The sequence below is a fragment of the Crassostrea angulata genome, chromosome 1 (genome assembly GCF_025612915.1).
Source record: "Crassostrea angulata isolate pt1a10 chromosome 1, ASM2561291v2, whole genome shotgun sequence".
Classification (NCBI taxonomy): Eukaryota; Metazoa; Mollusca; class Bivalvia; order Ostreida; family Ostreidae; genus Magallana; species Magallana angulata.
In genome coordinates this window covers 49,090,365-49,162,281 of record NC_069111.1, presented here as the reverse complement: position 1 = coordinate 49,162,281, position 71,917 = coordinate 49,090,365, and the positions used below count along the sequence as shown (strand labels likewise).

General features: G+C 33.9%; 7 protein-coding genes across 9 annotated transcripts; 2 read left to right on the top strand and 5 right to left on the bottom strand.

Moving 5' to 3' along the window:
• Positions 1–4,808: 4,808 nt before the first annotated feature.
• LOC128186120 (alpha-crystallin A chain-like) lies at positions 4,809–5,643 on the bottom strand. The gene has a single exon (XM_052855856.1). It carries the CDS (start codon positions 5,535–5,537, stop codon positions 4,995–4,997), a length of 543 nt encoding a protein of 180 aa, XP_052711816.1. The 5' UTR covers positions 5,538–5,643; the 3' UTR covers positions 4,809–4,994.
• Positions 5,644–11,621: 5,978 nt separating this feature from the next.
• LOC128188444 (heat shock protein 27-like) lies at positions 11,622–12,383 on the bottom strand. The gene has a single exon (XM_052859500.1). The coding sequence runs from the start codon at positions 12,325–12,327 to the stop codon at positions 11,818–11,820; it is 510 nt and encodes a 169-aa protein (XP_052715460.1). The 5' UTR covers positions 12,328–12,383; the 3' UTR covers positions 11,622–11,817.
• Positions 12,384–19,183: 6,800 nt separating this feature from the next.
• LOC128157474 (epidermal retinol dehydrogenase 2-like) lies at positions 19,184–31,404 on the top strand. Its single transcript, XM_052820038.1, has 6 exons — positions 19,184–19,618; positions 22,184–22,349; positions 24,899–24,980; positions 26,347–26,509; positions 26,820–26,945; positions 30,725–31,404. Exons 1-6 carry the CDS (start codon positions 19,287–19,289, stop codon positions 30,843–30,845), a joined length of 990 nt encoding a protein of 329 aa, XP_052675998.1. The 5' UTR covers positions 19,184–19,286; the 3' UTR covers positions 30,846–31,404.
• Positions 31,405–32,374: 970 nt separating this feature from the next.
• LOC128172206 (lipoxygenase homology domain-containing protein 1-like) lies at positions 32,375–65,377 on the top strand. Of its 3 annotated transcripts, XM_052838024.1 has the most exons (49): positions 32,375–32,638; positions 33,604–33,760; positions 34,076–34,213; positions 34,464–34,606; positions 34,882–35,013; positions 35,173–35,346; positions 35,695–35,860; positions 36,116–36,360; positions 36,894–37,029; positions 37,380–37,524; positions 37,819–37,921; positions 42,285–42,417; positions 42,769–43,155; positions 43,443–43,690; positions 44,005–44,019; positions 45,291–45,426; positions 45,672–45,826; positions 45,987–46,144; positions 46,456–46,529; positions 46,844–47,037; positions 47,247–47,439; positions 49,474–49,634; positions 49,926–50,012; positions 50,130–50,303; positions 50,614–50,791; positions 50,967–51,133; positions 51,357–51,493; positions 51,651–51,796; positions 52,015–52,119; positions 52,256–52,364; positions 52,499–52,683; positions 52,908–53,086; positions 53,370–53,486; positions 53,712–53,738; positions 54,388–54,550; positions 54,787–54,941; positions 55,125–55,337; positions 55,555–55,723; positions 56,839–57,047; positions 57,349–57,538; positions 57,919–58,079; positions 58,177–58,263; positions 58,373–58,505; positions 59,096–59,326; positions 61,988–62,161; positions 62,407–62,542; positions 62,661–62,944; positions 63,256–63,447; positions 63,576–65,377. In XM_052838024.1, the coding sequence occupies exons 2-49, from the start codon at positions 33,625–33,627 to the stop codon at positions 63,755–63,757; spliced, it is 7,662 nt and encodes a 2,553-aa protein (XP_052693984.1). In that variant the 5' UTR covers positions 32,375–32,638; positions 33,604–33,624; the 3' UTR covers positions 63,758–65,377. The 3 variants fall into 3 exon arrangements, with proteins under 3 accessions (XP_052693984.1, XP_052694045.1, XP_052694112.1); XM_052838085.1 differs by lacking the exon at positions 44,005–44,019; XM_052838152.1 differs by lacking the exon at positions 53,712–53,738.
• On the bottom strand, positions 37,979–42,161 carry LOC128172414 (uncharacterized). Its single transcript, XM_052838245.1, has 2 exons — positions 38,872–42,161; positions 37,979–38,668 (listed from the first exon to the last, which is right to left on the bottom strand). The coding sequence occupies exons 1-2, from the start codon at positions 40,880–40,882 to the stop codon at positions 38,568–38,570; spliced, it is 2,112 nt and encodes a 703-aa protein (XP_052694205.1). The 5' UTR covers positions 40,883–42,161; the 3' UTR covers positions 37,979–38,567.
• Positions 65,378–66,192: 815 nt separating the features above from the next.
• Positions 66,193–69,364, bottom strand: LOC128172607 (tetraspanin-9-like). The gene is made up of 8 exons (XM_052838415.1): positions 69,220–69,364; positions 68,937–68,986; positions 68,458–68,649; positions 68,219–68,293; positions 68,024–68,107; positions 67,358–67,492; positions 66,991–67,074; positions 66,193–66,874 (listed from the first exon to the last, which is right to left on the bottom strand). The coding sequence occupies exons 1-8, from the start codon at positions 69,239–69,241 to the stop codon at positions 66,818–66,820; spliced, it is 699 nt and encodes a 232-aa protein (XP_052694375.1). The 5' UTR covers positions 69,242–69,364; the 3' UTR covers positions 66,193–66,817.
• A 110-nt stretch (positions 69,365–69,474) lies between these two features.
• LOC128172524 (uncharacterized) lies at positions 69,475–70,654 on the bottom strand. Its single transcript, XM_052838316.1, has 2 exons — positions 69,849–70,654; positions 69,475–69,561 (listed from the first exon to the last, which is right to left on the bottom strand). The coding sequence occupies exons 1-2, from the start codon at positions 70,652–70,654 to the stop codon at positions 69,552–69,554; spliced, it is 816 nt and encodes a 271-aa protein (XP_052694276.1). The 3' UTR covers positions 69,475–69,551.
• Positions 70,655–71,917: the final 1,263 nt, after the last annotated feature.

Sequence of the window (71,917 nt, the reverse complement as noted above, 5' to 3'; positions counted from 1 at the left end):
ATGGCATATATCTGCCCCTTGTGTGCAAGTTATTTTTCCATCAAATATGTCGACATGCAAGATAAATATGTTGACATGCAAGATAATTATGTCAACATGCAACATAAATATGTTGACATGCAAGAAAATTGCAATCAGATAAGAATTATACAAAATCTCAAAAATTCTCAAATAATGCCCACTTGTGACATTCAAGATGCTAGATGCTACCTTTTTATGTCGACATTCAACTTATTTATGTCGACATGCAAGATAAATATGCTGACATGCAACTTATTTATGTCAACATGCAACTTACTTATGTTGACATGCGAGATGAATATGTTGACATGCAACTTAGTTATTTTAACATGCGAGATAAATACGTTGACATGCAACTTATAAGTTGTATGTCAATATAACTTATAAGTTGTCGACATAAATATGTTGCATGTCAACATATTTATCTTGCATGTTAACATAACTAAGTTGCATGTCGACATAAATAAGTTTCATGTCAACATATTTATCTTGCATGTTAACATAACTAAGTTGCATGTCGACAGATATAAGTTGCATGAGAACATAACTAATTTGCATGTCGACATAAATAAGTTGGCTGTTGACATCAATAGGTAGCTTATCTAGCATCTTGAATGTCACCTGTTGGCGATATTTGAGATTTTTTATAACTCTTATTTGATTGCAGTTTTCTTGAATGTCAACATAGTTATGTTGTATGTTGACATTACTATCTTGCATGTCAACATATTTATCTTGCATGTCCACATACTTAATAGAAAAATAACTTGCACACAAGGGGCAGAAATATGCCACCATACTAACGAACTGATGTACATTAACAATAATTTGGTTAACTCACTTAGCTTTTTACAATCATTTTATTAATTTGATAAAAGAAAGATGTAAACATTAACAATAAAATGTTTTCTTTGATAATTCACGCGGGTTATATATTAACCATAAGGAACTACCCAAAAGTAGTTCGAGTATTGAATTTTTTCTATTCTCATATTGTTTCACAGTTTGCTGAGGCTGGTCGATCCTTCGGAGCTTCGGACGTCATACGACTTTGAAACAAGTTGTCTTTTGTTGTCTTGGGGCGACTTGTCTCGGGGACGAGTTAATCTTGTCCCGGTCGATGGTCCCTAGGTTTTGATTTGATATGAATTTTACCAATTTTTAGCAATTGTGTTTTGTTTTTGTTTTTTGGTACGTTATCCTAGAGAGAGCATGCCTTTTTTTTTTTTTAGAATTATATCATTATTAAGATGATACATATTCTAATAATATAATATGCAAAATTACTATGGCTTCCCACTTTCTTTTTATTAACTAAATATATAACATTTATCAAAAGCAGTCCAATGATTTAATATGGGTTAATAATTGCCTTCTGATATCATGGTAAATACATACTAAAGATGACTTTGGTTTATCTGTCTTTTGAAAGTTTGAGGAACTGTGATAAGGAAATAAAAACTTCATCTTTGGCATTATAGACATTTTCATTAAAATACACAGCATATTTTTATAGACATTATTAAGAACATTATATATTTTTCAAAAATACCAAAATACAATTAAGCTGGATTAGATCATGTTTAAATTCTTGCTATATGGTCGTCCATCCGAATGTTTTCAAAAAGTTGCAGGTCTGTCTGTAGTCTACAGATCTATTTGATTTTTGGATTTACATAGAATATTATTAAGTCTACACTGTTATCGGGACATTAAATAATGCAAGCTAGTGTGATGCTATTTTTTCTTCTAACAATAAATGAATTTTATACTGTAATGCTCCACTTAAGGTTGTTGTTTTGATTTGTTTGGTGGGTTTTTTTTTTTGGGGGGGGGGGTGCTCTGGGAGTTGTTTTGTTTTTGTAACAGTATGCCTATATTGCATAAAGTGTTGGACACCCTTTAAATTAATGGGGTATCAGCAATACAGGCACACCTGACACAAAACAGGCTACTCTAACGCATTTTATGTGTTACACCGTTTAAATCATGTAGGGTCTAAACATGGCCAATATTTTGTTATTGCATTTTTTTTTTCATTTTATTGCGTATAATTTATATCATACATGAATGATCAGATTTAAAAGTCAAGAATGTCCTTTATACAAATACAAAAACATCAAATAGTGCACGAGTAAATAAAACTGAACATTTCCGGAGTCTCATAGTGAGAGAAACAGGCCTAGTCACGCGGGCACATATTTTTTCCCCTGAAGTTTTATATTTTACTTGTTTTGTTGCTTCTTTTTTTAAGTGTAATTTATCCAAACTTCCGTGAGGGTAAACCTTTATTACAGAAACAAGTGCAAGACCAATGACATTGGTTTTTAATTTTGTCATTATAATGCATCTTATATACCAATCAACTTGATTCAACATGTACATTGCTCCTTAATTTGAAGCTTTATATTTTTGTAATTATGTGAAGTCAGCTATAGTCTTCCAGGACAACGACATCCGAGCTTACATGTACATAGCAGCAGTGTATACTGTAGGGATTACAAGTCAGCTTCTGTTGCTTGTATTTCCTGTGTCTTGTCACTTTTTATCCGAGGTTGCAATCTCACGACGAATGTCTACCATCTTTTGAAGTGAAAGTAAGGGGATATAAACAATCCGTGTAATTATAGAACTACAAGCAGGTACTTGTAAGTCAAGGCTACAGCTAACCAAACAACGAGGGTTCTAAATGAGCTCTTTATTTTGTTATTTAGATGAAGTTGATAATAAACTATGGGTATAATTACAAATTAATATACCACTAATGGGTGCCTATATCTCGCATGCAAGATATACATGCAATTAAGATCATGATATTTTTAATTCATCAACGTAAACTTTACTAGAAAGGTAAAAAAAAAAACACCAAAAAAAACACTGTACTCGAAAGGTAAAATAAAACGTTCGCTTCCTGTAGTGTTTGAAATATCAAGGTCAATAGGTAAAAAAGAATATCATTTTCCTTATATTTTCAGTTGTATAAATGTCCTCTGTTCTCTAGATCTAATCAAACAGGAAGTATGTATCGGTAAAGGGACATGACTATATCAAAGCTGAATCATATACGATTACCAATAAATATATATAAAAGTATTTGCAGCTATGCATAAGCTGCATACTTCAATGAATTGTCTATACACTTATAAAAACTACCTGTTAGTGTTAAACTAAAGGGTCCTGGTTTGAAATATTATAGATGATAGATCTGAATTTTTAATACAGCTAATAGCGAGCGCAGCTCGCCGGCGCGAAGCGCCGGCGCGAAGCGAGCTCTACCGGCAAGGCGTGTGTGAATAGAAAATTCGGACTAGTTGCACATTCATTCAACGGATTTTTTTGGCGTCAGTAAATCGGACCAGTAATGCATCGTTTTAATCGTCCCAGTAGTTCCCTGTAATCATGGCAATTTTTATCACTTCACACTCTCACGAGAATCAGCAAGACAAATTTAGACAGTAAAAACAATAACGATGTAAGCGACATACAGTCAATGTTACCTCTAAAGTTCACCTCAGTACACTTTCAATCAAAAATAATCGTGTGACGTCACAAACGTTTACACATTGATCCGATATATTTTTTCGGAGTCAGTAAATTTTGACCCACAATTCATAGTACCAATGGTTTCCAACCTCACGTTCCAACATCACGTTCTCCCGAAAATCAAAGTAAAACCTTTGAAAAGCTTATAAGATGTGTAATTTTAAGAACATCATGCTTTTTAAGTAAATAAAACAGTATACTTCGCATACTTTTATTTCTCAGGGGAGTTTTTTAAAGAGTAAGACGACACTTAACCAACGTCAGCTTTGACGTCACAATAAGCACTGATAAGGGGAAAGTACTCTAATTGAAGTTATTGTAAATCTGCTGAAATGACCAAATCCTCTCAAAATCTTGCAAAGGCTAAGATAAAGAACAGCTGACGAATAAGGACATTTCTTCAGATACAGGAAACAGTTGTAAATCGCACTAATTTGGATGAATGCTCACAAATATTTTATTCACTATAATTACGGTAATTTCCTGAAACGTAACGTTATACGTAGCAGCGCCTTTTTTTAAAGGAGGTGGATGGCAGCCTCATCCAAAAAATCTTTGCAAGCAAAAAGAAAATAAATCATGAAAATTCTAATCCTTCAGCTCTTTAGCAGTTCAATGGTTTCTTTATTTTCACTTCCATTTATTACATGCGTTCTTTTAACATGATAAGCAAATATTTTTAAGCGTAAATTAAAAATAAAATTAAACATTAATTATTTTTTTAAGTGGAGGGGCAAATCCATGGTAAGTCGATTTTCTATGTATAAATTGACAAAAATGAAAAAAAAAAATAGCATGGGGGGGGGGGGGGCTCTATGATGAGTCAAGTTTTATATGTAAGTTTAAGAAAAAATGTCTACTGCAAAAAAAAGGGGGAAATCAATCAATCAATCATAATCACAATCACTTTAAAAGAGGAGATGCAGTGCAATGAATATTTATATATTAAAATCTTTATTATTTAACAACATTGTATCTGAGATTAAACTATTGTTCTACATATAAATAAATAAATTATAACAAATCTTATAAACTATGAATAATGAAAATTTACTGAAAAATAGGTATGTTTTATTTTTTGGCATTCAAATTTCACGTTGTTAATTTTATTTTCTTAATTTATTATAATTCATTGTTTGATCACATGCTGTGCTCGCCCCAACGGTCGCACCGTAAAACATATTACGTTTCGTGTGAATCACAATAATATCTGTACACAAATGTTAAATCAACCACACACAATGAATATACGAAACAAATTTTATTGATTATGAATAAACTTTGTGCGGATATTACAAAAAAAAATGTTCTCATATTTCTGTATCTTACCAATACTTTTTTGTTATTCTACAAAATGTAATTGCCCAAAATATAAGTAAAAAGAAATATGCACAAATCACAGGTAGTCATTATTTTAAAAGGTAAAGTCACTATTGGATGGCCAAGTGCTCCGTTGGGATAAGCCTTTCTCTTCTGGTCGGGACATCCTTCGGGGCCGGCGCCTCGATACAAAGAACTCCATCGGACGAAAGGGAGGAAGTGAGTTTGGAGGGGTCCACGTTTTCCGGGAGAACGTAGGACCGGGTGAATTCCCGGTACACCCTCTTGTCCGGACCCGACTCCTCGTGCTTGGCGTGCACAGTTAGGTTTCTATCTATTGCTTTCACGGTAATTTCCTCAGGTTTAAATCGGCTGCAGTCAAATTTCAAATTTAGCTTTTTGTTTCCAGAAACGTCTTCGACATAGGGACTATCCACTTGTAGCACGTCTTGTAATCCCCAGTGCGCCATGTCAAAGGGGTCCCGCCCGGCATCCCAGGGGCTTAGTTTGAACATTTCTCTGCGAAGTTTATGCATTTCTTTCTCGAATTCATCGAAACTTTTCTGAAATTCACTCTGGAACTTGGGAAAAAGCGATAATTGCCTCTCAAAATATCCCGATCCAAAATAATTAACAGGAACAAGGCGAGACATGATGCTGGTCCTTTGATTATATAACCTTTTTCACAAGAAAGAATGCACAAGGTGCTATATTCCGCGGAGTCCCCAGTTTTCGGCTGTGTACCCCTATCTGCAACTGCTCTTTAAATTGGAGGACGCATGCGCTACGAGAATTATGGCGAAAATTCCAGACGATTCGCTAATGGCGTTATGTAAAATCTGGAATCAATGACTCGCACACATCGCCTGCTTTTGGGGTTGTCGCTCGTTGGCTGAACAACATCCATTCAGGCATACATAGAAGTACGACTTGATGTCAGAAATACGCCATTAACGTGCTACAGGGCCGATTAAATAAAATGAAATCATTTTATTGGCTTTATGACCTCAAAAACTAAGACAAATACCTTTTTTTGAATTAATTGTTTTTACGTTTTAGAAAATTAAATTCAATAATTCTTCAAGGATAAAAGCAAAGTGTAAAAAATTTAGATAAGTAATTTGTTAGAGTGAATTGGGTACAATTGTTTGTATGAAATTGGACCCCAAAATTGTGGCACACCCTACCCCCAATGATGATGATTTTGACAAACTTGAATCTAAACTACTAGTACCTGAGGATGCTTTCATAAGTTACAGCTTTTCCAAGAAAATGGTTTATAGAAGGATATTTTCAGAGATTTTTCTCAATATTTCTGTGTAACAATTCGACCCCACCCCGAATCTTTTTGCCACGCCATACCTCCTGGAATCATGATTTGAACAAAATTGAATAACCACTACTGACGGATGCTTCCACACGAATTACAGTTTTTCTGTCCAATTGGTTATTGAGAAGACGATTTTTTAATACTCTCTATACATAAACAAGGAATAAAATATCAAGGAAAATTATATAAAATTGGGGAACGTCTAGTGTATCCTTAAACGACCAACGGGTGATGGAGAGAAGAACAGCGGCGCGTAACCACCAGTGAATTTCTGACGATGAATTTACAATAAAAAATTCTTAATTCACATTTATTTAAAGGCAGAAGAGATTGGAGTTGAGGGGAAGTGGGGCATATGTAGAAAGGATGGTATAGAAATTTGATATTGTACTTCTATCGATCTTGAAAAGGCATCACAATGGCGCAAAGAATTTAGGATGGTCCGAGTGCCCTTTACAAAAATGTAGATTATTGGGAATCATTTGTACAAATTTGCTAGGTGATTTACTTAGGGATATACTAAGGTGTCATGGTTTTGATTTTTGTTTTTTTTGTTTTTTGTTTTTTTTTGTTTTTTTTTGTTTTTTTGTTTTTTTTGTTTTTTGGTTTTTTTTGTTTTTTTTTTTTTGTTTTTTTTTTGGGGGGGGGGGGGGTCCTTTTATTTGTTAAAACAAAGTAATGGAACTGCACATTTTCAATACATATCTATATAATCAGAGATAAATGTCATTGAATTTCTTATGTGTATTTAACAAATTAAAATTACATTACTGATATCTGCCATATCATTCCATGTGGTATTATATAATGATAAACTTTTCATATCGCTCTGAAAATCGACCGAAAGCAATGTCAACATTTCTTTGTTTTAGAGATATTCAAATCACACCTCAATCAATCTATACTTAATAATTAACCTGAAGACAATTTACGAATAAACTACAAAGAGCCTGCACAAGAGTATAACTGCTTACACCTTTGGCATTTCAACACTTGTGAGATGACGTTCGTAAGCTATAACACCGACTTTCATTTTCGATCAACCAACAAGAAATAGCAAATATGAGAGTAAGGAAGTGGACACGGTTTAATTGGCGGATCCAAGTCAGTGGGAGTTTGCAACAAAATATATAGTTACCTACAGTCAATGATATTGGATAATTCAATGATTGTTAACGGGCATCATATGTCTCAAGTTAAAATACCAAAAGGTGTAAGCAGTTACTCTGGAGCAGGCGTTTTTTTAAGTTTAGTTTGTAAAGTCACAGGAGTGTCCAGTCAGCTGCAACAAAAGAATTAAGGCCACCAGTAAATTAAGGCCACCAGTAAATAATAAATTTCAGTTTCCATTTTCAGCCCTGCCCGCTCTCTAAGCCCGTGATGCTGCTTTACTTTAAGTTTTAAAGCTTAGGTTAAGAAGGAAACTAAGAAAAATATCGATTACAGTATGAACAAAAAAATGAAAAAAAAATCTTGTTCTACATATCAAGCAGTGTAATATATTAAAGTGTAAAGTGAAGATTCCCGCCCTTGCGTGGGATATCGTCTAGTAGTATATCAGGTACATGTGTAATTGCCCACCACAGAATATTGAATCAATTCTGTATACAATGTACCTTAATTAAAGTAGTGATGTAGCGACCAAGGTCCAACTTGTCTATGTACATGTAGTTCCGAGACTCCATAGAATTTCTCTGGCCCACAAATCCTTCCTCTTTATGTCTGTTTGGTTGTTTTTTGGTGTTTTTTTTTGGTTGTTTTTTTTGTTTTTGTTTTTTGTTTTGGTTTTGTTCTTTCCTGTTTTGCAGACCAATGTTTTACATGTACATGTAGTTTGTTGTCTTGTTCATAGTCTACGTGTATGTTGCTTAAGGTGAAGGACATACACAGACCAAATGCGTAGTTCAAGAATTAGATAACATTCGACATGCACAAACATATTGCACAATATTTCTTTGTATTTGTTAGCCTTGTCTATTTTCTAGAGTGACTACCTGAATTTAAATTCCTCTACAAACAATTGACCAATCAACTGCTACAGTCAACTCTCTCTCTCTCTCTCTTTCTCTCTCTGGATTTTTGAAGTTAAATATCTTATCATAAGAGTCTCGCAGACAATACATGTATTCTTTACATAATTTTTGTAGCTGCAAATCTGTACCTCTATGAAAAAATTTGGATCTATATTCGGCATGTCAATTCTTTCTTTCTTTTTTGTTTAAAATAAAATTATAAATAAAATACTTTTTAACTTTCTCCAGAATTCCAAGGTTGAAAAAAAAAGAAAAATTTACACAAGACTATCAAACGGGGGGGGGGGGGCTGAAAATGGTTGATACAGATAATTTTATTAAGGGCTGAAATCCTCATGCATCAAACGAATTTTCAATGGTAGCAAGGCAAACTGGATTTAATTAATGGAATGCCAGAATAATCTTGATCAAACCCTATATTTACTATATAGGATCAGAATACATTAATGAATTAAAGGACATAAAAATCCTTTCCGTTAAGATACATTTATTGCCCATAAAATATAAATTTGTAAAAGAAAAAAATGAAATAACAACATGGAATGAATTTATCAACCAGCCATTACCGGGAATGGTATAATAAAAATATAAAAATTGTAAATAAGTATCTCTTTCAAATGAACAATAGTTAACGGGGAAAAAATATTTACTTCTATCTGATATTAAGGATAAAAATGGTAAATATACAGTCAAGTGCCAAACTTAAAGCAAAATTTGACTTAAAACTTATTTCCTTAATCATGCAAGTTTACATAGAGCCATCAAATGTGCAATGCAAAATTTGAATATCTATCCTGCCAGTGGTAATCATAAACCCAAAAAACCACCTAATATTGTACCATTTTTTCTTCAAAGAAAGGAATCAAACGTATGTAAAGGACAATTAAGTTATTCAGTTCAGGCAAAGTAAATGGAAAAACTTTTTGTAATTAATGATTACCGATGGGGAAAAAACTATCAAATGCCTTTTCAGTGTAAAAAAAGCTCTAAACTCCTATGGGTACAATGCAGAATTAATCAGTTCATACTGACAACCAATTCCGCTCTTTATAACCATGGCAAAAAGAACACAAAAGTATGCTCATTTTGCAATCTAGAGGGTGAAACTATTTAAAAAAAAATTAATATATGAGAATGTGCCAAATCACAAGAGCTTCCATTCATATTAGAAATTCATTGTTTTGATGACAGTTTACATTTCTTTTATATACCTTGACACAAAAAGATAAATCCGAAAACTTTAACAGAAAATGGTGAAAATGGTCATTTTTATTCAAGTGATAAGTTTGTCAAACATTTAGATTTTTTTTTTCATTTTTTTTTCTCTCTCTCTCTCCTCTCCTTGTGAAAATCTCGATAGTTTTAACCAAGTTTAATAGAAAGCCCAGACCGGAACACATGTACCGCGTTTATTCTTTTGTTCTTAAATATAATTCACCTATAATATCCGGCCTTTCCATCTCTGGCTGAGTCTGAGTGTCTTCAGTCTCATATTCCATATTAAGTAAATACAACTTCTTTTACATGTTACTACAAATTTGGTTTATTTTTGTATAAAGTACAACACTGTTCTTTCACTTCATGTGTACCCTTCCCTCTCTTCTCAACTTTTACCGATCCGATTTCTCTTTCCAATACATTTTGTATAAAATGTCAATAATAAAGATTTATATTTTATTTTTTCTCAATTATAAAAATTATTATGATCATAAAAATGTTTGTTTAAACATTTATTGGTTGTATTATTTTTGTTAAAAAAAGGAAGAAAAAATATGAAATTCCGAAAAAAAAGAATAAAATTTCTGCTGGTTGGAATGAGTTTTATTGCAATTTGTAGCGGTTGAAAATCGTACAATTTCGAGTGTAATTTTTTTTAATTGATATTATCCCTTGGTTAAAAAAATATTTCGAATTACGATTTTAATTCAAATAATATTAAATAAATAAATTATATGACTTTATTAGGCCTAATATTATGCATTTATTGCACAATTTTTAATCTCTAAAATTTCCGTTTCCCTGAAAAAAAAATTAACAGAAATATTCCTACAAAATAAATAATAATAATAATAATTTTTAAAAAATTCCTAGAAAAAAATCAAACAGAAAACATATTTTTTAAACAAAGATATTAATGAAAATTTGATATTATTTATCATGTATGTTTCAATTCTGTGGATAAAATCTTTAATTAAATGTATATAAAAAAAAACCCAAACAATTTTTAAGAGATTAAGAATTAAAATTTCGAAATGTACGAGATATTACATTTTTAAAATGGAAATCCCGATATAAAAAATATATACGCGTATTAAAGTAACTGGTTTAATTTTTCGTAATAGTGTAAATTTTGTGTCCAAATTTCAGAGGAAAGAGCGTTTAAAGTTAACAGAGCTTGTGCCCCGATCCTATTGTACATACCATCTAAACAAAACAATATGTTCAAATCAATTAAGGATAAAGATTGTATTGCCCACGACTGGCATCAAAATATTTATACAAACTATACTTAGGTGTTCGGATAAGTATGATTGGTAATGTTTTGATAAATTCATTATTCGATTTCATTTTTAATCATATCAAATTATAAACACAGTGCTATACTGGACTGATAAATCGCGCCTTGCATACTACACAATTTGTAATATACATGTATTTTGCCTGCAAAGTGTGCCTTGTAGGACTAATGGGCCGGGTGTACATTATTCAATCATATTCGCTACGATAAAACTTGAGATTAAAATATTACATGTTCAGAATGTCGCTTAATTTTTAATTCCTTTTCAATCAAGATTGATTATTGTAATATTTTTCATATATATATGTGTCAATTTTCTATTGATTTCATCCATAGTTTAAAAAAAAAATCAACATATACAAGCTTTTCAATAATGTAAACTCTGCCAGTCCTCAAGAATTGAGCTATGCTATTCGTTTCTCTGAAAAGATAAAATTCTTATCTTTTCAGAGAAACGATCTTTTACAATATGAGTCCCACATCGGCCTAGGGGATCTGATCCAAGATAATACTTGTATATTGCAGTCCATACTACATTTTATACCATACCATTCTGGCCCAGGTTAAGGACGTTCATTGACGCTTCGATTTTTGTTTTGTTTTTACATTATGCTCAAATATTTTTGCCGCCAATACAATTTTTTCTCTTCGAAACTAGTGCTTTCGCTGATCTGTTTAGTGGAAAATATGAATGTCTAGAGAAAAATGAAGCAATTCATAATTTTCGTTTATGCATTAATATTAATTCAATGTTTACAACACGTGTATGCGTCACGTTAATGACACACATTTGCGTAACAGGTCAAAACAGCGGTCAATGTCTCAAGTATATGAATAGTAAAATAACAGAAAGACAAAGAATTTCAGTTAATTTAATTATTCACAATATCAAAAAATTGACATCGACATAGATGCAGTCATGTATATTGACAAAGCATGGTCAGTTACGGGATTTCTTACCGCGAGAGAGACAGAAAACAAAGGAGTCACAGACACTTTAAAAACGTCCATATGAAATGAAATGATAATGAATTTTGCAAGTTTCTCGGAGTTCACTTTTTCTTCATGTATTCGATGGGGATCACTCTCTCCTTGGGGGCCTCCACAGCTTTAGGCGCGGGGGCTTCCACACACAAGACGCCGTCATTGGTCAGCGTGGACTGGACTTTCTGGGGATCCACCCCCTCAGGAAGTAGATAGGTCTGTGTGAACTCCTTGTACACTTTTTGTCCCTTGGAGTCCTCCTCGTGTTTGGCATGGACGACCAAATTCCTGTCGTCCGTTTTCACGTTAATTTCCTCCGGTTTAAAGTCGCTGCAATCAAATTTCAGATGCAGCTTTTTGTTTCCTGATGCATCTTCAACATAAGGATTAGAAATGTTCAAAAAATTGTCTTTCTTCAATTCTTTCGGAACTAGTTTATGCATCTCATCTTTCATTCTACCCAATTCACGGTCGAATTCTTCAAAGGAGCGTGCAAACTCTCTCTCGAAGCTAGGGAAGAGGGACCTTTGTTTGTCCCAGTATCCCCAGTCAAAGAAATCCACGGGAACAAGACTCATGGTTACTTTTTAAGGTTCTCGATCAGAAAGCGCGCGTGTATCGCGAATGATTGACTCTCAGAGCGCGCTTACTTTATAAAATACTTCGGAGTTTTCTCGATTTCTCTAGACGCATCCTTAGGCATGGTCTCAAAAGTGGATTCACCGAATTTATGGGGTGGTTTTGCCTCTACTCTTTTTGCCTTAAATAGATAAAAAAAATATATACTCAGTTTTAATATACGAATCACTTTGACTTTCATACGAATTATGTAAATTATGTATAGAACATGCATTGTGAAAAACGTTGAAGTAAATGTACGAAATGTAATACTGGCAGATTTGCGAACTGCCCATCTTCGCTAGCCAAGGGTTTTCGGTCCACTTTGCTCCCCATTTATGGGGAGCAAAGTGGACCGAAAACCCTTGGCTGGCGAAGATGCGAACTGCCATGTTTTACAATACACCTACATGTATCCTATTATTTTCTAATATTCTGGAAGTAACGTGAACAATCTTCAAAATGCGCCTTAGATTTAATGGAATTAATTTTAAAGAATTCATTTCAACTTCATGCACTAAGTGTGGACTGATAGCGTTTCATAAAACAACCACAATATCTTTATGTACTGTCTTTGTTGTTTAAACAAATGCTTTCTTTGATGATTCATGCGGATATTAAACTAGCGATAATTGCAGAAAAAATACCTACTATATTTTCTTCTGTATAACATATTGCTAAACCTAAACAATATAGTTTAATTAAATACCATTAAAAAGACGACGACCTCAAGTGTATTGATTGTTTGCATTGTTTGTTTGGACACGGGCATGCTCACTGTCAATGTTCTCTTGATTATCAATGAAAAAAAAATAAAGTATGAGTTTTCGTGAATGTAGCAGAATAACACCAAAGCTCTTCGAAATAAATATTTGAGGAAATACACATCGTTTTGACTGGAACTAAGTCGTTGACATGGTTAAAAAAATATTTTCATGTGCACGGTTTGAAGTTAAACTTTCATGATCAGTGCGACCAAAAAAAAAAAAGGCATTTCTAATCTGATAATTTACTGGTGACGTTCGTGGTATATTCATCGTTTTTTAAAGTGTGTGTGTGTGGAGGGGGGGGGGGCGTACTCTTCCAAAAAATCAAGCTAAAAAACAACAAAAAACAGAGAGAGAGAGAGAGAGAGAGAGAGAGAGAGAGAGAGAGAGAGAGAGAGAGAGAGAGAGAGAGAGAGAGAGAGCATATGTTAATATTAAAAAACTATTCCATACTGCAGGTATTAATGGTGTTAAGAATTGGCGAAAATCTATAAGATTACGTTAATAATCCATCCCCAAATCTAAAATACATATGTCCTCGCTACGAGAGAAATGCTTAAAGCCTCTACCTAAGGAAGGCGAAGGACACTTTCTAGAAAGAACCAAAGTGGAGCAACAGACTGGGTGATATAATTTCGGCTTTCTGATTCAAGGATACTGTTTAATATTCCACCCTTTGGTGTACTTTTAATTTTTTGACTTTTATGTAACGAGCACCTGGCTGTGTTCAAGATCGTAGCGGCTAGGTAGGGCTACGTAGCGGCTACGTTGTTGAACGGTATGCTAGCCTAGCCGCTAGGTAGATATTCGTAGCCTAAATATTTTATGGTAAGCATCGAATTCAAGATGACCACCTGAGTAACCACTTTGTAACAAACACGAAATCTATTTATATAGTGATATTTTATTCATCCTTTAAGTTATAACGAATCATAACATACATATTTCCGCTTGAAATTAACAAATTATGTAAATGTAATAAGTCTTCAGTTGAATATTTCCAACTTCAAATCTGAGACCTAGCGGCTAACCTAGCGGTCTGTTCAATAGACCTAGATATCTACGACCTAGCGGCTAGGCTAGCAGCTACGATCTTGAACGCAGCCCTGAACAGAGAGAGAGAGAGAGCTCTATCATTTTTTTTTATACAAATGAAGAAAGATAACTCTGATGACTCCTTTATCAAGAAATTAAATTACGGTTAAAATAGTTGCTCCCCTTGATACCGTACTTGGATGGAATGCTGGGCTGCGTTCAAGATCGTAGCAGCTAGCTTAGCCGCTAGGTTAGATATCTACATGTAGGTCTATTGAACGGACCGCTAAGTTAGCCGCTAGGTCTCAGATTTGAAGTTGGAAATATTCAACTAAAGACTAATTCCATCGACATAATTTGTTAATTTCAAGCGGAAATATACATATTAAAATTCGTTTTCATTTAAAGGAAGAATTCAATATAACTAAGTAAATAGATTTCATGTTTGTTACAAAGTGGTAACTAGGGTGGTCATCTTGAATTCGATACTTAGCATAAAATATTTAGGCTACGAATATCTACGTAGAGGCTAGGCTAGCTTAACCGTTCAACTACGTAGCCCTACGATCTTGAAAGCAGCCCTAGGCTACGAATACATGTATATACCTAGCAGGCTAGCTTGCCGTTCAACTACGTGGCCCTACGTAGGAGCTACGATCTTGAACGCAACCCTGCACCCAAACCATCCTAGTCTAGAGTTTTCGGTCCACTCTGCTTCTTATAAACAGAGTGGACCGAAAACTATTGGCTTAGCGATGGTTCACCCAAATGTTATTTAATCTTTTTTTGTTAAGGAAATCAACAAAATTTACCCCTATGTCATGCCATGACTCAACGAAAACCAACGTAATCGTGCTGTTGGGATGCTGCAAGCTGGAATGGCACAAAATACTGTAGCAAGACACTTTGGAGTTCATCGGAACACCATCCAGTCATTATGGAGACGTTTTCAACAATCTGGCAACACTCAGGATCGACCGCGCTCTGGGCGACCTCGTGTGACGTCACGTCAACAGGACAACCACATTAGACTTGTGCATCTGAGAAATCGTTTCCAGACAGCCAGTTTGACCGCCCGTGGCATTCCAGGGCTTCGACCAATTAGTCCAAAAACTGTGCGTAATCGTCTGTGCGAGCAAAACATCAGACCAAGACGTCCAGCGGTGCGCCCAGTACTGCTTCAACGTCATCGTATCGCCAGACTAGCGTGGTGCACACGACATCTGCGATTCAGAATACAGGACTAGGCCAATATTCTGTTCACTGATGAATCCAGATTTCATTTGGATAGCAGTGACGGCCGTTGTAGGGTGTATCGTCGCGTTGGGGAGCGTTACCAGGACGCTTGTGTTGTGCAACGTCGACAATTTGGTGGAGGTAGCGTTATGGTGTGGGGTGGAATATCAGCACGTAGAAGGACCCCTCTACAAATTGTCAATGGAAATCTCACCGGCGTACGCTATCGAGATGAAATTATTCAGCGTCATGTGATACCTTTCATACCTGGCCCGTCTCAACATGTGATATGAGATAATTATATCAAATCAACTACGAAGACCATTTTTTAAAAACTTTAAAAGGACATGGTGACGCACAGACCAACGAATTAGCAAATATCGAATTTTTACACGAATTCCACCTATTTTATATAACATATGAAAAGAAGAACTTTTGAAAAATTACGGTATTCAAAAGTAAATAAATCAAATTAAAAAGAGAAAAATAGAATTAAGCGTTGGGCCAACACATAGATATTGAGTTTTCCTTCCGCTTCATAGCCACGCAAGCGCAAGGCCGGGAAGTGTAAATACTGCAGCGTGGCATACATCACGCCAGAAACCTCTCATTGAAACATGATGTCTACAAGAACTATATTTGTTAAGATGCATTCTCTATTAATGCATATTCCTTGCCAATGACATCGAATAGCTTCAAATTCAAATTCTTCAGTTTGTCAAACCAAATGTAACTATTTTTAGACAGAAATCGCAATCACGTGACACTAAACCAAAGTTTGTTTACATGTGCAATTTTCGGATGAGTTTTAGTGACTTGTAAATTAATAGGTGATGGCTTTTGATGCGTGAAACCTTCCGTATGATGAAATTTCAAGCTCGTCTCATTTCCGTGGTCATAATCAAAAAGTAAAACATCTATTTTGAGTCACCGTGCCACTTTAAAATATCGGGTTTACAGCCAAGCGATTTTTCCAGTGTCTGCACAAAAAATTTAAATTAACACACAAAAAATAAAATCAAGAGTTGATATAAAGTTTCTTATTTTCGAAATCATTTTACAGAGAAGATACTTGTTAGATCCACCTTGTAAATAGTATATACATGTATATGTATGTCGAGCCAAATGGTAATAAAATAGTTCACCAGGTCAGATAGCAAAACATATTTTCTTGTGTCCTGGTTTTTAATTTAGTAAAAAATTTATTTAAGTATACTCGTACAAGAATACATTGAATCGGAATATCAAAATTATTTATTTTAATTATATTTTCAATTTTACTTATCAAACAACAGGCACAATACCTATAGATATATCTTCACTCCTAGTTAGTTTTGCACTTCCAAAAAAGTAGAAGCTTAATTGTGATTGGTATGATATCGTCATTCATATACTTAAATAGAGGCTGCCTTTGTGGGGCATAGAATGGACAATGTAAAATTTAAATTTAAACAATATTTTATTATGCAATTTATCACATAAACGAATGGAATAGCAGGCATTGCCTATATATATCCTCTCCAACATACAAGATCAAGATCATATATACAAGATTTAGTGCCATACAATATTGACATATAATACTACAATAGATATTTTATTGATAGATTTATGCATATATGTAGCCTATATTTGAAACATATGACCAGAAATTACAATAGGTATAAGAATACCTATTATTATGATATTATGACTTGTAGTAATTAGTAATGAAAAAAAATACAAACAAAAGGTTTTACACACAGGTCCAGGTTCTGTGGTATAGGGCAATATAAAGGACTAAATGGATTATTTAAATCTCTATGTAGATTTAATAAATTCATGTGAAGTGGTGTTTATCAGTTTTCCCGATCTAACAAACACCTCTGACATGAAGGTGAATCAATAAAGTGATGTCAGAAGAGTTCAGCATTCACATACATGTAAGTTACTACAGTTATTTCTTTATTGACAGTGCCAAATATAAAAGCATTAAAACAAATTCTAGAACTGAAAAAATACCTTGAAATGAACATTTCAAAATCTCAAAGATCTATTATGGCACTATTCAGATGTGGGATACTCCCAATTAGAAGTAATATAAGGGGAAACCTCTCGGTGAAAGTTGTTTATAAAATAAAATAGAAGACAAGAGTCATTTTCTGTTGAATTTGCAATGTATTCTGATTTTGGAGGGAATTATTTAAATTAATGATGTCGGATATAATCCAACACTAGTAATGTCAAATTTAGACTGTATTATTTTTCTACTGTCAAATTTTCCGAGACAAAACTCTAAATATTTACTTGAATATTACCTTAAAAGACAATCATTATTGTATAAAAAACGCAATGCGTAATACGTGTATATATGTTATAGAACCGTTTTAACAAGACCTTGGACTTTATGTTGGACGTAGCTATCTATTTCTTGTGTCAAAACAATTAAAAATGACGTGGTTTCAAGCGAAATAAACACCGATTGCGTAGTCTCAACCCAAAGCCAGACAAATCTTGTTGATTTCAAAGAGCCATGGCTTAGTGGCCAGCAATGAATTAGACAGGCCTACGTCACATTGCTGTTTGACACAACTACCAAAAGTCCAAGCTTTTGTTAAAATAGTTCTGATTGTATTTGCAGTGACATATAGGCCCAACGGGCTGGGTGTTTCATTATTTATTTTGTATTACATATTTGTAATATATCACTATAATAAATTATTTACTCACTTACTTATTCTCTAATCCTTTACTGTGATTATATAATTTTGCATATTCAGTGGTAGTTGTGGTCATTTTTAGCTGCATGTCAAATTGTTCCACTTGAATTAATTGAATAAAAATATGCATCCCTTTTTAAGCAACGCCTTAGTGTGTCCGTACCAAGTGCATTTTCAGGCAATTTCCGCAGATAAACATTTATAAAGTCCTAGTGTTACAAAATTGTTCTTAGGTGATAATTTGAGCTTTTTGTTCGTAAGGAATGCCTCTGGTCATATGTATTATAATTGCTAACAAAGCATACATCCATGAAAACTGTGAGACAATGTTAATAGTAATGAATAAACATACCCGTAACTGCGTAACTTCCAGTTAATAAAACAAAAAAAGTCTGTCCCAAGTTATTGCTTCCATTAGTTTTTGATGATTTTAAATAAAATTACACATATCTGTGAAAGAAATACAGTTGAAATCGTTAAAAGGGAATATATCCAAGATATCTTCATTGAACAATTATCTCTTTCCACTCAGAAAAATTCACAGGAACGAAAACAGATTCCTTACGGAGAATTATAGGAATGTTTACATTTTTTCTCCATTCGGAATACACTCGGAATACATCGCGCAATTTTTTAACGTTATCATCCGGGCTTATTAATGGCTGTTGCAATGCAAAATCTCCGTAGACTTTCAATTTCGGGATGTGTATTGAAACCTGAAGCGGTAGAGGGGGCGTTTCAAAACAGATAATCTAGACATTTTTTTATATTAGTGGATGAACGTAGTTTGAGCACAAAAGTATTTACTATTATTGAAATATCAAGCAAAAAGTGGTGGAAGCAAAAACTCAGGACAGAGTATAGGTGAAAGTGTGTGAACTATCTTTTATTAAAAAAAAAAGAAGTATTGCTGTCATAATTTCACCTTTATACACGTAATTACTTGCTTTGGCACACTTAAATAATGTTGTTAATTTCTCGATCAATATTTATAGATTTTTCTTGTGTAACTTTTACTGTGATAAGCTTCCATACATCACTCCTCGGGATTTATCGCTATTATAAATAAGGCCTGCCCGAGAGTTCTCGATCATTAGTTTGTGTATATTTGACATGTGAGGATGGGCCAGCTGGTCAGTGAATGAAGAGTAGCCGCTCGGCAGTGTCTAGACGGAGTGACAGATGGAAGCACGATCTCAGCCCCCGACGCCTGACCAACCCAAAGATAAAGGGCTAGTTGTGGAACTACTGCAAACTCTAAAACTCTTCTTCGGTGCAATTTTCGTTGGCATTTGGCGCTTTTTTGTGCCTCCCCCGAGGAAATCAGTTTTCGGGGAAATCGTTTTGATCACTGGCGCAGGGTCCGGCATAGGACGTCAGTTGGCCAGGGAATTTGCCAAACTCGGGGCAGAGTTAGTTTTGTGGGATATAAACGAAACGTCAAACGCGGAAACAGCGAGACAACTGCGGGAAGAATTCCATGCCAAGTGCTCTCCTTACACTGTGGATGTTGGGTTAGTATCCACGCGTTTTATCAATTAAATTTTCCTCAATATTAAAAATCTAATACAAGGGATATATGGACAAATTGAGGCATGCTATCAAATTCAAGACGCAGTAAATGCAATGATAGATTTTTTTCATTCCCATCACATTACCTATAACAATTTTCTGTATTTTAAAGGACTATGTGCGGTATGGTCAAATATCTGCCCCCGATTTCAACCAATTTTTAAATAGTATCGTATAAAAATGCAATCTTCACAAATCATTGTAAAGAGTATGCCTATAACTTTAATAATGATTTTAGTCATCATTGCTCATTCCCTGTTTATCTATACGTATTATACTAAAAAATGGTACTTGAGCAAGCCTGCGCTCGATGTTTCCAAGTCGAATAACCATAGGAAAACACCCATATTTTGCTACAAAACATCAATTTATCAAAATAATGCAATATTCATGACGTCATTTCTACATTATGACGTCACTCTGGTGATAACCTTTTACACCTTTATTTCCAATATGATTTTAACTATCTTTCACCTTATTTTAAAGCTCTTTCTAAAACTTTGATTTTGGGGGGCAAAAATTGCATAAAACTGCACTTAGTCCTTTTATGGAAAATTGATTGGAAACCTTTAAAAAATATCCCCCACACACTGAAAATGTGTACCTTGGAGTTGGCAAAATCAGCTAAAGATGAGGAATTAATCAAGAATGTTTAACACAGGCAAACATTTGTTTCATTAATTAGAATAATTTCATTAGGTTAATTTATTATCATTTTTCTATTATGCACATTAACTAAGGCAGCATGTTCAGATATGCAGCAAATAATTGCACTGTGGTAAATAAAGTCTCATTTAAGACATTTATAAATATTGTCTTGTTCAGCCTAAGATTTTCATGAACTTGAAGTGAGTGAATACCATTTTAGGCCTACAGGTACATGCACTTGTACCTAAACAGGTAGAACCACAGGCAAGGGAGGGGTTGGGGGGGGGGATGGGTGCAGGGGGCTTACACGGTAGGGATTCCTAAATTAAGTTGTTTAAAACTGTCAGAAAAATTAATGTGAGATTTTTATAATCATAAGGGATGCTTCTTGGCTTCTCGCAATTTTATACAAATATTAATTGTCACAGTAATCGACAACCTCTGATGTCAATTATTTGGAATAGATTTGTCAATGGTTAAGTGAATGCAATGAATGTGATGTCGCACAATGTCATGCAACAGAAATTCATGGACAAATTTTGTGAATCTTAAAACTGATGCAATTAAATTATACGATTTTATGTAAGAAAAAAAAATAAATAAAAAAAACACAGTGCGCAGAAAGACCCTGATAAATAACTACAGGCACATGAAACATAGCATGACTTAGATCAATAATACCGGTATATACATTGCTTGTCAATCAAAATACTGCAGAGACAAAAAATACATGTATAATTACCAGATTAACCACAGGTGAGATCATGCCACTCAAGGCAAGAGAGTACTGAATAAAATATACACCCAAAGATAACTATAAAAATTGTAGTTTTGATTAAATTTGATCGTAAATCAAATTGTAAATAATTGACTTTGATTTGATTGTGAAATATAATATTGATTGAATTGACAAAAAATGATGTAAATTATATTTTTTAAAATTTGTGCATAAATGTGTATGAGTGTGTGATGTTTTTCTCTGAACAATTTAAGGTATAATAGAACTATTGAAAGTATAAGGTAGTCTAATGTTCATTATTCATCTGACAGATGAAAACTGGATGCATTTCTAATTGTGCATTCATTCAGAATCAATTATAGTAGCTGCGTAGATTTTCTGATCAAGAATTTCAGGTTTTGGGGGCTTTTTCAAAATATTTATTCTTCTGAACACAAAGCTTAAGGTCAGGTAAAGTTGAGATGCACTAAATGTAGTCTACTCGCAAAAGGTATCAAATTAGCCTATCCATGGCTTGGTCCTAGATAACCCTCATCAGGTTGGGGCAGATGATCCAGCTTTTTTTCCCCTCACCTCACCTGGACTTTAAATCTACAGGACTGGTGTTGTTAGTTTGTCAGCAGGGTTTGACCATTGACACTCAATAGGGTCCTTGAATTTGATTAATTCATGTAAATTTTTGTTCTGATTAATTGTACATCCCAACACTAAAGGTGCATCTGTAATATTAGTACATGTACTGTAATGTTTATTGATAAACATAGTGTACTATATAGACTATACATTTTCCTAAAAGCATGCCTTTACCCTTTTTTAAAAACAACCCCATTGTTTTTGGGACCTAAAGGTAAAAGGTCAAGGTTTCAAGGTTACAAGTATAGGGTGAAGGCAGTGGTCGGAAATCCCTATATTGCCTAGTTCATTAGTTATTTTTATAGCTTATTGATATTTAGAAATATCCCTTTTGTCCTTCAAGCCAAATACTGAAAAGTAATTAAGGTCTATCTTGTTTTCTTATTCATCTTAGTAATACAATTTATATTTTCCTGATCTTTCACAAATTCCCAAAATTAGCTTGTTATTAATTCGTGTAATTAAGGCAGGACTTTTTTTCTTCCAGAGACAAGTCACAAATTGAGAGGACAGCCCAGAGGGTGAAAACTGAAGTGGGAGAAGTGAATATATTGATTAACAATGCTGGGGTTGTCTCCGGGAAGAAGTTCATAAACACCCCTGATGTTCTGGTGGAGAGAACCTTTGATGTCAATCTACTGGCCCACTTCTGGGTAAGTTTTCGGAGCAATGGTAGTCAATTCAAAATTAAGAGTTTTAATTAGTCAGCAATCCTCTGTAAAATTGTTAAGTCAGTTACCAAGGGAATACCTGAAGAAGAAAGCTGGAGGAAGGAGATGTCTAATCAAGCCTCCTAAGTCTTTTGATGTTGTTGAAAGAAAATATATTTGTTTTTAGCTCACTCATCAACCCTTTGTGTTCATTAATTCAAGAAATGTGTTAAAAACAAGGTGTTTTATGTTGTTAGTGCTGTTATGTAATGACATATTGATACACAGTGTTCCCATGAGTCTGTATTTTGTCATCATATGACATAATTTGAATTGTCATAAGGAATAAGAAATCATTCTGTGTGTATTACCATAAATGTGATAATTTTGTTCGGGGCATGATCAAATCCAATAAAGCCCAAAGGGCTTTATGATATATTTGATCACACCCCGACCGAAATTATCACCTCATGATATTCAAAGAATGATTCCTAATTACTTATATTTATATAATTTTGAGTCACTGTACGATTAAATATTCAAATATAAATAAGCAAACCCCGCTGGCGCCTCAATTATACGTCATTTGAAGTTATGGGATGGGTTATATAGTACAAAATCGATACGTAGTGTTATCACAGGCAAAGACACTGGAAAATGTAAATATATGATTGTAAATCCTGTCTATTTTCTCGCACACTCCCATATTCACAGCATATTTTTTGTCCATGTAAATATAAAATATTGGGTTGTTCCATATGGTTTTAATCAGAGGAAAGCAAAAAGATTTATGAACGAGAATTTAGATATCAGTACATGTCATTGATTATATATTCAACATCTTCAAGACCAGTAGATCTTTTCCAAAATCTAATAGTTGTACAGTTGAACTTAGGTATCTCGAACACTGATATCTTGAATACAATGGATATGTCGAAGTTATATTTGTAAATCTCAATTCTTATTTTCTAAGTATTTTACCCTTGATATCTCGAATACTCAAATATCTGGAAGTTTTTAACCAGTCCCATTGAGTTTGAGATAACGAGGATTTACTGTATATTTACAATATGGCATTATTATCTTTTATCAATAAGGGTGCATTAATTTATTTTGAGACACGTCAGTATGATATTACCACAAGCAGTACATAGCCAAAAACGTGAGTTACTCTAGACATTTGGGATCTCCATTAATTAAACAATGCGTCAAGTGTTCCACATTGCAGTAACATCTGTGATGTTTGGATTCCGATTCCATATCTCATTTTATTGACTCTCCCTGGCAAAGTCATCTGCTAGAGTTATACGTGTACTGACTTTTGTTTTAAGTCATGCAAAGTGACATCTATAGTTTTGTTTACATTATGGATTGGCTTCAAATCTCAACATGAGACATATAGTCCAATCCAACTGCTAAGAAAAGTATGGAAGGTTAAGGAACTGCTAAGAAACTGCTTAGATAACAAAACTGCTACTGCGAGGGAATTGCCAATAAACTGCCTTACTTTAAAATTCCACATTGACATGGGAAAATAAACTTGATCATCAGTACTTGGGTGGAAAATATTTGATCTATAATCCCCAAGGAAAATTTCTCACCCATCTTTTGTGAATGAAGCATGGTTTGACACATTACTGTAATCAGCTTATTCCTGCCACCTGTATACCAGGTAATATGCCCTGTTTTGATGAGCATGCTTTGTGTTAAGACAGGAAGATAGCTGAAAGTTGCTTAGAAGTGAGAAGTAAATAGAGTATTTACAGGTGACTTTATAGCTTAATTAATCTGACCTAAGGTGTCTGACCACTGATGAATATCAGTACATAAATGATCAGAACCCATTTTGTAAAAGAAACGTGTAAACGTGAAGGAAATCTTCTTACTTATTAGATTACGTTGATGGGTAATCAATATAAATCAGAGCGGACTGATGGGAATATTGGAATTGTATTTAGTTATGATATAAAAGCTACATATAGTATACTAGTATAACATGAAAACAGCAAACATACTCTCTAAATAATTCACTTTTTCAGTAAAGTTATTTGTTCCTTAGGCCAATATAATTTCTTGTTCAGCGGACCCTGCACTCTTGTATTTAGATAAAACTATACAAATAATATTATTATTGATTTCCTGCATCCAGGAAATTCTGCGCTGTTTTCTGTTCTATTTTCACTATATTTTTTTGCATTTTAGATATTTTTGATTTTCAAATCAGACACAATTATAAAAAATATAACTGTCCGCACAAAATTTAATTTGTACTACCAACAAATTTTGGCTTCAAAAAATTAATAACTTTATTATTTAATCGCTCGCACCTTTTTTCACTGGATGTCCAACAAACAAGAAATTATATTGGTGTGGACTTAAATTGACAAATCATAAAATTGTATTGTAAACCTGGAGTTAACAAAAAATTATGAAAGTTTATATCAAATCCTGCTCATCCCTAAATTTTCAATATCATGTTTTACTGTGGTACAGGAGCTCTTGATGAAATAAATATACAAAGAAATAACAGTATCAGTGAATGCTTTTTTCAGACAGTGAAATGTTTTCTTCCATCAATGCTGAAAAACAACCATGGTCATATTGTCAACATCGCCAGTTCCACAGGTTTAGTGGGTAGGTATTAGTCATGATTTGTTGTGTATGATGTAGGGATGCAAAACAGTTGTAACTTATGAATTTGATATTCAATTATAAGAATTCTTGAAGCTGTAAATTTTGTATGAATGATAAATTTTTTTTATCATATATCGTAAATTCCAGGCCTATTTTTTTATGGAAGTTCTGCGATTTCACCTTTTGTGTGCAAAAATCACTTTGGTATGGCCAAGTCTAATCATATTCATCGCATTGTGTGTACAATTATCATTAAAAGTAAGAGTGAGATTTCCTCTTTTTTCAACTTTAGAATAACAATTGTTCAATAAACAATTTATTACAGAGGTTTTACTTTTAAGCTGGTATATGGAATTATTTTGATATCAATGTAAATCTATTTGAAGTTGCAAACTGCTGAATTTAACATGATCGAATCAGACATGTAATTCTGAAGAGCTCTTAAAATATCAAATTTTACTGCAGGGAACATAAGCAAGTTGATGTGCAGATATGCTTGCTAACAGCAATATCGTATCACATGCAGTTTAATGTTGTGGGCAGTAACTTTCATGAAAATTAAATGATGACTTTAAAATTCTTGTCATATTGATCATGAGTACTAGTAAATGTATTTGAGTACTGCATTATTAATTAATCTCTCAAAAATTACCATTAATACCCTTGTAAAAGATATTGTTTCAATTGATATTCCATTCTAAAAAAAAAATTCCAAACATTGGTAATTGTAATAACTACTTATGCACATATGTTTTATTGATTTGATCTTTAATTTAATTCACATGGTACTTTGGTTTCATTGAATTATAACCAACTTTTATGGATTTTGTTGTTGCAGAGTCTATCCACAAAATTTAGCATGTGTTTGACTTGAAAATGACCAAAGCAATTCATTTTTTAGGGGAAAAAATCAACTTTTTAAATTTTACTGTTCTTAATGAAAAAAAAAGTCCCTACAGTATTCCAATCAGGACCTGCGGGTTGGTAGATCAAAGCCACACCCATTGCGCCACAGAGATACATGTACTAGATAACAAATGTGGGCAATGCAAACTGTTTCTCAGCGCGATAAAATCGCCATATTGTGACATACTGTCATAAAAAGTGGAAGTCAGGGGATGTCAAGCATCCTTAACATTCATTGAAGTGCAATATAAATTAATTACGTATTGATAGAAACATTGGACATTAATCCCCTATTTGCTAAACCTTTGTTTTTACTGAATCCACAAAAAAATTATAAAATTTATTAATAATTAAGACTGTGTATTTTTGAAAAACCTTATACACTGCAGTATACATGTGCATGCTCTTTAAAAGTAGCCCAGCCCATAATGTGTAACTGTTGAATGTGTTGTCCATGCAGGATTGAACAGACTTACAGACTATAGTGCCTCTAAGTTTGGAGTGGTAGGCTTCACTGAGGTGCTGAATTATGAAATCATATTCTCTGGATACAGAGGCGTCCATACCACGCTAGTGTGTTCATCTTACGTTAAAACAGGCATGTTTGCTGGGTGTAAAATGAGGTAGGAGTGAATCAATAAAGATAATTTATTCTTATACAATAGTTTTGTATTCAGATTGAAGTTCTTTTTTACCGCTGAGTATTTTTATCAAAGGTTAGGAAAATTATAGGTTCTGAGTGAATTAAGTCAATATAGCAACCATAGTCTTAATTCCCAAATGATTTACATCTTTTTTAAAAGCATAATGCACTTTTTTCCATTCAGTTGATTACTTTGCTTAAAAAATTTATAATAAATCTGAATTCATGTGATGAATAAAAATTACTTTGGCTTGATTAACCTACATGAACATGAACAGTAATCTTTACAGATTTCCATGGTTACTGCCAGCCCTGGAGGTGGAGAACACGACCAATCGAATAATGCAGGGGATACTGACCAATCAATACATTATTTGTATACCAAGGCTTGTCTATTTTTTGTCCTACCTTAAGGTGTAAGTTGACAGCTAGCTAGCACACATTTTTGACAAAGATTTGGAATGAAAGCTATTTTAATGGTCTAGAAATTTTGAATCCAACGTCTTTTCTTTTTCATCTTTTTCTCTCTGATCATCAGGTGTCTTGCCGTAAGCAGAATTATTTTCGCCCCATGTTATTTTTCCCTTTCTTAACTTACAAACGGTTTTGCCACATGTTGAATTTGCATAGACAAAGTTGTGTTTTTTAACTGGAGAAATAATTTTGAACATTTGAATTCGCCCAGTCTTATTAAATGCCCACTCAGACAACAAGGGTAATATTTCTCTGTATACAGTATAATATTGTTTCCCTCTATGTGAACATTCACCTGTAAATTGGGATACCTGGCATTAGTTCTTGTTTGAACTTTTCCAAGTCACTCTAGTATTCTTAAGTATTCTACTTGGATGTCTTGATTTCCATGTAACAGTATGTGCTTATATTTCTTATAAATGACATATATACACCTGTGTGTTTGGATTATAGCGGTAAGTGGAAAGTTCAGTGTGTAACTGTGTTTTTCATGGATAGAGTTGTCAGATAAAACCCATGACATAGAGGGTTGGTAACACTATATCTGATATCTAACATTTTTACACCAAGCTCAAAAAAGGAGTGAACCTTATATTGTTGTAAAAGAGCAATACAGCTTACGTTTGTAATCCTCAGGGATATCAGATGAAGCTGTCGTAGTTTGTAATCCTCAGGGATATTAGATGAAGCTGTCGTAGAGGTGTATTGCTTACTGTGGGTGCTCAAAGGTCTCCTCAACATCATCAATTAGGAATAGAAACGAGTTCATGTATCTACTCAAATATCTATCTATGTTTAAATTTGTGACAATTTTTTTTGCTGAAACTTAAAACTTTTAATACGGTTAGTATAAAGGTCTGCTATCAATGCTCCCTAGTAAATACATTTCTCTATCCTATACGAAAAGCTTATATTTTACCACATACAACATCAGTGGAGACTATCCAAAATATCAGGCTAAGAGAGCACCCAACTTAGCATTAAGAAGGAAGTAAGAGGGTTAATGTCCAGTTTGAGATAATGGTCCTTTTTATGGTAGCTATGGTTGTGTTAACAATTTGCTACAGTATGTTAAATCTACAGTTTAGGATTATATAGTAAATGTTCTGTTTCTGTTAAATGCAGCTATTTTCGTAATGAAGAGAGTTGTTAGTGTGTATAGTAAAAAAATATTTTTTTATCTTAGTATAATTAAAAAGGAAACACGGATACAATGTACCATGAAGATTGATGTTTAATCATCTTCGCTAGCCAAGGGTCTACGATCCACTCTGCACGTCTACAATGTTGTAGAGAAGCAGAGTGGATTATAAACCCTTGGCTAGCAAAGATGATGTTTAGTTTGGAAATTCATACATATTTGACAATTTTTCTACCTGCCATGGAAGTGTCAGTCATTCAATTTCATACCTGCACGAAGTTTATCAAGAAAATAATTAAAATCAGTCAGTGTGAAGATCGTCCAAAAAAAATAATGAAAGTCAGTCAGTGTGAAATTTTTTCATGCAGCTACAAATCTTTTTATTTCATGAAACTGGAGATTCAGTTTGAACACTCCTTGTGGTGAATATGTTATTACAGTTTATAAGTAATGGGGGCAAATTCCTTGGTCGGAGATTTCGATATCTTTTTGTAAAATTAGTAGAGGAAAAAGATTTTCCATTGTGGACCGTGAACAGTTTTTGCTCTGAGATACTTTCCAGGTAAATGTGTGTGCTAGCGGTCTATTTATCAAATGACAATTACACAGGAATCAATTCAGAGTTGATTAGCTTAAAAGCATTTTCTACCTCTCAGTGTGTTTGTCATCTCATTTGGATCAACCTTTCCAATATTATCTCTTTCAGTAATGTAGCATGCATATAAGAAATTAACTTGTTGCTGGATAATGCTTCATTGATGATCATGTACTCATTTTACTTTGAAATACATGTTTGAGCAAAGCAAAATTTTTGTTGAATTATATGACTACAGTGAGGCCTCAGATATCCGGACACCAGATAACCGGACGCTTCAGTTTACGGACGATTTTATTTGGGAACAGATTTTTCATATGTTATTTTGTCTCATTTATCCAGAATTTCGTGTTCCGGATCCGGACGGTCTGTTATTACCACAAAACACTGATTTACGACTAATCTTGCTTCATTTAACCGGACGGTAAAATTTGATGATACCCTACTCAGTACAAAAGATTACCCCTGTTAATTAAGTTTCACACCTCTTTTATGTGCTAGACCCTCATGAGTAGCTTGTATACACACACTGACTTCCCAAATCACTTTCAAAAATTGGAAAATTGCGAACAACAGTGTTTCACACACATATCACACTTGGACACAAAGAATTTAGCTAGATTCGGTTATCATTATTGTCCGGTTAATATTTCATGACAAAATAATAAAATAAAGCAGAGTTCTTAATCTCTTAAAAACGTTCATATCAACAGACAACTCTAGCATGTGTTGCTATATGGTATGAAAGGCAAAAAAACCTAGTATCAACCCTGGGAGCCATTGTATACAAATACATTATCATTCATGACAACAATAGACACATTTCAGATATCCGGACGCTTCACCTATCCGGACGATTGAACTTGGGAACGGAAGCGTCCGGATAAGTGAGGCTCCACTGTATATGATATATCAGAAAATAGGATTTTTTAAATGAAAAGGATCAATTTGTATGAATTCTTATATCATAATTTTTTACCTGTTAATTAAAAAATAGTTTTGAGAAATTTAACAAAAACCTGACAAAAAATTATTACTCCCCATCCCCCCCTTTACCCTTGGAAATGATCAATAAATTTGCAGAACAGTTTATTTAAGGTAGCCATTGCACTGACATCTTCGCTAGCGAAGGGTTTGCAATCTACTCCCTCCTGTTGTAGAGGAGCGGAGTAAATCGTAAACCCTTGTTTAGCGAAGATGTTGTTTTGATAGTGCCAGTAATGAAGCCAGGCAGGACCATCATGTTTGGAATTGCTGCCTGGAGGTTTCTAGACCCAGGAGGGAGGAAGGGAATTTTTTTTTTTTTTCAAACTTAAAGTTTAATTAATTAAAGATTGGTAAAAAATCTACATATAAAAAAATCTTTTTGCTAATAAAATTTGATCAGTAGGGGTGTTTCAATGAGGCAGGAGGCAGTTCCAAATAACCAATAATTGGATTTTGGCCCATGAGTCGCATGCACTGAATGAGGTAGTATACGGTAATGTAAGGGGAGGGGGATAAAACACATAAGACAAACAAATAATGAAGAAAAGGTCAATGAGAAATAACCCTGAGAGACATCGTAAAAGTACTTGTGAAGGGGACACAAACCTAGCATCTAAAAGTATCGGAGTGGAGAAAGGGGTCTTTTAGGTGTCGCAATAATTTTTTGGATATCAAGCATTGGATAAAATTAAATTTTCAGCAGATGTTTCTCCTCTTGTGCTCAATTTTTTCTTCCATATCCATCAGAATTGTTTATTTAGAGTACAGTGTTCAGTTAGATAAAAAAATATGTTCCATGCGGTTATCTTTATTGTATTGTTTAAAGTTCAGCATTAGGTTCAAAAGCATCTGAATGACACTTAAGCCAAGGGTTTTGATCCACTACAGTCTCCATAAGGGGGAGCGAAGTGGACTGAAAACCCTTGGCTAGCTAAGATTGTTCAGAAAATACAATAACAAAATCACTGTTTAAAATTTATTTTTCTTCATATTTGTAGGATCCTTCCAGTGGATGCTTTTTTAGAGGTTGTCAAATTTTTTGGTGCTGCCACATTTATGGACACTTATGTTGGAAAAGAGGCAAATGCCTTAATTCATCAGAATGGATCATCAAATTGAAACTTCAGTATTTTGAGTAATGAACCTAGCATTCTTCAAAAATTTAAATGGGTTTTATGTAACACAGTTACCTGTTTCAGGTTCCAGTCTAGAAGAACCATATATTCTAATACATGTACATGATGTATTTATGATGTATTATCAAATAACAGTGTCTGGGTTTTATACCAGCTTAAGGGTATTTATTGTATTTTACAACTGAAGAATTTTTACTTCATTAAAGAACACATAATCTTTATTTAAAATGCAAAACTCTATAGCATTAATGGTGTTTGTTCAGTTTTTTTGTAAATGTTTATTTTTTGAACAGGTGTATTTATTTATTCCATTTATCAACTTTGATTTAGCTCTGATTTACACAAAGTTGTTGAGAAAGGTCAGTGATATTCATTACTATAAGCTTTAAAATTGTTTTTTTTTTTTATTTAGTTAATAATTGTTTGTTGTTGTCACGTTACTTGTTACCTTAAATTGTTCCATGAAATACTTTTTTTGTATTTGAATAATATGTAAATGTATATTTGCAAACTTAAAATAAAAAATGAGAAATAAAAATAAATGTTTAAAAAATCAAGAGTTTTTTTTTATATGTCAATGATCAGAAATGAATTCTTGCAGTGATCAATATGTATAGCCTTTATCATTAAATGAATATTAGAGTATATTTTTTTCCTGATGAGGCTATGCAACTTTGTTAAAACCTTTACTTAAGATTTAACATTGTTTTTTATTGTTTATTTGATTCATCAAATTAAATAATAGGACAAATATTTTCAAAAAATTAAAAGTGATTTATTTCAAAAAGTTTTTGTATCAAAGTCTTGTTAAAAATGCCTTCAGTTTTATATTGGTTCAAAACAATGCATTACTGATAAAATAAATTCTGGATGAAATACAGATTTAAGTTAATATGCCCAAACTATTTATAATGTTAAAATGCCTCTCCATCATTAATATGAAATTTACAATAAAAAACCATTATTGGTATCCATGTATTATATTTGATAAAAAGTAGTCCGATATATCTGACTTTTATTTTACTTGCCAGGAAAACTGGTTAGTAAAATATTAAAATCATAAAAAAAAACCCTAGGAAAACATCGGATATTTTGGACCAATAAAAAGTAATATCGATCGTAGCATAAAATTGCACTTTGCAAGTTTTCTTAACATGTACAGGAACATTTTGAAATAATCATAATAATAATAGGGGTTGATGAGGGTGGGGTGGGGCCATTTCTTGCAGGAGACATTTTTCTTAAATTGACATATACATGTAAAAAGTGAATTTTGTATACCCCCCCCCCCCCTTAGGGAGCTAAAAAACCACATTTGTGTTCGATTCCGAACAGAGTTTGCATGCTATTCTTTCGATTTGTCTTTAAAAGACTTATTTTAAGTGTATTTAAAAAAAAAGGACTTTATTTTTACAAACTTGTCCCATCAATTTTGTGATGTTCTCGAAGAGTAAACGTACGAGTTGGTCAACAGGTGCGCTGGTGTTATCGCGCATGCGCTAATATGTTTGGCAACGATGAAAACAAGTGTAAACTCATTCTGTGAAGTAGTGTTTTAATTATTGATTACACGTGCCGATAAAGATGAAACTTGACACACATAAAACTCAGGAAAATAAGAATGTGTAGCAAGATTGCAGTTTGTATTTCTCCTGCATTTTTTTTACCCTGAAGTGAGCAGTTAACAGGATATTAATGCTTAAAACACTGTGTATGTAAACAAATTCGGCACGGTAACGCATTCTCAAACAGAACTACATGTTTCATATTTGTGAGGTTGGTGCTAATTTTTTTGTCTGTTATTTTTTGGATGTTGTACTTTTTTCAATAAGATTTTCTTCAAGTCATGTTATTTTGTGCGTTGGCCAACGTGTATACTCGAGCTCGGTCATAAAATATATAACGTTACCGGGTAAAAACACAGTTTTTCAAAAAGATTCAAATTCATAACGGATACAAATATATACAATTTATGTTTTGGGATATAAAAGATATATCAAAACACTCATTTTATGTTTGATTTGGATAACAGTACGTACAGTATAAAAATTGAAGATCAATTAAAAGTTGTAAAGTGTTAGATACATGCAGAATGCTGTAGTACATCTACAGCTATGTATTCACTTAATCTTCAATAAAAATAAAATGTTCATGGACTCTAAAACATTGTAGCAAGTGTTCACATATGAGTTGATTAAAGCAGCAATAAACAAAAATTAATGCACACTTGCAAGTTAATTGTGTTTGTATAAAATTTAAATGTGGATCAGACTTTATGTCATTTGATAATTCAAGTTGCTTAATATCTTATTCTTGTAAAATGTATCAAAATTGTAACTAATGCAGAAAAAAATATTTATCACATTACCATAATAACCAAGAAAATATTACCTATTTTAAGAAATTACGTACTGAGTGTAATCAATAATGACATGATTTGCATCAGTGATCTTGGAGTTAAATGGTAATGCAACACTCCTTTTATAGTGAATCTCACCTCAATGCAAGGATAGGAAACATGTAATCAAATGTTTTGCTTTTTATGAATGATTGAATAGTAGACTTGTCTGTTTGTCCAGAACTCTGTCCATGAAATGATTAGTTGTTCATAATTATCATGCAATTCTTAAGCCCTGCAGTAAGCTGAATTATTAATTAATAGGTTAATGAGGCTTAATGTGCTCACTGGCAAACAGCATTGATTTTAATAAACATCCTTATAGTAATTATATACATTTCAGGAAAGATCAGACTGAACAAAAATGCAGCAGCCGTTTAGTAACTCAGAAGCTGTGAAGATGTGCATGGTGGGGCCTGATGCCCCTCTTAGCAGCCACATAAAATATGGCCCTAAACCCCCCTATGCTGTAGGAAAGCCCAGAGAAAGGCCATACTCAGGTACTTCACTCATTTACTGCAAAATTTTGTCAATGTGTTAAGTTATAAATGACTGTTAATTAAAAAAACTTATTATAATTGGACATAGGTCACATTTCTATTTCATTATATTTTTTTAGTCACAAATAGCCTACATATACATACATCTGATAAACTTTATAATGATGGGTTAATCAGAGTTATTGATGAAAATCTCTTTACATCTTGAAAGTTATGAGTATCATAAATTTGATCAAGTCTCATTTTTGTTTTAAATCACTAAGAGATTTAACAATAAGAGTAAAAATTTGTAATTTGTATCAATATATCCTTCAGCTCCAGCAAGGCGAATTACAAATGGTAATTTTTCTGATCCCTGGAGAGGTCCAAGTTATCAAGAACCGAGAGTGGCCATGCCAAGGAGTTACCAGAAAGTTATAAACCGACCAACAGAGGAGAGACCATCTTATATGTGTAAGTCTTAACACATGAATTTACCTTCATCTGAGAATTATCACAATCTCGAACATCAAGATTTTATGTACAATGAATGAGTTTAAACTTTGAAGTCTCTATCCCTGTTTCTTTATATGTTTTACTTATGTATCGTGAATCTAACTTATTTTTCATTGGTTCCTTGGTAAATAAAAATATATGTAACACAACAATGTATCTTTTAATGCCAATTGCATTTAATGTCACTTCTGAATTATTTTTCTTGCAGCCAGGAGAATAGAGTCGGTGTACAGTCGGAATGGTGACGTCAGGTCCAGCATTCCCCTCCCCCCGTACCATGCCATGAACGACCCACATCTTTATGAATACTTTGAAAGAAGATTTGGGCAAATTCAAACAGCAGCAAGAAGGGTCAGTTTTGACTACAGAAACATGAATTGTTTGTTGTATTTAAAGATTAAACTTGATAAAAATATTGTAAATGAAAACTTAAAAGATTTATGGTACTAGATGTATTGTTAAGACTAAATAGAAAGTTCTTTGTTTGCATAAAATTTTTGAGATAGAAATAATCAAATCTGATAGCATACTAGATTTATCGATAGGAAATGGATATGGTGTGATTTGTACAGAATTTTTAAGATGAAAATAAACAAATCTGATTCTGGACTTGTTGTGTTTTACAGAAGCGCCCCATCTCCGCTCCTTCCGTTGCCTCCTCCACAACTAGAGGTAAAAAGAAACGCACCGAAGATGATGTACTGTATAAGATTGCCATTATCACAGCTGACAAAAAGGATGCCGGCACAGATGCTAAGGTATGTGTTATACACCAATGTAGTATGAAACTTTATTTATTAGTCTGCCCCATTTTGCCAATGAGGATTCGGTTAAAGCAGGCCAAAATAAACTGCATACAATAATGTTAAGGTTAACAATGATTTGCAAACCTAGCAATTTACATGTTTTTTTCTTAGGTTTTCCTCACAGTGAAAGGACTGAGGGGTAAAATTCCAAAAACAAGACTTACAAAAAAAGCAGGATCAGTGAGAAAGAACAGTAAAGTGGCTTTCCGGTTCTCTAAAGGCAGCACACATTTGTTCAAGATTCGTGGACCGGAAATTGGAGACATAAAATCTATCATCATTGAGGTTAAAATTGTGGATACTAACAAGCTTTTAACGATCTTTGATTAATCAGTGTATTTTATTCATCAAATTATTAAAATGTAACATAATAGAAAGTTGTTACCTGCATGGGATGCTTAAATATAGAAAAATGTATAGGAAATTATTTTTACCATCTTAGACATTAATTGTGTTGTTGTTTGTTTATATGAATTGTACATTGTATATACACATGTTATTGAAAATTCAAGTCTTAAAATGAAACTGAACTCATAAAGAAAGTAAGATTCACATGAAGAATTCAATGTTTTTATTTTACATGAGAAATGATTTTCTTTCAAGCATTGTACATGTGTATATTATGTTTTGCAGACTGATGGTATACAAAAGGAGCAAGCCTGGTTCTTACAGGAAGTAGAAATCACCAATGTAAAGAGGAAGAAAAGCTGGTCATTTGTCTGCAACAATTGGCTGTCTTTACATCATGGGGATCAACAAACAACCAGAGAATTGTTCCCAAATATCTCGTCAAAAACAGGTCAGTTCATTGTGTTTTAAAGGGAGGCAACTCTGTAGACACAGCTTGATTTGTATGTCAATGTGGAGTTGTATTTCTTGAAAGATAGATCAAGATTTTAATGATTCTTTTTTTATAATTTGTTTGTGATACAATAAATGTTTACTGTCATAAGATATAATTCAGTTTTCAAGAACAGAGAGTAAGATTTTAAAAAGTTTTCATCATGGATATGGGCAATTCTGGACAAACTGAAGATTTTTTTTTATTTTCCAGATTATGAAATTGTAACAGTGACAGGAGACAAAAATGGAGCATCAACAAGTGCCAATGTGTATGTTACTATTGAAGGTCGAACAGGTGTCACCCCCAAACTCCATCTCAAAGATTTCACTCGCACAAACTTCAGACAAAACTCTAGTGATACCTTTAAGATCAGAACCAACTGTGTGGGGCCCATGAAGAAAATTAAAGTGGAACATGACAATACTGGACTTGGTGCTGGATGGTATCTAGAAAGGGTCGGTATTCTGAGGATAGTACCTGAAATAAAATACATTCATAGGAAACTGATTGATTTAAGCCTAAAGTGCATTTTAATTTTTCACTCAAAATTCTATGAGATATTCCAAATACATGTACATGTTTACCGGTAAACAAGAAATATGCTGAACAGCAAATGTAGTAAATAATGATACTGACTGCTAGATGGTACTCCATGTACTGTGAATCTTTATGGTTATAACTTTATAATTTAATTGTGGTTGTAACGCCTGATTTAATTGGCTAAACAAATTCATATATATTGTATAACATAACTTGTCTACGTCACAATACGACGTGCGTGCAAAAAGTATTAATCGGCTTAACGTTACATTTAAATTTTGTACCAATTAGCATCATTTTACTAAATGATTGTCTTTATTTTTTATTTTAGTTGTAGAAAATTAAATTATAAGGAATGAATTTAATTTCTACCTATGTTATACGAGTATAACATAACTTTGGACAGGTAACATAGGTAGAAATTAAATTCATTCCTAAAATAAAATAGGTTGTCATTACTGATCTGAACCACCCCAAATGGAAGTACTATTTTCCCTGTGGAATGTGGCTGGCCAGAGATGAAGGTGATGGGGCTATTTCCAGGTACCTAATTGGCAGCAAAGATCCATTTGCTATCAGAAAAGGTGAGAAATTCCTCTTATTGATGCCATTTAAACATGCTGTCTTTTTGCATTTTGAGTTTTTGATGGCAGTCTCTTTTTACAAACATGTAAATTGTACAATTATTTCAAATTTTCCATAAAACATTTTTTTCTGTTTATATATGTTGAAAATATCCACTTATAATTATTATGAAAAATATTAGCACTGCTGTAAATGAATGAAATTCTTTCAGAAAATTGGGTTGAGACCCATACTCTCATTTGATATACATGTAATACAGAAATTTCATGTTTGTATTCTCTGAAGATTTGTTGGCTTAGTTAAAATTCTCTACAATCACATGACATGAAATTGTTTACCATATCTACAGATAGCAAATACAAAGTGACAGTATACACAGGCGACAAGAAAGGGGCAGGAACTGACGCCAATGTCATTCTCAGCATCTTTGGAGAAAATGGGGAATCTGGAGAACAAAAGCTGGACAATTCCAAAAACAATTTTGAGAGAAACTGGTGGGTCTTTGGATGATATCACATATTGTCTTCATTCTAGTTTTGTAATTTATTTATGCTTCCTGTGCATGCACTCTATCTCTCTCTCTCTCTGTTTCTCTCTCTCTCTGTCTCTGAGACTTTCTTCTCATTCAATTCAAATAAAGATTAAAATAAATATAAACATTAATAAAACCAAACAACTCTCTCTCTCTCTCTCTCTCTCTCTCTCTCTCTCTCTCTCTCTCTCTCTCTCTCTCTTTCTCTGCTCTATTGATAATATGTTTATAATAATGTACACTTTCTCCTCAACAGCAAAGATGAATTTTTGGTCAAGTGCCCATGCCTTGGTCGAATTAACAGGATACGCATTGGACACGACAACACTGGCTTTGGACCAGGCTGGTACCTTGACAAGGTAAGTACATCAGGGGTTTGTGTGCCTTCCATCATGTGCATGCAGTGAAATTGGGATGTACCGGTAGTTTTTTCATTGTGTCAACAGCAAAATTTAGCTTCTTTTTATTTTCATTATGATTAATACTTTTTTTATAAGTTTGATTTACTGTTGAAGGAATCAAAGTAACATTTATGATTCACTGTAGCAGCAAGCTAAAAAAAAATTGGCACCGTAAGATTTATATCAAATTTAATTGTTGAAAAAATGCAACTTCTCTAATTATTTAAGAAATTTTTATTAGAAAAAACATGAAAAAATATCTATATACTTGTAAAATCATACCAAGGTAAATACCCACTAAAGTTAGATCGATAAATGTATCTGAAAAAAAAAATAAATATACACTGTATATATAGATAAACATCAGATATAAAACCACTTGAGTAAATACAAAAATCTACAAACTAAAACAATCTTCTAAGGTTATTTCTTGTAATTAATTCTCTTGAACCACAACCTACTGATAATGAAACACCCTGTAAAATGGATACACCCTCTTATTCATACAAGATCTCTTTTGCGGTTTGAAAGTTTTCAGTTTTGGCTGCTGGTTTTCAAGGAGTATGTTAACTGCTGATTGCTATCAGAAGCTTGAGCCCTGACTCTATGGTATAGAAATCCCACACTCATAGTAGGCGGGGGTGGGCTGCAGGAAGGATATCTTTCCAACATGTAGATCCTCATCCCAGTTTGCTCGTATATATCCTGTTAATTGATGACAGACAGCTATTAATGCTACACCGATTGATTTGATAAATGTTGAGTTCATTTTGAAAAATGACTTGAGATTTAATGAATTTTTTTTTAAAACTTTCAAATATTATGATAGAAAACTTGAAGAAAAAAAATTAGGTGCAAATATCACTTATTGTAAATATTTAATGGTAGATTGAGTAGTATTTGTTTACCTTCAGTGGACGAAAACACAAATGTTTTGTCCACTGTGTAAGCTTTGGTAGTATTGTCTGGAACGGTGGCTCCCACAAACTGGCAGTGGTCCTCCCCCCGCCCGTTCTTGTCACCAATGTCATAGAACATCCCCTCTTTACTGGCCGCAAGGAAGATCTTGTATCTGATGTTGGAGCAAAGTTGAACCCCAACAAATTTAATGACAGAAGACTCAAGGAAACTTTTACGAATGTATTTTTTACCTCCTTCACAATTATTTCTGAAGATTGAGTTTGAGAAGTTGTAAGGCACCCACTGGATTTTACTCATTACTTCAACAGTGAAGTCAGTGAAAGTTTTCTGTATGTCACTGAGTTTGATCTCAAATGTATTGACTTTATCTACAGTGTTATTTAAGACAATATCTTGATTTCCCATGGCGACTTTCAATTGATCTATTCCAAGTACTTCATACTGTAAGGCCTCTAATTCTTCTTTTAGAATTTTTATTTCATTTTGGGCATTTTTGTGATTTTCTTTCAAGCCAGATTTGAATTGTTCATTGCTTAGTTCCATCATTAATTGTGTATCAGCCACTGCCTGAGTCTCTGTCTCAAGATATCTCAGTCTCTCGTTTATCGCATCGCTGTCATCATTGGCACTTGCCTTCAGAAGTAAACCCAGTTCTCCTACCTTTTGTTGCAGTTGAATGATGTCTGTTTTACTCTGATTGTGATATTTTGCCAGCGAACCTTGGAAAATATTCACGAGACTTGTTGACATGTTAACTCTTCTGCCCTGAGAGTAAATCTCTTCATCCATTCTTGATACTGCTGTGTGAAGTTTCTGAGAAATTGCTGTTTCCAAGGTTGACATCTTCAATTTGGTGTAATTTTCTACTGTCTTTGGTAAATCTCCAACAGTTTCATTGAACTTAACTTCTAGCAAACTTAAAGCTTTGCTGATATTTGAGAGATTATTTTCTATGATATTTCTTTGCACTATTTCATTGCCATGGAAATTTGAAATGTTATTTTCTAAATTCTCATATCTTGTAAACAGAATATCACTAATGTTTTGGAGTTTGAAATCAAATTCATTTATTTTTTCATTCATCTCCTTTGATATCTGGCTTTTAACAAATGTTAACAATTTCAACACATTCTCTCTGTTGAAAACAGATGAAGAATTAGATGCTGTTTTATCTTCTGTGTTGGCATTTCCTTTAGTTTTGTTATCAGAACCGATGCTGATAGATTTTAACGTCCGTGCCAACATGTCCAATGAATTGTGATCCCATGGTGTCTCGGATGTGGTCTCTGGAATTTCTGTATGTTTTGTCACAACCATAAACTCTGTGCCAAGTTCTTCCAGATCTGTGGAGTTGTTGATGTCCTCCTCAATGTCACTGGAAGATTCAACAATTTCTAATGGTTTAAAAAGGTCTGCTTTTATGTGTGCTCTTAGATTTTGAATAAGTTTTTCTTTAAATGCAACACCTAGTTTGTTTTCTGAATTAAGAATTGAAGGTACAATATTCTCAGTCAGATCTCTCATCCAGATGTCTTTGAATCTGTCCAGTTCATTCATGACCAGGGGCCTAACTGGATCCAATAGAGAATCCAAGGAATTGCTTCGCTGTGAGACAATGTTATCCTCTCCGTTTAATTTTGGCAGCTTAGATTCCAATTCAAGAATTTTGTTATCCAATTCTTTGACATATGTTGCTGATTTCGCTAGGTTAGACTCCAATCTTCTCATAGTTTCTTGATTTCCGCCTATTTGTGATGTGACTTGTGGCATTCTAACCGCCAACCCCTCTACCTTCTTGTTCATCCGTTCAAGCTTGGCCTCCAAAGCCTGCATTTTCCTCAGTATTCTCTCGTCTGTGTTGCAGCTGCTTTTGATGCTGTCCATGGGTATGGTCAAGCTTACCACACAATCCTGACCAATGCTGTTTGCCATTGGCCAAACCTGATTTATTAGAGCAGCAAAAGTGATGAAACAAATGATGAATGAAACTCCATACATCTCTCTCTTTTTGTCTGTTTTAAAAGTTCACACAATAATGTACAAGTCCAAAATTATTATATATTATGATATCTGAACTAAATGAACATTTTTTCTTTAAGTTGTTCCTTTGATCCAATCCACAAATGATCCCATTATAATCTGAATTTTTTTTCACCACAATTAAGAACACCTTTCCTACTCAAAGAGAACAAGAATTCATTTCTCAATCCAACATATTTTCATGAAGTGGAAGTGATATTGCAAAATGCCTCTAGATATATCGTAGGGAGCTAAGGATGAGTGTAATGGGAATGACAGCCCTGATTGATGACCAGTAAGCAAGGTTTTTCCGCCTCTACATCGGGGAGGAGGTTTTTTGCCAACAAAAGAAAGCTTGCATTGCCCAATGTAAACACACTTGTTATCAGTAATGGAAAAAATATTTTTACTTCTAATTCATCACCAAGTCACGGTGTGAAATGGTCGATTTTGCAGCATGGGGTAGCATTATATATTATAAACTTAAGAAAGTGTAGGAAATTTAATATTTCTTCATATTTTGCAATATATTAGATTAAATGTTCTCATTTCATTGAAAACATAATACTCATGAATAGTTTAAATAACAAAAATATTAATCAGTCATGAATTTTAATATGATTTACTTTCATTCATTCATCGATAAAAAAGAAAAATAACTTTCGATAAGATTTCACATGGGAAGAAATTATAGTTAAAATTTTTGCTGGGAGAGAAATCAGAATTTACTTTTGCCACTGTTTCATGATGCCACCCTCTCCTTGCTTCTTTATGACAACAGCCAGACATTCAGTGAATCAATGGGTTTTCCTTTCATTCTTCAGGAATCTAGGTAATGGTTGTAAATCTGTAATTCTGAAGTAGATTTATATAAACAATTTTACCATGTGTTGACTGTCAGTCTCTGCTTTGAATGAGCTTCTCCCACTGCTTGTTATCACTGACTGATGGATTCTTGAGATACAGCAAAATAAACCAATTGTTTAAGTTGAGTTTTGTGGTTATTTGCCAGTGTCAGACTGCATTTAAATGCACTTTTTTTTTGTGAAATACAATTCAAAGTTCAGTACTGAAACTTGAAGTTTTACTGTATATTATTCTTAATTTTTTTTGCTGCTCATCTATGAAAGCACGTACTGTATGCCACATTAAATAATAAGCTGTGAATTTTTATGAAGAATTATCACAATAGTTGGAAACCATGGGTTGGTACATATATAATATCAACACAATATTAATATGAAAAGTCAATAAGATATAAGATGCTGTAGTTATTGGCTTAAGGACGTGAGTACACTTTTCAATAATATTTTTTATAATTTGATTTATACATGTATTTTATCTGAATAATTGTAACAAGTAGAACAACATTTTGTTGTAGGTAATCATTGATGACTGTGACAACAACATAGTGTACGAGTTTCCATGTGGTCGATGGTTCGCGGATGATGAAGATGACGGTGCTCTTTTCCGGGACCTCTTGCCGGGAGTGGGTGTTGCCAGCTCCTATGGAGGTTAGTATCCAAATGTGTGGCGCCCTACATCAATGAGTCACGCTGTTAACATTTACAGAATTTTAGATTTAATGAGTAAATTTGAAAAAAAGAGGTTGTTTTAATATTTGTTGTTTGTTTTATCAATTTTTTACATCATTAGTATGAAAAATTTAACAAAGGAGAGAATTATTGATAATAAAAAATGCTTTAATTATAACAAGAATTTGGGCTTATTTTTGTTAAAATGTAAAAAGGATTAAATGATTTACTAGATATATATCTAGCTATTTTCTTCAAACTCTTTCAGTTGTAAATTTCAAAAGTCAGTATATTTTAAAATGTATCTACATATTTTTTGGTTTTGAGCAGGTGTGCCATACGTGATCACTGTAATGACTGGGGACAAGAAAAATGCAGGGACAAATGCCCGAGTCTTTATCATGATGAAGGGCGGACCTAACAAGGAGTCGAGCGGCAAGATCTGGCTGGAGAATGGCAGTTTTGAGAGAGACCGATCCGAGATCTTCAACATCAACCTCCAGGCGCTGCTGAGTCCTGTACAGAGTCTGGAGGTTGGGCATGATAACAGTGGGGTGGGGGCGGGGTGGTTCCTGGAACAGATCATTGTGTTCTGCCCCACGACCGGCATTGAGCAGGTGTTCCCCTGTAAACAGTGGCTGGCCTTGGACAGCGAGGATGGACAGATCCAGAGGACACTCTACGAACAAAAGGCCATGCGACAAAAGAAGGAGAAAAGTGAGAGCATTTGAAATTTTATTGTCTTTGCTATAAATAAATACCACTTTTTCTCGCAATGATGGAGAGCAAATAATGTCAAAATTTCAAATTTTTGTAATGGAATCAAGAATTAACCTTCCTGTAAAATGATAGAGTAATGGGGAAAATAAAAAATTAATGTATGTATATGATAATTTATTCCTGTAGTATGATCACAATTTCAAGTTATAATTTATTATGAAAATATGAAAATGTATTTTGGAATTTATTTTTAAGGATCATGAGTATGATTTTGTTTACTCTAGGAACTCACTGGCATTTATGGGTCAAGACGAGTAACGAAAGTCTGTCCGGCACGGATGCTAAAGTGTTTGTCTGTCTGTACGGAACGAAGGGAAAAACCGACGAAGTGGAACTTGATAACAAGAGTGATGTGTTTGAGCAAGGTAACACTGATGAATTTGATATTCATGTGTCGGACGTCGGAAAGCCTTACAAGCTGCGGGTCTTCCACGATGACACTAGTTTAATGTCAGGATGGAAGCTGGACAAGGTAGGCAGTCTGATATCAATAAAGGACCTTTCTTACTGCACTCATATTTTGCACACTAGAAATCAAAATTTCCGTGAAATAATTGGGCTCTTATTGGGTGTATTTACTCAAAAAGGGGTTTTGAATAGAACTAAACTGTATTGATTACCAGTCCTAGCTGGTTTAAGTAATTTTTTCTACAATTTGTGTTTCCAGCACAGAGTGTTTTTTAGTTTAAGAGAATTTTATAAGATTTTGCACCTTGCTATTAATATATCAATTATTCTTGCAAAGAATACATATTTATCAACTCATTTCCAAATCTGTCAACTTAGAAATTACCAAGAGAAGTAAGTATGGGAGGTATGCATGGTACATGTTAGAAGAATGCCATGTGAATGTATTTTAAGGTTACTTTTCTCACAGCTTTTTGTTAAGTTTGTTTTTGGCTTTTAGATAGAATCTTGTGTGTTTTGCAGTTTCAAGTTTATAAATCTGTGAATTAATTGAATTCTCTCATTTCAACAGGGATGGGTTGGGTGGATTTAAAAAATGTGCTAGTAGAAGGTTCATTGTCCTACCATTGTTTTATTACTGTACTTATAGCCTGTAAAATCTTCTAATAATCAAGTTTTATACATACGATCACATTCCCTTCGTATTCTAATTCTACAAAGAAAATTAAAAGAAAATTTTGAATTCTGTGTACCATATTAGACGAAAGAAAATGTACAGTACTTATAAAAGTGTTGGTAATTGTCAGTGAACTTGTGATATAAAAAGAAACTATGATATACCCTGCCAACAGCATACAGTGAACAGAGTAGGGGATAGTATGTTTTAGAATCATTATAGCCACATTTAAAGAGCGTTAAAAATACTCGACATGGTATAAGCAGATGATGTTGTTTCATCACCACATTTACAATCAAATTGTGTATCCTCAACATTTACCAGGACTGGTAGTTGTGGACCCAAAAATTGTCTTACCCTTTAGTGCTTCAGTGAAGTGTAGTGGTAGCTGCATCCCACCTATATACACCTGCATATTTAAATATATATATTACTTGTACAAATTGTGTCTTACAATATATATGTATGTATATTTACAATGTATATTTTTCTTAAGGAAGGGGGTAGGGAGTGAGAGAGGGGGTAATTATGATATCATAACTAGATTGTTTTGTTGTTGTTGTTTTTCATTACAATTTTGATTGAATCTTTACTCTGATAACAATTTCTGGTTAGCTAGAGATTTTGATTTTATTTTTGCATCATACATGATAATCACTTGTACGCATGTCAGGGAACAAGGGTTGTTGAATATGTGAAGGATGGATGCATGCCCAGTGTTTAATTTTCATCACTTATCAATACATATCAAATTCTTTAGTAGAAAAGGAGAAAGGAGTAGGCTGAGAGTTTAAAGTCAAAATTTATGTTTCATTCACTGATAAAATGTCATATCATTTCAGTCAAAGCACCTTTATATGTCAGAACTTTTCATGTTTTACTAGATTTTTCAAGGGTTTATGTGTGCAATGTACATCAATTGAACAAAGTGAATTTCACTAAAGTCGAGTTCTGCTAGATTTTCATATACCATATTTTTCATTCATAGATTGAAATGGAAAATGTGACAACCAAAGAAAAGTACACATTTAAGTGTGGCCGGTGGCTGGCCGTGGATGAAGATGACCATTCCACGGTCAGGGAGATGCCGGCTGAGGGACCCCTCGTCAAGAAACCACTAGCCTGTAGGTTCTACATACATACAGCAATATAGATAAATATCACATGCCTTATTTCAAATTTGTAAAATCTAATATGACGATTTATTTGAAATGGTGAATGAGACACTGGTTTGTGACAATAAATTAGCTGCATGCAAAGGTTGCTTGCAATTCTTATGGATCATAATTGTGGATGTGTATTTTACTATGATAACAAAATGATACCATGATCTTTAAGTGAGAAACTTGATGATTTGTTCTTTTTTCAGTGGTGAAATACACAGTTGAGGTTTACACAGGGAAGAAATCGAGTGCTGGAACAGATGCAAATGTGTTTCTGTGTATATTTGGAGAGTTGGGAGACACAGGCAGACGTCACCTGACTAATTCATCCACCAACATCAACAAGTTCGAAAAAGGACAGGTGAGGAGAATGGGAAACCACAGCAATCAATCTGTTCTGAATTCATGAATTCATTAGCCTGTTTATTCATTCAAGTTTTATTTTTGTCCCTAAATCTATTCCCAGATAATATTTCTTTGCAATATAGCTATTGTAAGATTTTTGTGGGTTTTTTTTTCAGTGTGATGTGTTTGAAATTGAGGCTGTGACCTTGGAGAAGATAAAAAAGATAGAGATAGGTCATGACGGCAAAGGGATCGGAGCGGGGTGGTATCTAGAAAAAGTTGTCATCAAACATCCGGACAAACCTAAATACAATGTCAACATAGATTGCAATTCGTAAGTTCTAAGGGAGACAACTTATGTCACTCCTATGTAGTGTTGTAGTACTTTTGAATTTTATAAAAAAAATAGAAAGACTTTATTATAGTGAACAAAATGGTGTGTAACTTTGGTTCAATTCCTAAAGAATGCAAGCCACAAACCTTACCTTAATGATTCTAATTCAGTCAGTGAAGACTGTAAATTTTGAGTTAACACAAAGTTTGATAACATGACATCATTGTGATAATCTTCAATGCTGATTAGAAACAGATCTGTGCTGGTTTAACCCTTTAGGCGTAACGTTTCTAACAATTTTGTGCTTTCAGGTGGCTGGCATCGGATGAAGAATCAGGACATATTGTAAAAGAGTTCTCTGTGTCAGGGTCTCAGTTACTTGCTAGTAAGTATGTCCTGTCATCCTCTGGACAGGGGCTGCAAGAGAGTCACAGTATTCTATCTTTATAATCTTTGGCGAATATATTGAAATCACCATCTTAGTTTATCTGTCTCTCTGCTTGATTTTTTCATTTTATTCACTCAACAAGTAAAAATATTGCAGAATGCCATGACAAAGGAGTACTCATTTGAAACATAACAAATAGAAAACTCAAATTATATCAGCACTATTCAACTTGGCATCAGAAAAAAATGCTTGAATTTCTTAGATTTGATTCAGCATTCATGAAGTTATTGAATTATTTGAATGATTTTCAGAAACCACATACAATGTGTACGTGAAGACGGGAGATGTGTCCAAAGCTGGCACTGATGCCAACGTTCACCTCAAGATATTTGGGGAGAAGGGCGACACAGGTTTATTGAAGCTAGAAAATGCGGAGTCCACTTCCAACAAGTTTGAGAGAAACAGAACAGATCACTTTATTCTTCATGCTGAAGATATCGGCAAGGTGTGTTACATATACACAGAACACTATGTTGTTTTGTTGTACGTGTATAAAATTACTGTCACAGATTTGTTAGGATCTTCATTTACATTATTCCGTAATTACAATGCCATTTATGAATAGGGATAAAAAATGTGATATCAAAGAAACAAAACAACAGTAACTATTGTCACCTTTATTCTGCTTTAGTCTTTATTTGTCACTTGTTACAGATCAAGAGAATCCGAATAGGACACGATGGAGCCAATTTTGGCTCGGGTTGGTTTTTGGATGAGGTACGGATTGATATTCCATCCATCGGTGAGCAGTACGTGTTTGCCTGTCATCGCTGGTTAGACAAAAGCGAAGAAGATGGTGAAATAGAAATAGAACTGGAACCCTCTTTTAAAGAGGAAAGAGAAAAAAGTAGGTCACTTTTATTTTTACTTTTTTGCATGAAGTAAAAATTGCAGTTTAAATTGTAATACTCTTGATTTCAGCTTAATATTTGGGGTTTCTAATTTACTTTTTTTGTGTTTCTTACATGATATAGAACATAAGTTCCAATCTAGGGGATCCAAAGTTAAGTTTTCTGGATAAGTCTTCATTTTCCCCTCTCCTTCATGTGCTATTGGAGTAAATTTGTTATTCTCTGTTGTTTGAAGACTCAGTTGATACATGCAGTCTAGCAATATCACAAGTCTTGACATAATCTGGAACACTTTCTATTACAATATGTTCGTACACAATGCACTTAAATGATTTTGTGGGAAATTACATTCTTAGTTTGTGTGTAACTGAATCAAACAATTTTCTTTTGATTCATGTTTTCTATCCCCCTCCCCCTTCCAAAATAGATAATGCATGTGTTGACTGCAGAGGGTTATGTGGGAAAATTTCTTTGAATCAAACACTAACTAATGATATTACATGTATATATACTAGGATATAGAGGAAGGGGCCTTCGATGGCTCGTACGCCAGAGTAAGAGTTGGCATTGATTTTGTGTGACAATAACACAGAGATACTGTGTGAACAAGATGACAAGCATTCAGCTCCCATTCTGCACTATTTACAGGAATTCTAGCTCTCTCCTTGCGTGACATAGATTGATGTTTTAACATTGATTGATGCATTTGATGTTTTATGCAAATGAACTCAGTTAACATCGAAGGATAACAATAACTGTGCAATTCACTGTTTTCTATTTTTTAAAAATGTTTTAGCTGTTGTAAAAGGTATGGACAAGTTGGTGTGAATTAAAGAGATAAATTAAAAGCACCATGTTGTTGATTTATGAATCATCATGCTAACCAATGAAGTTTTAAATATTTTAAAGAATCAATATATATATATATATATATATATATATATATATATATATATATATATATATATATATATATATATATATATATATATATATATATATATATAATATTTGATATAAGCAAATGATTTGAAGAATGATCTAGAAGGAAAATTATTATGGCAAATGCAATTCAAAATACATCATGTACATTGTTGGGTTAAACTTTTGTTTGTTATTTCTCATTGGACTGTGTTGTACAAGATAACATGGTAATCATATTGTGTTCCCTCTGCATGGTAAGACAAACTAACGATATGTTTTGCTCTCAAAACACTGCTTACTATCATTTTAAAAAGAACTCAAATACAGTCAATTCTGTGAAAAGAATAGGAAAAAATTATCATAGAATTTCTGAATTATTAGAAATGTTTTTACATAATATTATATTTATTTACAAATGTACCAGATGCTGTTGACCCCACAGTGACCCCAGATTGTGATGAAGAGGGTAAAATGGGAAACGTGCATGAAGATCGTCATGTTTTATTTTCCAAATTTTTCTAGCCTGTCTAATGAATACTCTCATTTTATGCATTTTGACATATTTGGCTTTTTCAGAGGGTAGTTAGTCAGTAATTGTGACTATATGTAGGATTATCTTTGTATAACAGACTTATGAACATGAATGGTAGAAAATTTAAACCTGCATGAAGATTTTGTGGAATATTGCAATGAATTATATGCTTCACAACATGATAGTTTTCAGAATTTTGATTTTACTTCCCATAGCTGACCCCCTTGTTGTTACTGTAGTTAGGAAATCGGATGTGAATGTTTAAGATTAATGAGATCATAAGTAACACATATACATGTGCCTGGATATGATTTTAAAGCTTAATTAGATTTAGGTGCTTTGTTTTATTTTTAATAAAAGTTTTTATATGTATCATGTCTGAATGAAACTTAACAGTACATGCATTCAGATAATATTCACTGTAAATGCAATTATTGTTTCATAAACTATAAAAATAAGAATTCCAAGATGGCTATTTTTTTTTTTAATTGTTAAATGCTAATTTTCTTGTCTATGATATTCAAAGAGTAAGGCTATTAATTTGAAATTAATTTTGGATTCTTGTTTGTTTAAGAAATTCCTTATGAGGTGACAGTTTGGACAAGTGACATATCAAAAGCCGGAACTGATGCCAATGTCTTCATCCAGATGTATGGTACGGAGGGAAAAACAGACGAGATAGTGCTCAACAACAGGTCCGATAACTTTGAACGAGGCATGAAAGAAAAGTTCAAGGCGAGTATCCATGAAATTTTTGATTGGTTAATAATTGCAAATATGTTTTGGAACCTATTCTCACTGCTGCAGGGAAGATACTGGTACTCTAAAGAAGATTCTTTTAGAGTTATAGAAACTCATTTTTCAATGATTTACTATATTTGGAGTACCTAGTCACATCTTTTGATCTTTATCTCAAAAGGGCAATGTAAAAAACTTTCCTACATTTATGGATTCAAGACATTAAACTATAAATCATCAATATTTAAAACAGGACATCAGAATTTAATTTTTTATTGTCTTAAATAGCTTGAGCAAAAAGATATTGGTGATTTACTAAAGATCAGAATAGGACATGACGGAAAAGGCTTTGGAGCTGGATGGCACTTGGAAAAGGTAGATAACATTTTATAGTGCCTTGATATATTGACTTGGAGAAATATCTCATGGTAGAATCACCTATGAATATAGGTACTCCGTATTTCATACTTCTTATTTCATATTCATTCACAGTTGTTAATCCAAAGAAGGCCTAAAGCAGGAACTAAAAAGAAGTCAAAGACAGGTAAGACGCCCAAGGTGGACGCTGCCCAGGAGAGGAGACAGTCGCTGATTCAGCAGAATGACGACCAGGATTCAGACAGCAGTTCTTCCTCCCAAACCCCACGACGCAAGAGGAGCCTCAGGGTTAGTACATTATTGTAATGTTTTGAAAGATATGCTGAAAATATGTGAAACGCTGTATATCTGGGAGGATTTTAGACCCATAAAGTTCCAAAATTTGGACATAAATTACAGAAAATAATTTTCTTTGAAATGAATTTTAAAGAATCGGAAATGTTTGCATTGGATCCTCATAACCTTAAAATTTAAAAAAACATTGACAGAAACTGCTTGAAAATGAACATTTATTGAAAATGATTTGAAAAAGTGATAATTGATATCTGGTCTTGATATGTGAGGTTATCATTGGCAAAATTTTTATTTTATTCATCAGAGGAAGTCGGATCTGAAAACGGTGCAGGAGGAGGATGAAGTCTACGATGGAGAGGAGACCATTGACTACTGGTTCTATGTCAACAGATGGTTTGCCAGCGACGAAGATGACAAACAAATCATCCGCGAGCTTATTCCTACTGACAAAGACGGAAAACCTCTCAGAAAAGCACTTGATGGTAGGAAATTTAAGTTACTTTGGGTCTGAAAAATTATTGTTGATAACAAGAGTTTCTTTTAATCTGCAAGTTCAAACATTTTCAATTGAAGAATTAACAGACTTGATATATTTAAGCATCATGATTATCTGTAGATTGGTTTGATATTCTGACTGGTTCTGTTTCTGATTTGTAGATGTTGAGTACATTGTCCGTGTGTACACTGGTAAAGTAAGCGGGGCAGGCACGGACGCCAATGTATTCCTGACCCTGTTTGGCACCTACAAGAACAACCCTGTGGATTCAGGGGAGAGGCAGCTCAAAACCAGCAGCACCAACATTAATAAGTTTGAATCTGGAAAGGTAATTCCATTATGATAGCTTTTATCCAAATTTGTGTCAAGACAAAGCCGATGAATGATAAATGGCCTTTTAAAGAGGGTATTTGAAAACAATATTTGCAGCTTATTACTTACTTACCAGGTATTCTGTATTACATTTGCAACTTAAAGAAGGTTTTAGATAATGTGATACACATGATGTTACATTTTGGACTAATATCTGATTCTTAATTGGAATGTTTAAGGAGGACATTTTCACAATAAAGGCCGTGGAACTCGGTAGTTTAACAAAGTGTCGTATTCGGCATGACAACTCAGGATTAGTGGGCGCGGCCTGGTTTTTGGACAGGGTGGAAGTTGAAGATACCAAGAACAAGAAAACGTAAGTCACCAGTGTGGAGTACATCTACCTTAACTCAGTACCAGATTGAGATGTAACATTTACAGGAAAAATATCTCTGACAAGAATCATTTACCTAAATGTATCTCTATCCTGCCTAAATATTAAAGGCGTTCAAAAACTATTGAACTGTTTGTAGATACTACTTCCTTTGTCAGCGCTGGTTGGCCAAAAACAAGGACGATGGACAAATCTGTAGAGAACTGGTACCCGTGGATAAATCTGTGCTCAAGAAACTCGAGCGAGAGGACTCGGCCAGAATGGAGGTCGCCCTGGAAACCAAAGGTCAGTTCTGATGTAATCAAAAAGGTTAAATTATACAAATACAATACAATAAAAACATATTAATGATCAGTTGAGTCACTGAACAATTTCATCATTTTATCTGGGAAATAGTTTTTAGAAATTAAATACTATATGTGCTTTACTTTTGTTCCTTCTGTTAAAATGATAAACTGTGTTGAATTTATTATCTATTTATTATTTTAACCTTGACCTCTCAGCTGCTATGACGACCTACCATGTCCATGTGATCACCGGCACAGAGTTTGGATCTGGCACGAATGCCAATGTGTTTGTCAAGCTTTACGGAGATAAGGACCATACAGGTATGTTCCCAGGAAATTTATTCCCAATACATTATTGAAGGCTTTAAAAAATAATGACAAACCATACCACACCAGTGTGTTTTTCATTGGAAAAGAAGAATATGAATCAAACAAAGATGCAATCTACATTTTACAGACAAGATTCCGCTAAAGTCATCCCTGACGTATTCTGACAAGTTTGAGGCAGGACATGATGATGAGTTTGTGTTAGAAGTTGTGAACATTGGAGAACTGGAAAAGATTGTGTAAGTATACAGAATGCATGGAGTAAAGGACAGTCAAATTTGGAATACATATATATGAACATCTTTATGAGATAAATTTCTTTTTTTTTTTTAAATGTACAAATTATTTGAGAACTTGATCTTGTTTGACTTAGCATAAGCCATGATGACTCTGGGTTCCGCTCCGACTGGTTCTTGGATAAGGTCATCATTGATTGTCCTTCCCTCGGGAAATCCTGGACATTTCCCTGCAACCGGTGGCTGGCCAAGGGAAAAGACGACGGGAAAATTGAAAGGGAACTGTTTCCTCAGAATCTGGAAACTGAGGAGTACACTCCATGTAAGAATTGGACTTATTTGTTGTTGGATGATTTATATAACGCTCTCCTTTTTTTACTTAGTACATTCATTGAAATCTACATGTACTGTCATTTCAGTGCCCGTAGTTTATATTTATTTTTGGTAACATTAAGATATGACAATATAACATGTCAATGTATCTTTTTTCAATGGTCATGGAATCAGTAATTGCTGAAATATTTTACTTTTTATTCTGAATTTCAGGCATTCCATATGAAATTAGAACTTACACCAGTGACAAATCTGGAGCTGATACAAGCGCTGATGTGTACGTCCAGTTGTTTGGTAAAGACATGCAGTGTACACAGCAAAAGTCCCTGTGTACAAAACAGGAGAGGTCAGGAAAGTTCAAGAAAGGTCAAGTGGATGTGTTTGTTGTGGAGGTATGTAGATCCAGAACAAGCAAGGGAAAGATAACTCTTTTATTTGTAACTACATATTACAAAGAAAAATTAAACATTGTGGGTACTTGTATATATATTTTTTGCAAACAATCACACTGTGGTTCAGATTTTGCAGCATTAATTCATTTAGAGAATATCAAAGGAATGCAATTTAGATAAATTAATGTTTTTGAAATATTTACCTATACATGTATAAACATTTATGTACATGAAATGTTACAATCAGATGTGTAACATATGCGTCATACATGTTTCCTTTTAGCTGGAAGATGTCGGAGATCTGACCAAGTTAAGAATTGGTCATGACAATGCTGGACTGTTTGCCGGCTGGCATCTGGAGAAGGTTGAGGTTCGAACCCTCAACAGTGCCTCAGGAAAGGTAAGAGCTCTAAAAGCGGTATTGTTCATGTATTAAAGTACCGAAAGGATTTTAGGGTACAGGAAATAATTACCGTATGACAGATAATGCTATGAACAAAGATGTCACTGCACAAAGAGGATTTTACTCAGAGATCTTATGATGATTATAATTAATTAAACAGCTAGAATGAGAGTGTTACCAATCTTTGCCTAATATTAAATGATAGAATTTGATTTTATGAAGGGATCACGTAGGACAAAAGTATCTCAGGTTTGTTGGCGCACCTGTTGTAGGAATTCTGTCACTTGACTTTTATTTCTCTTGACAAAATGTTGTTTTCTTAATCTTAAATTTCTTGCATTGTGTAGCAATTTAGTTCACAATACAGACTCTTACCCTATTATGACAGCACTGTATTAACCTTCTATTTCAGAAGCCAATGTTTGTGTAAACTCTCAATAGTTTCTGTTCAAAAACTTTTTCCCCATTATTTTTTGCTTAAAAACTTAATTAATTTGACTTCATTTTATTTATTTTTTTTCATGATGTCTTTGGTTCATTTTTCTCAAAACTTGAACACCCTGTATTTTTGGAGTGTTCTGTAGTGATCGTGTTATATATGTCTACAGTCTCTACCAATAGTGAAGTCATATATTAATCAACACAACATGTACAAACCATAGTGTTAGTACATATCAATTCTAATTTAGAATACTAACAATTCAATGTACAAGCACTGGTTTCATTGAGCTTAAAGGTTACTCTGTTTCAAATTCTAAAAAAAATAGCTTATTTTGAGATTTAATTCTTATTTTACTGATAGGTTACCATAATATGAATGGAGAATACATTAGAATGTTCAATAAAATTATCTAATAATATTGAGGGAATTTTAAACAATGAACTTTCCTTTGAACAGGGATCTAAACTATATGTCTTCCCGTGTAACCGCTGGCTTGCCCGTGACGAAGATGACAAGGAAATTGTGCGAGAATTGTTACCTGAAAAGATTATCAAAGAAACCATCCGTAAAGACGGGGAAGTGGAAAAGAAAGAAGTGAAGGTCAAGGACAAGCTTCAGAGTGAGTGGAGAAATCCGAGTCTTACTCCAATGGATATCTCACTACATTTTGATCAAGATCCGAGTAGAACCACTGCACATTGAATTTGGAGCAGATTATTTTTCTGTGTTTCAATTCAGATCATTTTGAAACTAGTACTGAAAGATTTACTGTGTACATGTAATTCATCTACTAAGGTTAATCTAAATTTGATACACATTGAACAGTGCTTATATGTGGTTATGTTGATATTGCAGTGAAGGTATACACCGTCAATGTGAAAACAGGCGACGTCTTCCGAGGAGGAACAGATGCCAACGTCTTCATCAACATTTATGGAGAATTTGGCAACACGGGGGAAAGAAAACTAGCCCATTCTGAGACTCACATGGACAAATTTGAAAGAAATCATGTAAGTTCAATAATTTATTGATAAGAACAAGATACAGGTTTTCATTTAAAGTGTGTTATATAGTGTATCAATTTTATTCATTATTTTCTCCTCTTCAGAGTTTAAGGACGAAAAAATACTTTGCAATTCAAACTCTATTTCAAACAGTTTCATTAAAATGATCTTCTTCCTTTTCTCTTCCAGATTGATGTTTTCAAGGTGGAGGCAGCTGATCTAGGAAAAATCTACAGAGTCAAAATTTGGCATGACAACAAAAATCTAGATCCATCTTGGAACTTGGACTATGTGGAGGTGATAGATGTCGCTGATAGCAACAAGTCGTACATGTTCCACTGCGAAAGATGGCTGTCAAAGTCCAAGGATGACTGCAAGATCGAGAGGTCACTGTATGTCAAGGTAAGATTAAGGGTCAAGGTCAAATGCAATCAGACTTCAGTGCATTGAAAATTGTGAATGGATAATTATTATAATGAAAGAGGCCATGATAAGTTAAACAAAAGTGATACATTTTTTAATAAGTACATGTACTTGAAATAATAGTTGAAATCTTCAAGTTTTATAGGTATCAATGTTCTGTACATCTGAGTTTAAATACTCTATATTCCTCTGTTAGGGATATGACGGTGAAATGGGCTCTAGTACAGGGACTCTCAAGTCAACTCGCTTTGGGGGATCAGTGGCCAGCTTAGAGTCGAGCATTGATCCATTCTCCAAGAGTCCCCGTGTCAAGCGGAAACAACTGATGCAAGAGGAAGAGATGGACAATCTGTCCAGGCTAGAACGTAAGCTACAAGTCCATAGTCTGGGCTGTGATGCTTGAACACAAGTTACAAGTCCAAAGTCTGGGTTGTGATGCTAGAACGTAAGTTACAAGTCCAAAGTCTGGGCTGTGATGCTTGAACCCAAGTTACAAGTCCAAAGTCTGGACTGTGATGCTAGAACATAAGTTACAAGTCCAAAGTCTGGGCTGTGATGCTTGAACACAAGTTACAAGTCCAAAGTCTGGACTGTGATGCTTGAACACAAGTTACAAGTCCAAAGTCTGGGTTGTGATGCTAGAACGTAAGTTACAAGTCCAAAGTCTGGGCTGTGATGCTAGAACGTAAGTTACAAGTCCAAAGTCTGGGCTGTGATGCTAGAACGTAAGTTACAAGTCCAAAGTCTAGGCTGTGATGCTAGAACGTAAGTTACAAGTCCAAAGTCTGGGCTGTGATGCTAGAACATAAGTTACAAGTCCAAAGTCTGGGCTGTGATGCTAGAACATAAGTTACAAGTCCAAAGTCTGGGCTGTGATGCTAGAACGTAAATTACAAGTCCAAAGTCTGGGCTGTGATGCTAGATCTTAAATTACAAGTCTAAAGTCTGGGCCGTGATGCTAGAACGTAAGTTAGCAGTCCAACATCTTTGATGTAATATGTCAGGCATATACATCTACATATTTACAAAGACTTGACTTGTATTAAGATCAGTACAAATCCACATGATATTATCTTGAACTATATAAGTAATTAGAACATAACCCACTTTTTCATCCAATCAGCAGTCGCTAAGTATTCTATTAAGTGATGCCTTTAAGAATTTCTCTAAGTTCACATCGATGTCACATTTTCAAAATAAAGAGATAATATTTGAATAGTGTGGAACTTCTGATCCGCAAATGAAAAAGTGGGTTATGTTTTAAGAAAGTTAGATCATATTGAGTAAAATTTATGCGATTAAGAAGAGGCTTGGTCGGTTCACTCCCTCCGCCCCCTTCTTAATCGCATAAATTTTACTTACCTGTAATATGATCTAACTATTACATAGTATTTTTCTTAGACATATGTCATGAAATCAGTAATTTACTCGGTAATCTGTAAATATTTGTACTAATTTTAATTATCATTTTTTGATTCAGAAATTCCTTATAGTGTTAAGATCTGGACCGGGGAAGGAGAGGATAATGGTACAGATGCCAATGTGTGGATAGTTATTTTTGGAACCAAGAAGTTACACACAGGGACCCAGTATCTAGAGTTTGCTCAGAGTGGGGACAAGTTTGAGCCAGGATCAGTGAAGACCTTCTCATTTGATGCACCAGATGTTAATGAAGTGAAGAGAATTAAGGTAAAGACTGTGGGTTATGCTGTACTTTAGATGAGTTTGCAATCGTGTATTTATAAAGTTGGAAATCACACCCTGTTTTTAGCTGGATTAAGACTTAAAATTTTTGTTTCAAACTCAACGTCTTTTCTTAGTTATATTTTGATAAGTCCTTAACTTTTTTCTTCAATGAATATATAATCATTTGACCTAGAATAAATGAATAACATGAAATGAAATTAGGATTAATTGGAGACGGTATGACTTCATTTTAAGTAATTAGCCTACTGACCATTAATTGACTGTAATTTTTACTCTTCCACAGCTTGGACATGATGGCACCGCCCCTGGTAGTGGTTGGTTTGTTAAACAGGTCAGCGTGGACATGCCCACTAAAGGCAAGAACTTCCTGTTCTCATGTGGCCAGTGGCTGGCAAGGGATAAGAGTGATGGAAGGACGGAGCGGACATTCTCATTGGACGAAGGAATGAGCTCCATTACCTCTTATAGACCAAGTAAGTGTTCTCATTAAGGTGTTTGGGTAGGACGTGCATAATGAAATAAATTTTCTAACACTTAATGACATTTGATTGCATTGTTAAATTTCAGTGATCATATTTTAGGAGTGTTAGAACATTAAAGTACCGGTAGTAAGAATATTGGTAAAATGAGAGAGAGAGAGAGAGAGAGAGAGAGAGAGAGAGAGAGAGAGGAGAGAGAGAGAGAGAGAGAGAGAGAGAGAGAGAGAGAGAGAGAGAGCACTTGCAAATGTAAATAAATCTGAAGGTTTCTAGCATATTAAAATTTCATTGTTTTAATATATGGAATGGGAATGAAAAAGAAATGGGAATTGGCCAATTCTACCACAAATTTGAAATATAAATTGGTTTTCCAGAGGTTACATATGAGTGCACAGTGGTGACCGGTGATGTGGATCATGCGGGGACAGACATGAAGATCATGCTCTCCGCTTCAGGCGATAAAGGAACCACAACTCCGGTGGAACTTGAAAAAGCCTCTGATAGATTTGAAAGAGCCAGGGAGGATAACATAAGAGTAGGCTGCAATTACAGCTATTTCAAATGGCTAAGAGATGGTTTAAATATAAATGTTGATGTGTATATTTATTGAATTTTTTTATTGTTTGTTATAGCTTGAGTTGGAAGATGTAGGAGCCTTAAAGAAAATCCGTGTGGAAACATCGGCCAGTGGAAGCCGCCAGAGCTGGTTCTTAGAAAGGGTAGGAATGCTTTCTTTGTTTAGGTTTCTACACAATATGATTCATTGCATAATCAAAATAGTGTAAGATATTATGTGTACATAGTTAGATTGTTTATATTTGTTTTCAGATTGATATGTTCAACACTGCCACTGGTGTGAAGTATAAATTTGAGTGCAACCAGTGGTTTGGAAAGAAGAGTGAAGATAAAAAATACTGGAGAGACATTCCAGCCACCAAGCGAGGCAAAGAGGTCATTTCTAGTAAGTATATATGGGCACACATCACCCAATGAATGGACGACTGTCAATATTGCTTAAATAGTATTCATTGGAAATGTGTGATGAATCAAATTATAAAACTCAAAAGTGTAAGGTATTCAAGTGAATTAATTTTATTTAAGATTTGAATAAAGTTAATAATTAAAATTCCTTTATGATATTTACAGAACAATCATGAAATACTTGAGTATGTGGTTGATTTAAATGTTTTTTTTAATTTGAAGCTTCTGCTTATGATAGAACCATTTTAACAAGAGCTTGGACTTTGGGTAGTTGTGTCAAACAGCAATGTGATGAAGACCTGTCTATTTCTATTCTTGCTACTTAGCCATGGCTCTTTGAAATCAATAAGATTGGTCTGGCTTTTGAGCTAAGACTACACATTTTGTACTTTAACTCAAAACCAGCTTCATTTTTAACTTGTTTTGATACAAGAAATAGTTATGTCCTACCGAAAGTCCAAGGTCTTGTTAAAATGGTTCTAAATGAATGGGCTGAATGATTTAGATTATCAGATACGAGATGTTGATGTATTTAGATCTTCATTATCAATTCCCCTATTTTATTTCCAGGAACAACGTACAAGATCTCTGTGAAGACCTCCAATGTACCTGGGGCTGGCACGGACGCCAATGTGTACGTCATTCTTTTCGGCTCAAACGGTGACACTGGAGAACTCCATCTGAAGAAATCGGAGACCAACAAGAGTCCGTTTGAAAATGATCAGCTGGATGTGTTTACGCACAATGACATGCTGAGTATTGGGGAGATGTCAAAGTGCCGGGTGTGGCATGACAATAAAGGTATGTGGAATATCGTGCACATTATTTCCCAGAAATAATGATCCTTAATCTTTTCCTCTATATTAACTTTAATTTATTTATTTCTCTTTGATCAGAGTTTTTCCCCTTTGCATGTATTTCTTTGAAAAATAATGAACTTTTCTCACATTTTGTACAGTACCATATTTACAATACTTGTACTCACTGTCCGTGGTTTTCTTTAATTCCCTACTTTGGTAAATTACATGTAATATTGTGTACCGTTAATCTGCATGTTTTGACTGATTCGTTGATGTACTAATTTTTGATGTACTAATTTTCCTTTCTTTTCCTTTTCTTTCTAAGAACTTCTAGGTAACTATAAGTCTTTCTAGATCTTGTACTTTGGCTTTCTACTACAAACTTTATATAGCTACCCTAGTATTATTTGATCATGTTTTCTTATTGTAGTACAATAAAACTGCCTATAAAGATGTTCTAATTTAGTGGTTTATGCATATAATACATGTAAAGTATTTTAAAATTGACCCTGACTAGAAATGCATGGGTTCTAGGAGTATTCGGTACAGAGAGTGAAGTTTACTTGTATACGAAGAAAGATCTGCTCATAATATTGACAGTACTAAGTACATGTACTTACAATGTTCATAACATTGACAGTACTAAGTACATGTACTTACAATGTTCATAACATTGACAGTACTAAGTACATGTACTTACCAGGGATGGGGTCAATTACAATGGAAAGTAATTAATTAAATTACAATTACTTGCTTAAATTCTTCAATTAAATTACCATTACCATTACAAGAGTTTTCAAATGTAATTAATTAAATTACAATTACTTTGCAGATGTAATTAATTAAATTACAAATTACATTTTCATCATTTACTAAAACCATGATTTATATACAACACATAAACATTATAATAACGAGGTATTTTTATAATATGAATAAAATTTCCTCATATATAATCAAAATGATTTCACTGTTTGAGAATTTGCTAACTATTCTGATAATTTGTTACAATTTTTGGAAAGAAAAAATATAAATATGGTTTTTATTGTTTATGTTAAAACGCAGGTACTGGTAGTCACAATGTGGAGGTGTCCTATACACCCTGATATTCAATAAACATTTAAAAGTCATATCCCTTAACTTACACCTACCATGTCAACTAAAGTATTTCTTGCATGCAAAACTATTATATATAAACTTTCTCCTTTGCATTTTTATACACTATTTTTTTTCTTTGTAAATACAATGCCAAAGTACAGGTTAATCTCAGGTAGAGGGCGGACTATACACATGTAATTGTTATCAAAACACAATTCACACCTGTTGTTCTCTACCTAATTATCAAAATGTTAGCAAATAAGGGAACACACCCTGTGGACATGTTAGGCATCAAAAACTTATACCCATTTGAAGCCATGCATTTTAGCTCTGTGTATTTTAGGCTATCAAACACAAAGCATGACTTGATAGTTTATATAATTTCGATAACACTGATTTTGTTTGTGAATTAAACACTGATGTTTTAAACTAACTCAATGATAATTGACACACTAATTATTCTAATAAGAAGGGAAATAAGTATTTTTTAAGAAAAAAGAGATCAAACAAATCATCAAATACATGTACTTAATTAAATTTGGGAAACTTATCATTAAATATTGAATCACTGAAAAAATCCATTTTGAAAAATATCTAGTATGATACATGTATATATAATAATATTTCCATGCTTTTTAACTACTCTTCGAACTAGACCTAATGTACCATTTTGTGGGGCAAAATGGGTAGTGGACAGCTTCATATTTCTATGTACATCAGTGTGTAATTGAAAGTAATTGAAAAGTAATTGGAATTACATGCCTTTTTTGAAAGTAATTAATTAAATTACCATTACATGTAATTGAAAATGTGGCCAATTACACATTACTTCCAATTACATCAAAATTTGTAATTAATTACACTCAATTACCATTACAAATTACCATTACCCCATCCCTGGTACTTACAATGTTCATAACATTGACAGTACTAAGTACATGTACTTACAATGTTCATAACATTGACAGTACTTACAATAGTTCTGATATATGTTATTCTTGTCTATGTTACCTTTGTTTAAAACTCCTTGTTGAAGTCTTTTGTAATTGAGTGCATTAGATAAGTTGCCTTGCCCTCAGTGTGTGTGAATTGTTATTTACTGTTTGTTTTAGTATTACAGTTTTTTTTTAGTGCTATACAAATTATATACACTCTGCACTAAACTATGAATATGTAAAAGTTGTTCAAAACTGGCAATTTAATTCTCTTGAAAGGTAAAGCAAGGTATTCAATGTATATTATGTTCCATGAGCTTACACTTTCATACTGTATACAGTTACAAGTATCTGCTTCTGCTTAGTATAACAACATTATACATACAATGCAACACTGCTATCACACAAAAGTCATCGTTAAAAGTCATTAGGCAAGTAAAACTTTTTATGTACATATATATAGTATTTTATTTCCCCCTTCCTTTTCAAAAGAAGAACTGTAATTGTTTGAATTACATGCCAAGGATATTTTTTTGTCTACCTTGAATATGTGGAAGGCATTTTCAAAAGTTTATAAATGTTTAATAATATTATATAAAGTAACATAGTATTTCTTGAATTTCCTGTAGGTTTTGGAGCTGCCTGGCATTTAGACTACATAGAAGTGGAGGACATGTCCAGCAGGAAGAAGTACACGTTCCATTGCGGGAAATGGCTGTCCAAAAAGGAGGACGACAAACAGATTGTAAGGGAGCTGACCTGTGCCACACGACCCCTGACCCCAGGGGGGCAGGATGAAACTGGTGGGTGTATGAAGCCGTTTGTTTAAAAATAGTTAAAAACTATCTGAATGTTTGCGCAGTAAATAAGATGGAATGAGAAGATGCTTCTCCAACAAGTTCAGGATTTTGTATTTGTATAATTATATAGAATTGAATTATAAAACCCATTAGTTCTTCATATCACAATCCCCCCCCCCCTTCCGGAGAAAAAATGTGAATAAAATCCCTAAATTAGAGACATAATTGTTTGGCTCCTGTCATTTTAGTTTATGAAATTGAGGTGAAGACAGCTGACAAAGAGAAGGCCAGCACTGTACACAATGGCTGGCTGATTATCAAGGGCAAGAAAGGAGAAACCAAAATGAAGATGAAGAACAGTGCCAGGGATAAAATACTCAGAAGGTATACTGACTTAATGACCCATGGAAAAAGTCATCAACTACAACACAATGTTTGTAAGGATGAAGATAATACTGATTTAAAGGATATTTTGTTAATACCAACTCCTTTGTTTTTTCAGAGGTGACACCAACTCCTTCAGCCATAGCTGTAAGAACCTGGGCAAGATACAGAAGGTGATCGTGGGGGCGTACGAGCGAGAGGACAAGCCTCTTCAGGACCTGGAAGGCAAGGACGCCATGTGGTACTGTTACCAGGTCTCCGTCACGGACACCAGCACCGGGGACAAGTACGTGTTCCCGTGCAAGGACTGGGTCGAGATCGGGTCATCTCCATTCAAGCGTAGCATGGGCAAAGAACTGGAGCTTAAGGATGTGGAGCAGAGCCAGGTGTCTGTTGTGAGAAGTAAGTGTAGGAATGAGCCACTCAAGTGTATGACAGGGAGATTAAAGTGTATGACAGGGGCATTCAAGTGTATGACTGGGGAATTCAAGTGTTTAACTGGGGTATTCAAGTGTATGACTGGGGAATTCAAGTATATGACAGGGGTGTTCAAGTGTATTACTGGGGGATTCAAGAGTATTCTGTTGTTTGAGTCACAACTTGAAACAGTCTTGAATTCTCAGGTTTTTTTCAGTGATGACTTACCTGTGTATGTTGTACTAATCATTAAATCTCCAAAAAGTATACCTAATATTAAAAATTTTACATTACAGGTCTTGCCTCTGTGAAGTATCAGATTGTAGTCTATACAGGAGATGTGTTTGGTGCTGGAACAAATGCCAATGTGTACCTAACAATTTACGGAGCCAATGGGGACTCAGGAAAGCGAGTTCTGGAGCAGAGCTGGAGGGATCTCTTCGAGCGAAACCAAATCGACAAATTTGAGATTGAATGTCTTGATCTAGGTAAATTGACAATTTGATACAAATTTATTTTATTCTAGATTAAAAGAATAGTATAGCAGGCAATTTTTTAAAAACTTATTGTCTTGTTGCTTGGATTTACATGTACACATATTGCTTTTGTCATTCAGGAGAAATTGAAAAAGTTCGAATCGAGCATGACAACAAGAATTTCCGACCTGCCTGGTTCCTGGATAAAGTGGAGGTTATCAACCTGGGAACAAACGAGAAGAAAACTTTCCCATGTAAGCAGTGGCTTGATAAAGACCGAGGGGATGGAGCCATTTCTAGAGAACTACTTCCTGTTGACTGAGCCAGTTTAGCAGTTACTCCCCCTCTAACATTTCCAAATCATTTGGACTTTTTCCAGCAATTGTTTGAAAAGACATTTTGTTATGAATGAGCATGAATATCAACTAATCTACTGACACAAACTGCATAAATGTTTGCAGAAGTATTTAGTAATGAACATGATGAATGAAACATTAATATACTCATGAACCAATTAAATCAAAATGGACCTTTTCATTCCAACGAAAAACCAGGGACGTATATATTTCTCTGGAAAAACCTATTTATGGAATTTTTAGACCTTAGTGATAGCAATATTGAATGATAAATATTGTTATATGAACCAGGATGTTATATATTTATAGTTATATCGCTGTATATTTAAGAGCACAAAGTTTTATATGACTTTTTGAATATTTTTTTATGAGTGAAAGGCTGTGCTTATACTTTTGCGAATTTTACACGAGAAACAAGAATATTTTATTTGATTTAATATTTTAGATCAAGTTTGTATATTTTACTTTAATTTTCTATCCAATTGTATTCCGTCTGTCAGAAGGGCATTCCATTTGACTGGTTCCCGTCTTTTTTTTTTAATGCGTATTACAATTACTGGTACCCTTGTCCTTCTGTTTTACATTCCTACCAAGCTGTGATAAAATACATACAGGTATTGTGGTATATGTCTTGTGGAGTCCCTGTTCTGTAGTCTCTGTTTTAGATACTGTAGCTTCGTTTTATTGTGAACTTTGACCTGGTTATGTTTGTGCCTTTATATTTGAAATCTAATGCCCTAGTTTTCTTCTTGTTACTGCTGGGAAAGATTTTTTTCATTGATGTTTTATGTGCATTTCATTACATTTTCACTATTTGTCCTATAATGTCCTTGTGAATGTACCGGTATGTATGATAAAAAGACTGAAAATTTTTACTCTGTCTTAATCAATTGTATAATCGCTTGCTGCATTCTTGCATCAAATCATTTCAAAGCTATACAATAATTGATATTCTGACACAAGTCTTGTGGACGGTTAAATCTGCATGGAACGAATTTTCTGCTGTTTACATAGGAATGTTCTGTGTTGTTTAAGCAGACCTCAGAAGATTTAGTACTGTAGATCTGGCAATAGATTTTAAATCTCTTGAAAACTTATTTCTATATACACTATAGTTTGGTGTTTGTGCATGTATATAAATCTTATAGATTCTATGATTATGAATTGTTTATTTATTATCTAGTCATATTGTCTACGTAATTTATTAGTTACTTAAATTTGTTTGTGACCATCAATAATACAATAATATAAATAATATTTGCCAGACTTGTATATATATATAGAATAGGATTAACGAAGGTTAGAATCCATGTTTGAACTGATTATTAAATTGCTTTATCAATATTTATATGATATTTATGTACAATATGCTGTATATAATTGTAGTTTATGAAAATGCTTGACGAGACATTTTAATGGTGAAAACACTGGTTCATATCTTCACGCTGTTCTGTTAACAAGATTTTAGACTTTAATGAACTATCATTTATCGCTTAGTGCCATGGATGCAGAGTAGTCAAAGAGTCATGGTGTACTGGTGAATTCTGAATAATATTCTTACAGAATAAAAAATACTTGAAAATGCACTATCTTATATTTTTTCTGCGTGTTATCAGTTGTAAAATCAAATGTGTTGCCCTGAATGAAAAATGTTAAAATTGAAAAATTGAGGAATTTTGACATCAGTTGATAAGTTTCGGCAGTTTTTATTTAATTCTTAACTATCAGTCGCTGGCATTTTCAGTTCTTTACATGTACGAGGAAATCAACTAGTCAATGAAAACATTTTGATGTGGAAGGTTATTTTATTTATTCCAAATATCAATTCAGTGTAGAATGAATGAACTATTTTTTTTTCAATAATATTGGAATGAAACTTGTGTATCAGGTCAGCTAATCTTGGAAATGATACTGGATTCTGTCCAGAAAATAAAGGGAGCCAGTCATCTACATTAGGTTTTATCTTCAGTGGGACTCCCCTTGGTTTTTTGTTGAGTTTTATTTAAGTGTAGCACATTATTTTGATTTGAATTGGTATGAAAATATAATTAGCATGAACAATGTGTTACAACCGAGTCCGATTAAATTAATTCTTATTAATAATAAAAAAAATATTAGTGACTTATAAGGTCAAGTTTATGTGCACTGGGTTATGTCCCTTGGGAGCACAATATTCTGGACTTTGAACTAGCAGTTGCAGTGTGAAGCCTCCTTCCAAAACATTTCATTAATTTACTAAATGCTCATCTACTGAATCTGAGATATTCATGCATACATATGCACATGTATTATCTAGATCTTCACTGAAATCATTGATTTATCTTCATGTTGAAAAACAAATTCTACAGTCAAGCACATGGAGTCAATGAATACCAGTTCAAATAAAAACTTAATTCATAAATATCAAATCAGCTTTTATTATGCAAAATATAAATTTATCATTTGTCATATATCATAATATACACATAAATTTAGGCAACACAAAATATTATTCCAAGTTGTGTAAAAGGCTACACTATAAAAACAACTGTAAAAAGTAAGTTCTCCAGTCCCTATCATACATTGATGTGAACTTTTCATACATCAGTTACATTACTTCCATGGAAAAAAATAAAACCTAGAAAAAGGTAGCGATAAAGTGTTTTTTAAACTTCCAAAATCTATCAAAGGTGTTTAGGCAAACACAATATTGAATAAACAAAAGAAAACACTTTTTGATTCACAAGTGTTGATCTTCCACATGTACAATATATGCAAGTTTTGCAAAAATATCTTGCATGTAAATGAATATCCAGTTCAAGAGTTTGAGATTCATTGAAAGCATTTTATTTCAAATGCTCAGTATAGGATATGATACTTCTATCTACCGGTATAATTCACTCATTGTGTATTCAAATTTGGCTCAGCACTTATACTGTGCACCAAAGAGTTCCTAAATTCGGCTCTTCTTGGTTTTAGTTTACATATTAAGGTGCACCATTAAATCGATCCCTAAATGTCAATAAAACAACACCACGTCTCCACACTCAGCCATTCAACCTCAGGAGAATAATTAGAGCTGCTGTCACAATCAACAACAAAACCTGAAACAAATTGAACGATAAGTACATATTAAATGCACAGCTAAAAAGGGGGATGCCCTTCATTATAAAAGTATCTCTAAGTCAAGAGCAGAGAGTCTGATGAGTCTGATACTTACATGAATGGCCCCGATCACCACACACACAAGTCCCAGGAGTAAGTAGTTCTCCTTCAGCCAGTCCTTGGCATCTTCAACACAACCCTGATAAAAAAAAAATATGATTAAAATATCAATCCTAATATCAAATTCTTCATTTGAAAGAATAATTTCTAGTAAGAATTTTGTTTAATTATTATTTTAATTAAATGTCATTTTTTAATTGCTCCATTGAATAAGAAGTGGAAAAACAGATTCAAGTTATAAGTTCCAAGATAATTTTAAAAAAAATCCTATTGATTAAAATACAAGTACAACCACTGAAGAAAAGTATTACAAAACTTGTGTTCATCAATGTATGAAATGCAGGATTTTAAGAAAAACCTACAATCCTCCAGGCAGCCATTGATCCAGACTCCCCACAATCTGGATATCCACAACAGGAGTCCGGAATAGAAGAGGGAACATTTACATCGTAGACGCCCATCCAATCCGTGTAATTATGAACTCCACAGCATTCATACTGTCAAACAGAAAACAAATTACAATCATAAATATCTACATTGATATCTCTGATATTAATTACCAGATTAAATTATCAAATCTATTGACCAAAGAAGTTCTGTGAATTTGATGTTTATTGAAATACCATACGTATAGGAGTGTAATTTTCGCCCCTCTACATGCAAACAGTTTCACCCAGTCTTATATTTCAGACACAGTTGTTTTTAAAGAGAGATAATATGAGACATTGGAATTCGCCCAGTAACAAATTCACCAACTGACAATGAGGGCGAAAGGGGCTAAAATAAAACAGGAGCAAATTTTTTCCTGTATACAGTAGCTGTATATACAGCCATGCAAATACCAGAATTATTTTGATTTTTGGTAAATGACATATGTTAAAGGGGAGAGGACAATTAAAATTTTTTTTTGTATATAATGTCTTACCTGACTTCAAATAAAAAAACCCCCTCAAATATCACAGTCAAACAACATACATGTACGAATATCTGTAAATGTATATTTTTTTCCTGATCAATTTCAAACTGACCTTTTCTTGCACTGTGTCCCAGGCTATTCTCCTCTTTGTGTCTTTTAGCCCGGTCCTCAAATCCTCCTCAATTATCTCCTCTATCTGTCCAATGGTGAAGAACAAAAGTTTCAATCATTTGTGGCAAGAGAAAAACAAGAAGCCCAACTTCACAGAGAGGATTAAGGCAGTCAATGAATTAATGAATATACTTACTTTGTTTCTGTAAATGTATGCGATAATTCCTGCAGCAATCTCTAGACAGAAGATAATAAGGACCGAGAAAAAGTACTGGAAAAGACCAATAAAAAAACTAAGCAAATTGAGCAAATGATATTTAGTACATTTAATTATTCACACATGAGATATAGGTAAATTACAATATTATTAAGCATGCTAGTGTTTGTGAATGTGTATGAAAGCTAGCATTCTAGGATAAAATATAAAATTCTCACCAAACTGAGAATGAATTTACTCTTCATCCATAGCCCCCAGAATCCTATTAAGGAGACCACCACAACAATGATTCCTGCGGACACACATAAGGCGGTGCCCGTCTCGAATTCACGGCTGTCCAGGAGTTCAGTATACACGGATCGTGAGACCTTCAGGTAAACGCCCACAATGAATACTGCCAGGCCCATCAACTGCAACAAAGGGGGTAATAAATAATTCATTCATGTACATGTAGCTATAGCTTATACATATATTAGATTCACAATTAAAACTCCCAAATGTATATGATGTATATGACTATAAGTTTTCCCTGTTTCCTTAAATTTTAATCTCCCAAACCAATTGCTGGTTAGTTAATTCATTTGGCTAAAATTCCAACAGACATAATTTTTCACTGTTACCGAAATTTCTTTACTGAGAATTTAGATTACAAAATCTGATATGTTCAGTATGGGGAATGGCAATGAATTGCACAAACCAGAAATATTGTGTTGGAAATCCCAAACACGATCTCCTTCACTGGCAATCCTGCAAATAGAATAACCAAAAATTATTCCATATATCATAAGTAAATTTCATACATAGTTCATTAAAAAAAGTGTGAACTGAAAAAATAGAAGCATTCATTTTACTCAACATCTATAGTCAAACGTTTTGGATTGTACTGTCCAGAATATTTAATTTAAGCGCGAAATTAATTACTGTGTCAACGAATTAGACCTATAATAGTTTTTTGATGAAAGTTCATTCAAACATCTTACCTGAACCGCTTTTGTAGCCCATGTTTTCAGGTGTGCCGACACGGTGTTGTGTTTACATGAGCTGTCCTACCGGATCGATCTATTTATAACTAAAACCTGTAGAACAAGTTTTCTTCTGTGTGCTATATATATCAAAAGCGAAGTTTCCGCTCCCGCCAAATTTGAATTCCACTCATGAATACGATGAACAATTTTCTGTATAATGTTAGCTGTTATATCCACAATAAAAAAGTTCTTGAGATGCTTAAAACTCCTCCAAAATCCTATCCCCTTTTAACTCCCTCCGTCTCACCCCTCCCCCTCTCGCTTAACGTTTTTGTTTTTCTGTGTTTTCAGCACCCCCTGAGAAAAAAAACACCAATATTCCAATTATAGATAATCATGTGTACCAAATGCATGTGCAAATCTATATAGAGGGAACCCATAGGGTCTCAACTTCTTAAATTCACATGCTAAAAACTAAAAAGGGTGGTATAGTGACAAGATCACGGTCGCTTTGTTATTTTTTTTAAAGTATAAACAATAACATACTTTGAATCAAGTTGCGTTTGTTGTAGTTAAAATGTTTCGTTATGATTTACATGTCATGAATGAAATGACTCAAATTTTCCATGCATGCATCTACTTACCGCTCAAAAAAGCCAACAAGGGTGCTGGGGTAGTAGTCCTGAACGACTGCTGGGGCAGGACTGAGCCTCGACAAATCTACAGACGACTCAGCACTACTAGCTTCTGCTTCAGGTAATTCAACAGTGGAAGCCAGGAACTCCCCTCTGAATCCAGCCAGTTCCGGCACAATGCTGATTTTGACGCTGGACTTTTCCTCCACTCTAGGCTGGGGTGCGACTTTATTTTTGCCTAATCTCTTTAATCTTTCAAAGAAAGATAATCGAACAGGCTTCGGTGGCGGCTGTTTGGGGGGTGGGCCGGACTCTCTTGCAAGGAATAAATGAGTGACGTCTTTGGCTTTATTGTCTGCTCCTTTGGGAGACTCCTGAACCGACACCATTTTAGATTTTTTGCCTGCTCCGCATGATTTGCCTTCTCCACTTGGGATATGAAGGTCTCGTGCCTTTGTGGCGACATTTTCTATTTTCTGTGGAGATTCTCGAACCTTTTTAGAATGTTTGCCTGCTCCTGGGGGACATTTTCCTCTTCCACTTGGCATTTCACTTTCCGGCTGTGTCTTTGAGGTGTCGTTGTCTTTTTCCCTTAAGAATTCTAGAACTGACATCAAAGACGAACTCGCGGACGATTCCGAATAAACTGCATAATAATCTGTAGGATAAGGTGCCGTAGATGTAGAGGGCTGGCAGTCTGTAATAACAGACGAGAAAGTGTCTATATCTACAACATCTACCTCACTCCTTCTTTGTCGCCTTCTTCCAAAACGACTAAATAAATTAAACATCTTCGAAGATTTTCGCTTTCCCATGTTGATGTCTTAGACTCAATGGTAACTATGACGTCATAATAAAATACGTCATAGTTACATGTATAGCTAGCATTATTTCCCCAAAAGTTTCGCATTTTAGTTCCAATATTTTTTTTTCAATGATTACCTTACATTTTTAAAATTAAGGAATAAATTCAATATTTATTTGTTTTATACGATATAAAATGGTTTGTGGCAGTTTACGCTTTATAAACCGCGAAGCGGTTTATAAAAAAGCGTAAACTGTATCAAACCATTTTATATCGTATAAAACTAATAAATATTGAATTCATTGCTTATAATTTAATTTTTTTACACTTCATTGTAGATAAAAACGATCATTTAACCTTTCAAATGACGTAATATTGTACAAAATTCAAACGTAACGTCAGGCGTATTGATACGTTTTTGACGTTAGTCTTACTATGACGTAGGCAACATTCTTTATACGATATAAAATAATTTTTTAGCCAATCAGAAAGCGCGTTACAACCAGAATTAAATTATTTAATATATGAAAGAAATGTCCTTGTAAAATATGAACTAAAGTGTTTTTCATTAATTATTTTTATATATAAAAAAAAAATCCGTCTCATTAAGTAAACATTACTTGACAAAATTTATTTAATATTAATATCATACGTTTATTCACAACAAAATTTTAAAATTCCACAGTGTCTTCTTTGCAAAATAAATAGATATTCCATTTTTTTTTATACAAACAAAAAAAGTTTTAAATAATTTAGAGCATACGCCATTCTTTAAATAACGTGTTTCTGACACGATAATTCTAGTGAAGCATTCAATTTTTACATTCAATCATATTTTTTACCTTTGAACTCACGGTCTTTAAAAAAAAATCCCTACAAAATACTAAGAAATATAATTATTTTTTAAGACGAAGAATTATATCTCGCGTTGAATGCCCTCTAATTTTAATGTAGTTCATACAAATCCCAAATACACAGACCCAACCTAACAGAAAGTAAACCCCAACTAAACTCTGGGTTTACTTTCTGGGTTTACTCTGGGTTTACTTCGGGTTTACTAGAGTGGACCCAGGGTAAACCCAGAGTAAACCCAAAGTAAACCCAGAGTGGACACAGAGTAAACCCAGTCAGAAGTATACCCCTGAAAGCAGACGCTAACTGTGTATTCGGAATAGACAAAGGATAGGAATTACAGGCAGTAGGATGGTAAGATAAAATACGTCTGCTTTACACTTCAGTGCATACAGTTGACCTCAAAAGCAATTTCAAAGTA

Bases quoted from the DNA above. Each gene is read 5' to 3' on its own strand.
- LOC128186120 (XM_052855856.1), bottom strand. From the start codon at position 5,537: ATGTCTCGCCTTGTTCCTGTTAATTATTTTGGATCGGGATATTTTGAG.
- LOC128172524 (XM_052838316.1), bottom strand. From the start codon at position 70,654: ATGGGAAAGCGAAAATCTTCGAAGATGTTTAATTTATTTAGTCGTTTT.
- LOC128172206 (XM_052838024.1), top strand. From the start codon at position 33,625: ATGCAGCAGCCGTTTAGTAACTCAGAAGCTGTGAAGATGTGCATGGTG. The intron at 36,361-36,893 runs GTCGGTATTCTG...AAAATAAAATAG, and splicing joins CTGGATGGTATCTAGAAAGG to GTTGTCATTACTGATCTGAA. The intron at 43,156-43,442 runs GTGAGAGCATTT...TGTTTACTCTAG, and splicing joins GCGACAAAAGAAGGAGAAAA to GAACTCACTGGCATTTATGG.
- LOC128188444 (XM_052859500.1), bottom strand. From the start codon at position 12,327: ATGAGTCTTGTTCCCGTGGATTTCTTTGACTGGGGATACTGGGACAAA.
- LOC128172607 (XM_052838415.1), bottom strand. From the start codon at position 69,241: ATGGGCTACAAAAGCGGTTCAG. The intron at 68,108-68,218 runs GTAAGTATATTC...ACCATTGGACAG, and splicing joins CATACATTTACAGAAACAAA to ATAGAGGAGATAATTGAGGA. The intron at 66,875-66,990 runs GTAAGTATCAGA...AATTTGTTTCAG, and splicing joins TGGTGATCGGGGCCATTCAT to GTTTTGTTGTTGATTGTGAC.
- LOC128157474 (XM_052820038.1), top strand. From the start codon at position 19,287: ATGGAAGCACGATCTCAGCCCCCGACGCCTGACCAACCCAAAGATAAA. The intron at 22,350-24,898 runs GTAAGTTTTCGG...TGCTTTTTTCAG, and splicing joins ATCTACTGGCCCACTTCTGG to ACAGTGAAATGTTTTCTTCC. The intron at 24,981-26,346 runs GTAGGTATTAGT...TTGTCCATGCAG, and splicing joins CAGTTCCACAGGTTTAGTGG to GATTGAACAGACTTACAGAC.
- LOC128172414 (XM_052838245.1), bottom strand. From the start codon at position 40,882: ATGTATGGAGTTTCATTCATCATTTGTTTCATCACTTTTGCTGCTCTA. The intron at 38,669-38,871 runs GTAAACAAATAC...ATCAATTAACAG, and splicing joins TGTGTTTTCGTCCACTGAAG to GATATATACGAGCAAACTGG.